This window comes from Hetaerina americana, unplaced genomic scaffold (genome assembly GCF_022747635.1).
Source record: "Hetaerina americana unplaced genomic scaffold, ioHetAmer1.1.p SCAF_7, whole genome shotgun sequence".
Taxonomy (NCBI): domain Eukaryota; kingdom Metazoa; phylum Arthropoda; class Insecta; order Odonata; family Calopterygidae; genus Hetaerina; species Hetaerina americana.
Window position 1 is genome coordinate 30688178 of NW_027287316.1, and position 72089 is coordinate 30760266.

Sequence of the window (72089 nt, forward strand, 5' to 3'; positions counted from 1 at the left end):
ATTTGAATATATTATTATTACTTTGCCATGACCATCGATTTCCATGAAGGTGGGTATTCTATAAATTTTACAATGAGTTAGAAAAAAAATTAACTCATTTTTAACATGTTATCAAAAAATTATTAGATGTGTCTTATCCATCAGAGTGCATGTACAGTAAATGTTTATGTCTGACAACATGTAAGAAAATTGTAATGAATGATAACTTCATTACCTACTTTTCGGTTTCCATGCATTTAAGAATGTCTCTGTGTACACAGCAACTTGTTTGCCAACAGCATTAGTCCTTGACCTCTATTGCTCTTCATATATGGAAATGTTAAATGCATCTACCTTATCACTCATTGAAGTCATAATTACGACGGTCAGTAACAGATCATACAGACAGGTTGGTCATCAAGTTTTCAATATCTACAAAATTCACCACATTTATTCACTCTAGCCCATATATCCCATCCTAAAGAGAGGTCAGTCATTTCAAATGTATATGTACTTTCACACTGGCTGATTCACACCTACTGAATATAGTTCTACATTCTTATTGCGTAAATATTGTCCAGGGTTTGCAACACTAATGCTCATGTCAATTCATTGTTGTATGATGTTCCTAAAAATTTTGGTAGGATACCTTAGTTAACCAAAAGGACATTTTCAGTGTTGAGATGGAGTTATTCACCTTTCTAGAATATAGCAAACAGACGCAGAGGTAAATAATTAGAGAAATACCATCAATCACCTAATGAGCTGATTGTTTATCACCAAAAGCCGTGCCAACCACCAACCCCTAATACATACAGAGCATAAAGATTTTCTGGGAAAATGTGTATAGACATAATGATTAGACTCCATTAAATGTTTTCATTTTTTTTTATTTCAAAGGCTTTCATATTACATGCACACCTATTTATTTTTTTAACAACTACCCATCCCTCATCTGGAAATTTTCTGGTGATTTTTTTTTTAAATGCTCGATTGTTAATCATTTGGTTTGAAAGAGGCCCTCAGGCAAAGTGTAAGCTATTTAAAATAGAAGCTCAAATAGTTATATATTTTCATACTAATTGATTAAAGAACCTTTTATTGTACATAAATTAAGAGCTAATCTGTGAATGTGTGTCGTGATGTTGGAATTATAATTAGGTAACATAAAACTTTCAATGGCCTATCAATTCTTTTGTAAAATATGACCTACTTTTTAATGATATCAGTGATGTTGTATTTTAATAGAGATTCTTCAAGAAGTTTATGTCCTTACACTTTGTACATAGTGTGTATGTCTGAAAGTGGTCTGATATCACGGTTGATGTGATGAAATTGTATTAGAAAGAGTGAAATTTCTAAGGACCAACATTTTGTGTATGTATTTTGGTTGAAAAAGAATACAAGCTGAAGTTGTTGTACTCAATGTATTTTATTTCAGCTTTAATATTTTTTTAGTCATATCCATGCATCCAGACCCCCTTGTCTTCAATTTAAGTTGGAGGGTTTGGTAGGAAAATATTATTGAATTGGTCAGTAACAATTTTACAAATATAAAATGTTGCAGGCTTTGTATTTGGTTCTGCCATTAGGTCTGAGGCTGATGATCTCTTACTGTCCCATAAATGCAAAATTATTATTATTATTAGGTAATCTACCGGTTAAGGTAGGTTTTTCAATGGACACAGCTACAAAATAAACATGTTGCGATTCCTAACAAAATACAAAATCCAGTAACCTAATCTACATCAGACCCCTCTTCATCTCTGTGTACTTTCTTCCTCCCTTCATCCCGTCCAACATCCCTATGCTATTCCTGTCCTTCCCTCATTTGCCTAACATTCTCCCCTCAATTACAGCCTTCAACATCCCGCTGCCGGTCAATACCCCCTTCATCAACTTTTCCTGCCTCCATAGGATTTCTCCCAACAAACACCTCTCTTCGCCCTCCATAGCAAGTACTTCCTCATTTGTTTTAATCTCTGTCCATTTCACCTTCTCCATTCTTCTCCACACCCCCATTTCAAAAGCCTCCAGTCTATGTCTATCTTCCTGCTTCAATGACCACGTTTCCGCACCGTACATAGCTACATAGCTCCATATCAAAGTTTTAACGAGTCTTTTCTTAACATCCTTACTCAACGTCCCTGTCATCAACTCCCTCCTCCTTGTGAAAAATTCAAATGCAAAATATAATATTTAAAATAGACTGAAAGTATTTTGTATGTTTCTACTCATATACATAATTTCATTCTAAATTAAACAATTTTAACTTTATTGGAGGAATTATAGAGTGACCCACTGACCAGCTGGGGACCCACTGATTTAGCAAGAAAAATGACTTATTTCCATGGATGATCTCATTGATCATGCATAGAATCAATCTGTGCTTAATTAACTCCATGGTGCACTTCATTCACCCAGAGAATTTATCCTATTGTTGCTATTCAAGCAATCCTCACTCTGTAAATAAAGGTGTTGATTGAATTGTACTAAAGTATTCCTTGCAGGGTTTTGTGCCACAACTCCCATGAGAGGTCGGTTCATGACATTCTGTTTGCAGTCTTGTTAAAACTCAGACTTCAATTAGGGCATTCCAATTATGTCTTTTACAAAAAAAAGCAATGAAATATGAATCTTATCCTGTTTTAGAAAATTATATGGAAAATTGGATATTTCACCATGCATGAGGTTCATGACAGAATAGTTACATAACTAATAATAGTTCAGATATCTGATTGTGCACATTTCCTAAAAAAAACTGATAAGTAGGACTCAAGAACAAAACAATATGGTTGTCTTGGCCACCCCATGATAGACACTTGAATATCATTTCAGTAATTGGAATGAGAGGGAGTCTGGAACTCTTCCCTCTCACTGAACTCATTCCTGAAAAATACTGGGTAATCATATTGCGAGGAAAACCATTTTCCCAATTAGAATTTACCTGCATTTAATACATTCATTTGAAAATATTTTTTGGCTAAGAAAACAATGAGCTCAACTGAAAAATATTTGTTGATCCAAATCTGCATAGTCATAAAATATGCAAAATATAAACTACCAACAGCAGGGACATTTTTCTTTGAAGTGTATTCGTGAATCTGTATTAAAATACATCTCAATATGCATTTTAACAGACACCCATATACTGGGCAGAATTACTTGCTGGAGGGCACCCTAATGAGGATGAACTGAAAAAAGTTTCTTCCCAGTTCATAATCATATCTTTTTCCCCATGAATGTACTATATTTATAGGGTTCTAATATAGATTCCTTACTTACCTAGTCCACAAATCAAAAGCGCCACCCTCATTCTCTGCTATGCCTGTTAGTCTCAAACTACAACTACAGTAGATTCATATCTAAAATATATTTTTTTTTATTTTTATAGTACCCTGAAAATCACCATTAGGGTGTGTGGCAGGGGATGAATACACACCAGACTTATGTTGACCTGAATTTGACCCTATTGCTGTCAAACAAGTTTATTCTGATTCCTTATCGTTCGTGGAAAAAATGACTTCTTAAATCTATCTCTTTTACACTTAATCTCTCTAATTTTATTGACATGATCTCTCCTACCGTAGTACTATGGGAGTAATAACACATATTCAACCACAATGCTAAAGAGACGTCCTTCCAATTTGTGCAAGAGATTTAATCTGTAATTTAACCTTCGCTCCGTGAGTGATTGCCAGCCTAGCTACTCCAATATTTTGAATACGCAACTAAGTTTATCACAACAGCGTTTCACAAATCTAACCCCTCGACGCTCCACGCGACCTAATTCGGCAAGATTCTGACGGATCGTTACACGGTTTGTGTGGTAAAACCGTTTGTGTGGCTAAACCGTAGTTTCGGACCATATTCAGTAATGTCAGTGGCACGCGAAGCGATAAGGGATGGGACCCATGATGAAAATACGATATCAGACTTCAATCACTCGGGAGAAAATTGTTGAAAAGGGCGGCATTTTCGTTTGCAAAATCGGGACAAGGTCGTAAATGGGAATTAATTGGAAATTGTGAAATAATTATTTGAATTGTTCGACAATTATAATGACGATTAATATCCAAGAAACACTTAATTTTGATGTTATATGCTTGGTGTGAAACAGCCTCTGCCAAACACTGAATAAGAAACTACTGCTATGTACTAAATTCTGTAAAAGAAAAGCATTAGGTACGAACGGAAAATTCACAAGAGTTTTGTTTCATTTTACCTAAGGCGCAGGGTGATTTCAGGGCACACTTGCCATAAAAAGTACGTCCTATGGGCCATGAAATACGGTGTTACGTTTTATTGCAATTCTGTCATTTTAAACTATTCATGAAAACAGAGCTTTCCATGGTTGAAGATGTTTGAGACCTACCGATGGACGAATGCGTCTTTATATTGGCGCATTAGTCATTGCAATCGCTGTTCGATTCTTTTTAAGTATTTTGATGTTCATCGGTTTAATCTTCGGCGAATCGTCTCGCTACGGGGTGGATAAATAGCCGAATGCATGCGAATTAGGAGTGCAAATGTTTTTAATGTGCCTGCACAATTGGTTTAGGGATGTGTGCTCCTGTATGTTTTCCTCATTATAATCGTTAAAATTTATGAAGAAACAGTGTGTATCGACTGCGGTGTAAAATGTTTTTAATAAGAAACGATGACATATGGAAAATTATGAGTTCACAGAAAAATTTTTATGTGAATCAGTCGCGTTGCTATCAATGTGGAGATCTCTTCTGCCGCAATGAATTGTGGAAGCAGCAAGGACCTTGTCTTATGGCCGTACAATTCTAATTCCCGATTACCATTTCATGGCTCGAGGTGTTATGGATCCCATAAATTACAACGGACAGCAACTTAATTCACGATCAATTTTTAAAACTTGATTTCACAGTGCGACTCAATTTTTTTATAAATCTTTAAGTAATCCTAGCCCATTCTCGCACGATTAGAAAGAGAAAAAAAGTGTCACTACTGATTAAAGGGTCTCGTGAGTATGAAGAGTGGTTATTAGGGATGCAACACTAATTAATAGTGTTTAATAAGAAAGAAGATGGCCTAGAGCTCTGGTTAATTATAAATAGATATGATTTTATTAGTCCTTCACTATCAGTATCTTTCTCTGAATTCAAAATTATTTTAGATTTTAAGTTGAATAGTACCCAGCAAGCCACCGCCAGAGTGTGTGGCGGGGATGATTACACACTGGGATTTATATTTGAATTGATATCAGGAAAATATTGACGATTATTCAAAGGTGAGGCTTTTAAAAAAGGGTTGAGACATTTCTGTTGCAGTTCTACCGTAGTAAATAGGAAACTGATTAAAGTTAATTACACACAAAGAAAAATTAACCAATTCATTATTTATTTATTTTTAATCTAAACACCTATGAATTTCATGCAGCCTGCTGAATCACTGAGTCATCGGTCGCAATTTCTAATATTACTATTCTCCATTGCCAGCTTTTCATGATCTCTCGCCTTCTTCCCCCAATTGTTTACCCGTTCCTGCACTTGCCCCGATCACGCTGCAGTGTGCCCTCAGCTGACGTTATCATAGGGACTCAGAATGGTGACATCGGGTCTATTACAACTTTTGAAAGGCGTGCAACAGTCACCCGTGGATCCCTTGGAACTCGGGGATGATCGAATCCAACCCGCCTATGGAGAATACGTAAACCCTCCCACCGCACTGTACTCTCACCCGAGAGAAAGAATTGCGGAGGGGTAGTGACGCACGCACGCATCGCCACCTCTCGACTAACGAGTGAAACTCTCAGTCGACAAATTCGCTTCAAGTGAGACGGCGAGAGCAGGAAGGGCTGGATTCACTCCGCGAAGCAGAGGAAAGGTAAGTGCATATCAGATGTCTTCATCAGTTCGAGAGCTTAAAAATACTGGTGAAAACATTTTAGCGATGTGTATGAGAACTCAATTCTTATTCAATATATATTTGTTCTTCTTTTTCACAGGTTTCACTCGAAAGAGCCGAAGATAACTTCACATGTGAATTGAACGATAAGTACGGAGGAATGGATTCGCAGATGACTACGTGGGATATTGGTGAGTAAATTGTACTCTTCACTAATTATGCTACTTTAATTTAAGTTAGTATTCATAATTTTACCAGTGTTGAAGAGTTAAATAAAAATTTACACGTAGCCTGGGGCGGGGAAAAGTTTAGCGAAACCGATTAGAGGCAGATTCATATTTAAATGGAATTATCTTTCCCACCTACTCTCTCCTTTCTCCCATACGTACTGGGTCGATAAGGTTTTTCTGATTATTTAATATTGATGATAGAGATATATGGGATATCCAACTCTCGCCTTTCTCCCCCTCCATATCACAAAGTAGAGTGTCGATCACTGGTTTCCAATTAGATCTTTTTATTGAGTCTGTAGTAGTAGATTTATACCTTCCAGAGGCGTTTATTCTACGATCCCAGAATACTTAAACGCTGATCAATCACTTAGTAAGATGATTGACAAAATTAGTACATGCATTTTAAAATTTTAATTATGCTATGGGTAAGGTATAGGATAAAACTTAAATAATGTCAATGTGGTCTAATCAGATTTGAAGAACGCTAAAGAAATGTTCAAGACTAACACGTTGTAAGCTCTTCATCGTGGCATTTTAGAAGTAGAATTTTACTTTTATTTATCGAATGTTAGCAAATAGAATTTTGTAGTAAACTAGAAAATGGTATAATGCTAAATTTCAAAGAAATTTCCCGTGAATGATCGGACACAGCCCTGATCCCTGATCCGTTCCACCCCAAGCTTTGAAGGTGCTACCTTAATAAACTCGGTATTTTGTGGAATTTCGCCTTCTAGCAGTTTCACCCGAAATGTCCACTTTCTCTTTGTTGGATTTTCCTTCCTCCCTTCCCTTTGTTGGATTAATCAACGGTCTCTGCGGTTGTTAAACGCCATCGCGAACGACCTTGATATTATCGCATTCGGCTCAGCGTTCACTCCTTGGAGTTACCAACGGTCAAGCCAACGACGTTGCTTGAAGCTGAGGAGTGGTAATGGTGCCTTTCTATGGATAGTATACATTTTATTTCTTATATCCTGCGGCTCCTTGGTGGACCTCCCTCCTTCGCGCGTTAACCTCCATCCCTTGTCAAGTAAAATATGACCCCCTCCTCCCGTTTTTGACCCCTTGAGTATTTGAGATGTTATCTCGGATGGAATGTTTGCAAGTTCAAAACATTTAGACCTATCCTCATACGTCAGGATCAAAATGGTCCTTGTCGATGATTCACATAGGAAATAAGAATTGACTTGACTGTTCTCTTGCTGTTTTTCTTTGCTCCGTGTAGGCGTTAAACGAAGCGTTCAACGGAATGATGTAGGAAAAGGTGATAGCTTAAAAACGGATGAACAGATGGAAGTAGTTTCGCTCGCAATGCTCTCTTCACCCATATGTATAAGCGACAGGGCCTGCTTTTCCGCTTCCTCTCGTCCCCTTCCCCCCATTGGTTGTCTCCCCTCATAACCCTCTCTTCTGTTCGACTCAACTGTTCACACTACGATTTTGCCTTAGGGTGCAATTGGGTCAAAGTATTACAGCTTCACATAAGTTGAATTGAGGTAGCGCTATGACAACCAAGATCACTTTATTCCACGTGAAGCCCGCCACAGTTCTGAAGTAGAACCCCAATCTGATGGCGATGAGCGATTTGTACGAAATCCTGTGTTTTTTTTTAGAGTCCCGCTTATCATCCGGGGGAATTGATCGAGGTCTAGCCGCTCGGTCAACACACTCCACCGACCCATACCCAAAATGCTGAGGAGGGGGATGGCAGCCGCTCCCAGCTAGATGGGCTCGATCCCGGTCTAGAGGGTCCGACTACATTCTCTATAATACCTTAGTTAGATTCAACCGTGGCGTATCAGACTGGCGCTAGTGAACACGAAAGCCACCCGAATAAAATGCATCACAGTGCATTTGATATACGCGAGAGGAAGATGGGGAAGAGGGGAGAAGCGCAGAAAATATTTTGTGCAAAACATATAGTAATATGTATATTGAAGGAAAAAAAAGGAATTATCCTCAAAATTGTCAATGGGATATTTACTCCCAGGGAGAAATGGGAGTGAAACCATTGTTGCTCCAAACGGGGACGTCTTCTATTATTATCATTTACCGTATGTTTTATTTATAGACTCTAAATTCACGTATTTCATATTATTTGCATACACTTCTATGTGGGGGCACGCTGAATAGCTATTGAATGAACTCAAATCATCCAAATTAACGTTAGAGCCCGTTTACACGTTTATCCCATCGCACGTTTTTCATTCCACTAAGGTCGATATTTGTTTACCTGAGTGTTTACTATTGCGACTGGACTCGGTGTCAGCTGCTACGCCAACGAGATAGGCTCGATCAGCGAGAGCCAAAACGTAATGAATAGTTTCATGCGTAACTTCGTGGAATTGTTCCAAAATGAATGATGTTAAACAAAACTTTTTTACTCCACATGAAAAATAAGATTCATTTGCAACCTAGGTTTCACTGCGGTGTAGCATCTTCAGGCAAATAAGTTATATGCACACATTGTTTTATTTGATTTTATGAAATCCCTGGTTAGGCTATCGTCCTGGAAAGACAACGGGATTTTTTGGGGGAGGGGGGGTTGTCGGATATGCAGCAGTTCCTGATGGCACAGAATAAAAACGTGAACTGGCTTGCCCCCCCTCTGAATTCATAGGTTGTCTGAACACGTGCGTCGTGAGTTGGTTACGTTGAAGTGGCATGTTTCAAAACGATTTATGTATTTGCCAGAGTTGCAGTTGGATTACATGCGAGGTTGAGTGCTAATGTACATATCCTTTGTACTGTCCATAGTTGAAACTCTTCACATATATGGCTGGTGGGGGTGGGTTGGAGAGGGATGTGTGTTGGATATAATACCATCCATGACCTCCGATTGGGAAGTTAGGGACAAAGTAAGGGCGGGAATAGGGGAAATGGCAGAGTGGCTCGTCGCGGGGGGGTGGGCTCTTCCGAACGGTCATGCGTTTTTCCACTCCGAGGGGAGGGGAGCGGACAGAGGAGAACGAACGAGGAGAGCCTCAACGTCGATACACTTGAATCTGAAGGCGAATCCACTGGTTATAAACGCAAGGCAAGGTTCTCGCCGCAGTGCGTGTTGTTTTGATCGAGTCTGTATCCACACATTCCTAGCCTCCACCGGAGTTTGCAAAATATAAAAATGCAACATTCGCTCTAGCCAATCTTCTCTCAACTTTGAATTCAGTAAGAATTACCATCATGTTCAGATAGGATGAGGTTTAACAAAATCGAAATTTTAAAGTATTTGTTATTTTGCTTACAGTTTTAAAAATAGTGTGCTCACGCATTTCATTCCCGCCAGTGATAGTTTCCCCAAAATATATCGGTACAAATTTCTGGTGCATCATAATTAATCGCGGGATAGTAAGTGTACTTTCCCGTGTAAGCGTATCCGTTTCATAGCATTTCACTAACCTGAGTTATACTTTTGAGTAAACTTTTTTTTACATTTTGTTCTAAAGAAAATTATCTTGAGCTATACTTTTATGTAAACTTCTTGTAACGCTTTGTGCTAAGGAAAATTGGATTTGAATAATTTTAATGGGTCCAGTCATAATTGATAAATTTCTTCCATTGGAACGCTATTAAACACGGCACGAGAAATTTGTATTAGGAAATATTATTTTCGTTTCACTGAAACATCAATTTGCACTGCATTTTATGAATAAACGGTAACCACTATTTGAAAAACCACCCGTGTCATTGCTTCGTCTATGAATGATCATTTTTTCCCGATTATCTTTTTATCAAGGATGGGACATCCATACCTCAACTTCAGCCTTCGAATCTCCCGAGTACTTCTAATAGTGGCAATTCTTAGTGGACAGCATCAGGGGATGTCTGCTAATCCTGGAATTCCAAGGAAACTTCATCGTAGCGTCGTGGAATCTCTTCGACGTAAGTCTATTTGGAATTTATATGCAGTCGGATAACTAGAATGTTCGGATGAAGTTTTTGACAGCGATATTACTTTTCCAGCCAATAAAGAAAGCAATTAACACATTCCCCCTTTTAATTATTCTCGGCAATTTAATGGGAAATTTTAAAGTAGAATTTCAAATTCACTCAGGATACACAATCGTGCAATTTTTTTTGCATTATATTGGATATTATTTCTTCACGATGGTCCGTTTGACTGGAAATAACAATCCAAATACTATGAAAGACTTGTACTTTCAATGAATAGGATCGTGGATTTGCCGAGCAAAGAGAGAGACTTTCTGGATGAACTGCCTAAGCCAATGACCAATGAGCTCGCGGACTACTAAAAAGCTTTTTCTTCCAATCTTTCCAATGACTATGGTTATTTTATTCGTTCAAAGTAATTAACAAATAAAGACATAACCTCAAATGTAAGAGCACCTTACCAACTGCTACTACTAGCCATTTGTGCGCATTTACAGCGTTGGATCAGCTGTTTTTCTTTATCCAATAACATTGAGATACGTAACGGCATTGTCTCTTCCCAGGTTCGTCCAACAATTAATCCATCCATAGCCTTTGATCTCTTAATTGTGTATTTTTATTGTGTATAAATGTATTTTTAGATTAGTATGAATCGTAAATCGAGTATCAGGAGGCTATAAAGAAAACCATGAATGGGGGAAAAGAGCTGACTACTATGGGGAAAAAATGGGAATATATAAAAAAAATGGGTTTTCGAAAGTCCCAAAAGAAGCTAAAGGGATGTTAATGGGAAAAAGACAAGGAAACCATGGCTCACGGATGAGATGATTATAAAGATAGATGGCAGAAGGAAATGGACAAATATAAACACAGAGTTACTGCTTCGAAGATTTCGAAAAGCTGTTTGATAGAGTGAATTATGAAAAACTAATGAGTACATTGCGGGAAATAGGAATATATTGTAGGGACAGGAGGCTAATCTGCAACCTGTACATGTCTCAGACTGCTCAGGTTCGAATGGGGGACGGAGAGTCCGATTGGGCAGTGTTAGGAAGAGGTGTAAGGCAGGGTTGTCCATTAACACCGATGTCGTCCAACGTGAATGAGGAAGAAATGATTAAGGAGGCATTGGAAGAACTGGAGATAGGAATGTAAGTCGGCAGGGAATCCGTAAAATTAGTTATGTTTGCTGATGAAAAAGCTCTAGTTAGTTGGTCATTTAAGGGGTTGCAAACATTGATGAGTAAATTAAAAATTCAGTGCGCTAGATAGATATGGGATAATAATCAATATAAATAAAGGTTATGCGATTTTCCAGAAAGACAAAGGCAGAGCTTAACATTAAAATTGGGGGGCAAAAACTAGAGCAGGCAGAGCGGTTTACATATCTCGGAAGTGTTTTGGACCAAAATGGTCGAAGTATTAGGGAGGTAAGGAGAAAAATAGCACTAGGCAAAGAGGCTTTCACAAGGAGGAGAAAGTTGATGACAGGGACGTTGAGTAAGGATGTTAAGAAAAGCATAAGAGATTGATGGTATAACTTAATGCGGTTGGGTTAGCTTCCATTGATCTTTGACACATTGGCAATTGACAGGAATTGAAAATATGAGAATTTGGAGAGGAGAATTTTAAGATTTGTTAAAAAATATTCAAAGCTACTGCCAGCGTAAGTGATTTTGATAGTATTTATAGTCAATTTAAAATCATGTGCACATTTTGGAAACTGGTCGAAATATGGTTTGGAAGGAGATGCAATTGATTGTAAATATCCTAAGGTTCATGAATGAGGGATGCTATTGGGAAAAAATTTAATGTAAGACGATGTGATCAAGTTGAAGGTTAATGAGCAAATGGCGGAGATGATGGAAAAGATGAATTAATTTGTGTTGTGTGATGTTTTTGTGTTGGATGGGGATGATGGGGGATTCTTGAGAATCAAAGGGAAGGCAAAAGTTTAATATTTTCACTAAAGTTTTCATATAGTTTTATCTACCATCCCACATTAAAGGATTGTTCACTGTTCTAAACAATTGAAGTTACAAAGCTGACATCTCGACCTTAAATTTGTCTTCCCCACACTGGTATGATAAGAATGAAACCAGCATCAAATATAGGTTGTTTCAGTCAAACTTTTTCATTCACATATTTTGAAAAAGTCATTTTATTTAAGCATACTACTTATTATTTTCATGAAAAGCATTTTTTTGCCATATCATTGAATTATTTAACTACAATTCGAATAAAAGAATCTTATGATGGCCTTCTTTGCCAATTGGTGTACTTCCTTCATTTTTGAATATCTTCCTCTAGTTATCTAATCAGTTCTAATTCTAATGGCATCATTTTGACAAGCTACTCAGAATCATCCACAGAACAGTACAGCAAATGGTTACTGAAGACCCTTACCTTGACATTACCATTCACCATTGGACTCAGGGGGATCGAGATGGTGCGGAGGCTACCATACTGGCTTGCCACCCAGAGGGCCCGGGTTCAAATCCTTGCGGTGTTGAATATTTTTCAGAGGTATCTCGATCCCTACTTGAGGTGCTTTGTGGAGGGCACTTTGAGTGAGTACGCCGTCCGTCGGATGGGACGTTAAGCTGCGGACCCCTTGGCACCTCGTAAAGAGTAGGCTAATGCCAATGCCGGGTTCCTCTCCACCCTTCATCCTTTCCTGTCCATTCCCTATGGCGCAAATGACCTCAGCTGTCGGTTGCCTCCCCTAAATAATACTACTACTTGGACTCGGTTTTCTTCTCTATGTAATCTTATTTTAGCTCATTCATTTTATTCTCTTTATAGACACCTTCTTGCATAGTTGCATCTTCTGTATAGTTTATTTCTCCAGATATGTTTATGTATTTGTGGTGATTATTTATTTCTGTTTTTACTGTAGAATGAGTTAACACTGAAATAGGCCCTAATCTAAACTATTACCGAGCTGTTAATGTCTTTTCGCCTGTAATATGCCAGGGATATCAATAGAAAGACTTGAGTAGGTCATTCATTCTTATCAGATGCAGTTTTGGCTTAAATGAACTGAATCCTATAGAAGGACCTTTTCACATTGGAAAACTGTTTTAAAAGATTTCCAACAAATGTACACAATTCCAACTGACAAAAATGGATAAAATCATAATAGAAATAATCTTTGGACATATTTAAATAAATAAATAAATAATGTATGTCATTGATTCCTTTCTTGTACAAGCTAATTTCAACAAAGGTATTCACTTTTGTTCTTAACTGCTTATGCCTATTTTTCTACAAAATTATTCTTTCTTAATTTTTCTAAAAAATACCAGACCCGCTCCACTGCTCAGATATATTTCCTCCTAATTTTATATTTAATAAAATACTCTTAATCAAGCATTCGATATGAGATGCAACTAATGCTGATTTCTTTCCCTTCCCCCTTTACTCTCAAATACCCTGCTCCCTTCTGTGGAAAAGGTGGAAATTAAATCCGGACAACTATCCGAGAACAAAGTACATTCTCTTACATTTTATCTCTCTTGTTTCTGGGAAGAGTTGAAGTGGAGTTACTTTTCCAGGCAAAATTTGCTCTTTTTTTCATTTTGGATTCCTTGGATGAGAAATTTGGATCTTCCATGTTGGGTGCAAAGGCACATAATTTGTAACTTTGTGATAGGTTTAATTTTGCTCTGAGTCTTCACATATCTAAGGGCTCCCAACTCAGATCTTGGAGTAAATGGAGTAATGATAGGTCCCATTTTGCACATATTGGTATTCGTATTCATTGTTGTTATTATTGGTATTCTACCAGTTCAGGTAGGTTTTGGCTGAACAGACTATACATCAGTACTATACATTACTTTGTGTTCTTTTGTACAATTTTTTTATGAACCTTGCAGACCTTCTCTATACCTCGTTCAATTCTGTAGTTAGCATTTTTTTAGATAGATCCCATGCTGCACATATTGGCATTATTATTGGTATTCTACTGTTTAAGGTAGGTTTTGGAATGGACAGACTTTACATCAGTAATTTTCTAAGTCTCGATTCTAACTGATTCGCAAGTTATAATTAAATAATTTCACTTGAGATTGTCGAAGCAAACTGCAGGCAATAATATTGGAAAATATAAACAAATTATTAACCAAAAAAATCTTTTTCCGAATTTCTTAGAGCTGAAATGGTCATTGTAAGAATGTATATTAAAATGAGTTTTTCATGCTGTCACATTGTGAGTTGCGTAAGAAAATGTTTTGAGGCAGACGTATATTCATAATGATTGGTAGATAAATACTATTCCAGAGTATTTATTAGCATTGGTTGTTGTGCCGTATGGTATGTTCTATCATGGTGAACCTCCATGTCTTCCTGTCGTGAGCCTTTCTTTTCATTTCTTCATACTTTCCCCCAATGTTAACCATGTACAACACCATGTAACTCAACTTCCATCCAAGCAGTCTGTTATTGTCTCTTCCATATATATATTAAAAAGGGCTGGTTGGAGGCAGCATCCTTAACCAAATTCTCATTCTATTCCAAACTCATCTGTCAACTGGGCTCCTATCCTTACTATTGACTTTCTGCCTGAGATACAAGTCTTTTATTAATTTTCTTTCCCTCCAATCAATCCCATGCTTTTTTAGAATAACCATTAATATGTCCCATCTCACTCTTTTAAAGACTTTCTTTAAGTCAATACATACAGCATATACTTTTTTGTTCTTTTCCCTGTTTTTTTCGCCAATTACTATCAACAGACCTTTTGCATCTCGGTACCCATGCCTCGTCCAAAACCATATTGCTCTTCTTCCATTATATTTTTTAGTTCCCCATACAATATTCTATTTATTTTGTCACATGTTATATCCAGCTTTTTGTTCTGTATGTGTTCCATTTCTTGGGACTTTTCTATTGTAAACTTTATAGTTTCCTTGAAGTCTTTAGGCCATAGTCACTTTCTGTAAATCTTGTTTCTAAAATTTGATAATCCTTTCATTCCATTTTCGTTGGGTGCCTTGAACTGGAACTCCACATCAACTTGTTGCTTCATCACAAATTTTTCTCTAAAGCCTTCCTCTTAAATCATGTTGCATAGGTTTTTCTCCCGTCTGTTTCTACTGTCTATTTTTGATTTCCATGGCGTTAAAGAGTGTGAATAGAAAAAGCTCTCTTTATTGCAGATAAATTTACTCAGTAGAAGAATTCTCACCACAATTCTACCCTAACATCTCACAAATTGTTGCAAGCATTAGGATCACAACTATATTAACCATGCTCCACGTTCGTACATAATATTTCACTGTGTAATAGCCAAGAAGGAATTTAGAAATGAGGCACGGTAGATAGATAGATGTTTTATTTCATTTATTGCTGCATAATTTTTTCCACAACGTTTCTTTTTTCACTCTTTCATTACAATTGATAATCGCTGGAGTAGATAGTTAACCCTGATCCAATTTAGTTTATTGGGACTTTTCATGCAGCACTGCTTTGCACTTGGGTGCTTCCAGTGATTTGGTTTCAGCAATAGGTGTTGGACTTGTGCCATTTGGCATGAAATCCAAAAGATAGCATTGCCCTTGGTACTTAGGCAGGGGTGACTGGAAAACAATTTATGTTCAGTTGTATTACATTAAACACCGATTTCATCTAAAGATGGCTGTCAATGGCAGGTGGGCATTCAGATGAGTGCTATCTAGTGGCTCAAAAAAGACTTCTTTGATCTCTTGTTTTAAACACTGGAATGTGCCCCTCCAAATGTCCACCTGTGGAAATTAACTGCTCCTGCAATATGATCTACATTCAATAATTTTGTAAATTTCTTCCATGGCCTCTTGACAGTCATCAATAGATGGGAGAGAGTAAATTTTGCAAACTGACCAGTCATTTTCAGATGAAACAAAATTTTTTTCTGAACCATATTCCAATTTCAATTACCAAAGTCTCAACACTGACCAGAAGCTGCTTTTTATCAAATAATAATAATTTTTCGCCCATCAAAAATGAGCAAAATGGAATATTTTTTACAAATTTTGCTCAACATTTATATTTTAAAAGTCACTATTTTTTTATATAATAAGTATGCAACGTCAAAAGAAACAAAACTGTCTTCTTTCTGATTTTGAATGAAAAAAGCATGTATGTTGTACTAAGTCCAGAGCGAAACATTCTATGGATAGGATTGAAAAAAAAATTAAGTCGGAGATGAAAGGTAAAATTTATTAGTTGCTCATATTGGAATACAAGACAGGACATTTAAATAAGGTGTCGACAGGTTAAAAAAAAAACATGCTTCCATGCAAAGGCACACTTTATTGGTCAAGTAGCATGTGGTGCATGAATTAGACATGGTTGTCATCAAATTCACTGAGTTGATTATTCACAGCATGCTTCCTTGAAGCAAGATTCTTCCAAGTTGAAATCTTTAATGAGGAGTCTGCATGATCAAAGTCCACCGGAACCGGCATCTTACACCAATAATTTCAAGGCACACAAGGGAGGCTGATGATACTTAGTCCTGTTAAAAAAAAATAGAGAGACATCATAAAAGAAATATCTCGGTTAGGTTTAGTCTAAATAATATTTTAGGCAATTCCTAAAAAAAAATATTTATAATTTCTGCCGGGTTGATCAAAGGCATCTAGGAAGTGAATGACCAAAATATTGGGCTTAATCTATTGATTCAGATCTATGAAGAGTCTCAGGTCCTACTTAATTATTTCTACATTATTATGTTAAGTCTCAAAAACATTCAAGACAATTTGTGGAAATTAATTGTCTGGCATTCGTTTTTTTCCATTCTGATCTATTAAGTCCAATCTATTTAATTTCTAATCTATTAAAATTCCAATTAAAATTAATATTCACATATCATTGAACAATGCTATAATGTCACAATGGTGACTGGTGATGAACTTACTAACAGCTCTACACTAAAGATACACTATCTAAAATCTAAGACAACTTTTAAGGAGAACAAACAGTAAACAAAGCTAACTAACTAAAATTTAAAATTCTAATAGCTTATATAAATGAATCTATATGAAATTTACGCCTCTTCATCATCATCAGTATTTCTATCCTAAGATTGGTTTACTGCAGCCCTCTGTTCTTCCCCATTTAGTGTTAATTCCCTCACTCTCTGATAGGTTCCCTGTTCCACATCCTCCTTAATTTGCCCCAAGTACTTGTCTCTTGGCCTTCCTCATGGGATCTTTCCTTCAATTTTTCCTTTTATTATGTTTCTAGCCAATCCATCTGCACCATGTTTCAAATGTTTCTATTCTTTGTCAATCCACTTTTCCAATATTCCACGTCTTCGATCCATAGAGTACCATGCTCTACATGAACATTTTGGCCAACTGCTCGCTTATTTGCAATCTTATGTTCTTTAAACATAGTAGTTGTCTCCTCTCAGTGAATGCCTTCTTTGCTTGGGCTATTCTTTGCTTGATGTCAGTCGAGCTTCTTCCATCCCAAGTTATACTGCTGCCAAAGCAGATGAAGGATTTTACTTGCTCTAGTTTCACTCCTTGAATTGTGATATATGCATTCAGTTTATCTTTTCCACACAAGAATTTTCTTCTTGTTGATGCTCATATTATATTCCCCCAATGCTTGGTCCATAGTATTCAGGTTTGCTTGCAGGTCCTCTTGTGTCTCTGCTACCACTGTGATGTTATCAGCGAACCGCAGCGTGTTAATATCTTCACCATTCACCTTTACTCCGTTGATGCCCATCTCTTGTGCTCCTTTTATTGCCTTTCCTAGATGTAAGTAGAATAATGCTGGCGAGGGGTTCATCCTTGTCAAACTCCTTTGTTTATTTTGGCTTCTATTTTCCTTCCATTTTTCATTTGGATGGTTGTTAACTTATTCTTGTCATTGTAGACCAGTCTGTAGTCTGTTATTGTAGCTTCTAGTATCTAGAACATTTTGTTCCATTCAACATTTTCAAAAACATTCTCCAGGTTGATTTATGCCTAACTTAAAAAAATACCCAATCTAAAAATTGAACTAATCTTATAAAATAAACTAACAATTAAAACTAAGGGATAACTTTATTAACTAACAAACAGAAATAACCTAAAAATATGATGCTAAGAATAAAAAGATAAACTATCTAATAACCTAAATTAACCTTTAAGAGAAAAAAACTAAAAACAAAGCTAGCCTAATAAAACATAAAACAAGACAAAGGTTGAAAAAGCAGTAAAGTTAGCAATAAGCGGATGTGGTAACAGTGAATAAAACGAAACGAAAGTGAATAAAACTTTCGCCCACACCCCCTTCCCCTGTACCCTTCTCCGACGTTGGGCATAAGACATGATAGGACCTTCCCAACTGCAGCTGCCTTTCCGAGATATCGTAAAGATCATGGGGTGGCAATTCGATGCTCTTCTGTTAGGTGTTAGGCCAGTTCTAATCCTATTTGTTCCATCCATTCTCTACACATCTGAAAGGAGACATTGAAGAGGTGGGTGACCTCATCCAGATGCTTCATCACGATAATCATTGCGACATCATCAGCAAACGCCACTTTAGTCACTGCTCTGGGGCCTTTATTTCTCAGCTCATACATGATGTTCCAAAGCATCGAGTCTTGTGGAACTCCTCCGGTTACATGATACCGCTGAGGACCTCCATTGGTATCATACCTCAGGATTCAGTCTTTGAAATAACTCCTCACCATCTTGTGTATTGAATAGTACCCATAATACGATCGCATCTGGTGGAATTTAATGCATTTTTGATATCTACTGTCACAATTAGGCAGTACTGTTTATCTTCAGTACTTTCAGTACTCACACCTTTTGCCAGCTATGGCCACTCTTGCTATATTTACGACAAGACTTATGGCGTACAGTATGTTACGATTCTCCCGCATTCCTAATTGATTGTCGGATAGATGTCTCTCTGTAACTTCTTCAATTCTCCCATTGATTCGCATCCAAAAAATTTTCCTGCTGTGTCAAGCATGCAGAGTGGATGATAGGATGATGGTGTACGTCTGGTAACTTCTTTCCTTTAGAGAAAGTGGAGTGGAGTGGGAAAAGATCCTTTCCTCATGCACCTGCTGTACATAAAGAGGAACATCTCTGGTACTTCCTTGATGGCTACTTTCAATACAATATTGGGGATGTCATCCAGCCCGGGAGCTTACAAGACATCAGCCTTGGAGCTTGCTCCCTTTAGTTCCTGGAGTGTTGCTGCCGGTATATTGTTCTCGTCATATTGCTCGGTCAGCTTGTCCAAATCCAGTCACTCGCAGTGGAAACAGCCCTGTCACTTATGTGGGCATGTGGGTGAGGGAATTGAATGGATCTTTAGCTTTTTCATGACTACCTTCCATGATTTACCCCATGGATCACTGTCAACCTCTTCTAGTAGCTCCTCCCAACATTTCTCTCTTACTGGTCTTAATCGCCTTAGCCAGGCGTCACTTACTCCAGGCATTTTTGTAGATATTTTCCACCTCAATGTAATTCAGCTTATGCCTATTCCTTTTTGCTTGTCTTCTTGTTCAAATCCATTCTCAATGCAATGTAGCTATTATGTCATTCCACCAGTATACAGGTACATGTCGATTACCTTGCCCTTTATGGGGCATTGTTAAGTCACATGCCTTGGTGATCCAACTCATAACGTCTTTCACCTTTTCAGTTGCACTTATTGCGATGGCCCCCTCTCCGGCACTGATGTAAAAAGTTTGCAGTCAAAAGCGCTGAACTTCCATCCAACCAGGTTGGTTTTTGCAGAAGCTCTCCTTGACTTGGCAGTAAACACCTCCCAATAGATCAGATGGTGATCACTGAGATGCAAGATGTCTGTTACCTTCCAGGCATTGCTGTTGCCTGAAGTGATATGTTATCTGACATAGACATTGACTGACCAAGGTGAGGTGCACAATAGAGCCTTTGCCTTCTTTCTCAAAGGCCCATTTGTTCCCTATGTTTAGCAATATTGAATCTAGGCTGGCGAATGCTTCTAGTAGCACCTGGCCTTTGGGGTTCATCTCCTTGCTTTCCTAGTTGACTGCCAAAGCATTGAAGTCTCCCGCAATGACCACGGGAGAGTGATCCATGGCATCTTTGGTTCGCCTATTAAGGAAGCCTGTGAATTCTCTCATGTCATAACTAGGTGGTGCATAGCAGTTGTAGAAGTGAATGTTTTCGAGTTCAGCCCCCCTTTGTGGGTTCTTGTTGGTACTCTAGAATGAAAGGCCATTATACGACCAGATAATTGTTTTTCCAGTTGAATTAGGAATCTATTGCAATCTTTCATGCTTCCAGTACGGTTCAGAAATTGGCAACAGATCAGGTTTTTACACCCGTAACCGTCTGGACCAGAAGGTTCTGGGCTGCCTTGCAATGGTTCAAATTTTGCTGCATCATTCTCATCTTTGTTTGTTTGCTCACCTTGGTGCCTCCTCCTTAACAACTGAACATTTGAAACTGCTGGGCTACGTGGTCACAATCCATTTCTCCCTTTCAATGCACAGGACACACCTTGCCTTTTTCGGGCACTGTGCAACTTTCTCGCCTCCACACTTGATACAGAGCTTGGATCGGTCAATGTCACTCTTGTATTGGCTTGAGATGTGTCCCACATGCCAGCATTTGTAGCACTTCCGGGGTTCGGTCACTTTTTGGTTGGGGCAGTTTACCCAGCTTCCCCTTCTCCTATGATCTTTCATGCACTCTCTTCTGGGAGCCTTATGGATGCAATTTGCATGCTTCCGTATGCTTTACCTAAGGCCTTGACAGATTCCACCATTACGCTTAGACTTCCATTGCTCACTTTCACCGGCGCTGCATAAACTTCCTTGGTGGTAGTTGTTTCGTAAAGGCCCTTGATTTCCCGGTCAGCCTCATGAGTCTTACAGGTAATGCTTACTTCTTCTTTTAACATTTCTACCATCTTGGTATGTATCAATATCATCCTCTATCTTCCGCTTCGCAGAAGTATTACTTGTTTCCTTGGATCCCTTGTTTCTTCTAGCAATTTTTCAACCGTTTTCTTCATTCCCGGATTCCTCCTTACTTTTAGGTAGAGACAAAGGCAAACACTAATGGATTATGCAAAGGTAACTTCTTTCATTTAATCTGACTTCTTAAATTTGTTGCAGCAAATAAATAATACCATTTTGTTGTTCCAGGTTATAAGCTGATTGGTTCTTATTATTAAATTATAAGAAATGCTTGGTTCTGTATAGTTCTGTATTAAATTATAACTGAATACCAATGATTGATTAGTGTGCATCATTGACTGTCGTTACTACTTAGTTCAATTTTATATATATAGTGTAATGTAATAGAAATATAATCATAAATATTTGTGACATTTCATTTGTTTAATGGTTGTTTTTTGTGTGAATATTGAACTGATATTAATTGGTCACCATATTATGCATAATGTATCTTTCCATTAATAAAGTATTCATACATAAAAAATTGTAATCATGTGTTTTCACAGACTATGCCCATGAAAAGACTTCATTTAGTCTATGAAGGAGGTAACAATCAGTAATTTTAAAAGTTCCGGTTTATGAAGTTTCTGTTTGTTAAACAAGTGTCTAAGTAGAAGCAGCTTAACTAACTAGTTAGGTTGGAGTTAGTTTGCATTATATTGGACGAAGAAGGTTAATTTTATACAATGTGTAGATTAAGTAAGGTTACTTTAAACAATGTGTAGATATGGTAACTTTATTTTCTTATCCGGCCAAAAAGAACTTTGGAGCTTTTGTTAAGAATTTCAATGATGTATGATTTGACGATATGATAATTGAGCACAGATGTACTTTAGTGATTGAATCAGGGGACTGCAGCTTTTTTGCTATAGTAAATGGCACTGCATTCTAATGATAGTGTATATATGTATTAGTAAATGAAAGGTCAACATCTCCTACCATATTGCCTTACACCCCTCAATCGCATGAACATGAAACAAGTATAGGTATTCATCAAATGATGATTCAATAAAATATCTTCAAATTTTTATTTCATCGAAGCACTAAATCTCATTGATCAATTCTTGACAGGGGCAATTGAAATTGTAGCCGTTTTTGATTTCACAAAAAAAGGAAGTTGCCAATTAATGTTTTAATATAAGCATTTTTCTATTGTTCATTATTTTCCATTATTATTTCGCTTGAATTCATTAGCCCCAATAATTACATATTCTCCTTTAAGTCGAGCAAAAACTTAGTTTTACTAGCCAACAAATAAGTCCACAGCAATACAGCATGATTTCAAAGAGAAAAATTATGAAAAAAATTGCTATAGCCTCCCCAAATTAAGACAGTAGGGGGGACCTTTGGGTGCCCCACTTCGCAAAAATGTCCGACCATGTTTCCAGGCCCACCCACCTACCAAGTGCTTGATTCTTCACTTGGAACTAATACATCGAGGCAAATAATAAAACAAAACTTCCCTTAATTTATTTTTAACAAACAACCAAAATTTATGCTATTAGGTAGGCAGCTCTATACTCAGACAAGCCATTAAATTAAATTTTCGGAAATAATTCAAGTATAGGATATTTTCTCATGAGAAAGCTCATCAGTGCAAAAGAAAATTACAAAAGGTTGAGCAACGTGGTTATATCTAAAGACTTCCTTCTGGCTAAGACAGTTGTATCAAATCTATAACAATATGCACGTATGAGATACCCAGAAAAATCTACTCTTCTTGTAAAATTAAAAAAAGCACCAAGGGGAGTGAACCCTTAGCACCTTTCATCAAAGGTAGGCTGATACTGATGCCGGGTTTCCTACCACCTTTCCTCCATTCCCATCTATTCCTAATGGTGCAAATGACCTCAGCCGTTGGTCTACTCCTCTAAAGCTACAATTACTGCTAAGAGAACTGTAACTCTATTCATTACAACATCATGTCTGTACTGCTTGGCCAAGGGCTATCGCAATACACATTCGCGACTTTCATTCGTTTGGAAGAAATGAGAAAGTTATGAATATGTATTGTCATTGCCCTTGGCTGAAATCAGTTCCAATGTCTAGGTCTCCTTTTTGAGATGTCTACACAAATTTAGAGAAAAAAGCAATACTAAGCCTCATTTTGGAGTATAAATAAGTTCAATACATTGCCATCATCATTAGGCATTTAAAATTTACCTTATGGCAGCCCTCTTGTAACAAATATAAATGGAGTTTAAATTACGACTACATCTTTATCATCAAGAATACTTTTTTAAAATACAGCTTACATTGAGGACCACATGGTAATGTTAAATCGGGTCCAAGTTAGAGGTTAATGAATAAACTTTTGTATCATTGCACTTCTTTTAGATTTGATGACTGATATATTGACAATGATTACATTTACTAGAAATATCAACTTCAACTCTATACAGATCACATGAAAGCTCTTTAGAGGCCTAGGAAAAAATAAATTAAAACATTGTATGGACATTAATCCACTGGAGCTCCAAATCCTACTTACATAATTATGATGAGGCAAAACTCAATAAAATGAGAATCATGATTACTAAAAACATCCAAACCCTCAGGAAAATAAACCTAAAGGAAATACACCAAAGACCGTAGGAAAACAGGAAAATGAAGGAATAAGGAAAGTTGGATGAAAAGATTTTCTTAAAGTATTTTTTCCTTAAAAGAATATTAGTCAGAATGGATCAAATACTTATGAGACAGTTTCTCCAAATAGAAAGCTGAGGGCACTCTATCCACACAGCAAATCACTCGCATCTTAATAAGATTGGAGTTAACAGAGAGCATGGACTCACCAATAACCCAATTTTGCATTGACCACTGCATCATTTTTGCTTCAATCAGTGCAATTGACCATCAGGCAATCATATTAAAATCCTCGGCACCTTCTTGGGTAATCACCAGACGATCTGAGAACCTGCAGAATGATCAAAATAGTTGCATAAACATTTGGGTATATAAGGATTACATTAATAGTGCTCGCGTAAACCATTCTGATAATTCAGTAGGTAAATAATTTTATTTGGATTTCAATTCAAAGAAAACTAACTATATCTGTGACAGTTCTAAGTAAGTCTTATCAATTATTGTTTAAAATTATAATTATCAATAATCATACAGAAGCAACAGATGATATAATAAGATGACGGCATTGATTTTACTGCATTAAGTACAAAGGAGGATGTATTTACATACTAATTAATAGTTGATGCTTAAGGCATACAGGATTTATGTATGTCAACTGAATCAGAGTAACAAAATACCTTAACTAGCATTAATTCATAAGCCTGTTTCTCATAGCTATGAGTCAGTTTACAAGTCCTTAGAACTACGGAGTTTTTCAATGGTGATAAATGGTTAATTCTGTGGGTAACCACAAGTAGCAAAGTGAAGAGAACTACCCCCCTCTGACCTGAATGTGTGCTTTCCCCTCACCTATCAAAACCAACCTTTAAGTCGATTACTTGAGGTATCCTAATCACCCACTAGTATTCTACAATAAACTGGAACAAAATACATGTAAAATGCCAGAAATTCTAGAAACACACTACATACACAAAATGTGCACTAATTTACACCACAATGGAACATATTTACTGACAAGGGCAGTAATTATATGCATTGTAAGCAGGGAAGCTAAAATAAATCAAGGAATAAGGTTCCTCATTATCACACATAGTTTCATACATGTATATTTAGGTGGTAAGGGATGGAGATAGTGTGGTGGCTAATTTCTTGCCACCCCAATAGGACTGGGTTTGAGTACTGGAAGTGGCAAAATTTTTCACTGGTATCCTGATCCCTACTTGGGGTGCCATATGGTGAGTGCTTCGAGGACTGTGTGGTTTGTTGGTTGGGACTTAAAACTGTGTGACCCCTTGGCACCTGTCACTAACAGTAGGCTAATGCTGATAACAGGATTTTCTCCACCTTTCATCCATTACCTGAACATCCTACTTCTACCATCTAGGACCTGTCTATCCCTAATTATGCAAGGTTACCTTAGCTGTCGACTGGCTCCCAAAATAACCAATCGATTTTGAGGAGACAAGTAACATGAACTAGAAAAAGGATAAGTAAAAACAAAGACGAGTTATATACACATGTAAAAGATGAGTATGCTCCAATTTGTAGAAGAGGTAGCTAGACTTACAGAAAAGAACAAAGGTCTACCAAACTAGGATACTAGTCTGCTTAGGGAAGGTGATGACATTGTAGGTAGATGCTCAAACATAATTTAAACTAAGGTAATAAATAATCTGCACCCAAAGAGAGGAGGAAAATATTACAATAAGGCTTGGGAAGAATAAAAAAAATACATTTCAACCAGTAGAAATGTTAACTATTTAACATCAATATAGTATGTGATGGAAGAAGCAATGGAGGACCTGAGGAGAGAGGCTAGGAGTAGATTGAAGGGATGGGCCACTTATCCGTAGCTGGTTCATTTGTCTTTTGCATGGGGCAGATGTAAGTCGGATGGGCAGTGTGAGGAAGAGGAGTAAGGTTCCATTATCATCCATGCTTTTCTGCATAAATGTGTAAGAAATGGTTGAAGAGGCATGGGAATAATAGAGATAGAAATGATAGTCAATGGGCAATTCATAAAATCACGGTTGCGTATGATCAAGCTATAATTTACCAATCATTTAACTGTTTGCAAGCATTTCTGAACGTATTGGTAAGTCAGTGCGATAAGTATGGGATAAGAATCAATGTAAATAAAAAAAGATTATGCAGTTTTCAAGAATTAGAAAAGCTTAGTTTAATAGTAAAATTGGAGGTCATACAGTAGAGCAAGTTGAACACTTTACCTATCTTGGAAGTGTTCTAAACCAAAATTGGTCAAAGTAGTAAAGCCATAAGGAAAAGAATTGAGTTAGGCATAGAACCTTACACAAGGATGAGGGAGTTGATGACAGGGACATTGAGTAAGAATTTTACGAAAAGACTGGTCAAAATTTTGATATAGAGCATAGATTTTTACAATGTGGAAACAAGGTCATTGAAGCAGGAAGATAGGCATAAATTGGAGGCTTTGAAATGGGGATGTGAAGAAGAATGAAAATGTGAAGTCCACAGAAAGGAAAACAAACAAAGAAATGCTAGGCATGGTTGGGGAGGAGAGGAGACTGTTGAGACAAATTCAAAGGAGGCAGGAAAGGTGGATGCAGAGCACTTTGATAGGGGATGAATATTGAAGACTGTGATAAATAAAGGAAATGAAAGTAGGTAGATGGAATGAAGGATGGTAGAATGCATGCAGAAGAGTAGATGGTTTTATTTGCATGTGCGGTCAGGTAGTCTTCTAAGGGAGGCTAAGAAATGTACAGGGTGATTAGTTTTTGTCCATCAGAAACCTATCCAAATGGCAGACTACCATATAATAATGACACTTTCCACCTCCTTTCATGTCGTCCAAAATAACCATTCTTTTTTTGCCCTCTACCTCACTTACCCAACATTCTCTTCTCTTTCAGTCATTAATGCCTCATTAGCTCTTAATATACCTTGAATTGACTTAGCATGGAATCTTTTAATTCATCATAATAACATTGTGAGTTTCCCAAAAGCAAATCCTATCCGAGAAATATCAATCAAACATTTTAAAAATGGTCTCGAGAATTCAAAGAAACTCCCGCGGGTTTCAGCTTGGGGAAGGACTACCAGTGCACACCGAACGAAGACGGATTTAATCCCACGTCCCAGTGAACACGGTCGCCACTAGATGCCTCTACTTGACTCAAATTAGAATACCAACGGGATGTGGTTGAGGTGAGGATGGGAAAAGTCGGCGCAATACGGGAGGAATTATTGTTTCTTTCGGTCGGGACGTCAAGGGGTCGGGAGGACGAGGGAGAGAGCCTTCGGAGGGGCGCCGGGGGACGGCGGCGGCTGGGGAGGCGTCCTCGCACGGCGCGAGGCGATCGCTATCTCTCGCAATCACCCCGCCATCACAATGGACGGCGGCTGCGGAGCGACCTCCAGCAGACCCTCCCCGGCGGCCTTCCTCCTCCCCGCTCCCGTCCACCCACACCCTGGTACCACACAACAACAACGGCAATGTCCAACTCTCACATCTTCCCATATCCTTCCGTGCGAAAGAAAGGAAGGCGCCAGAGCGTTGTCGATTCCCTCCTCGTAGGTGTCGCCCGCGCCATATTTAACCTCCGCCCGGGCCGCGGGGTGGCCATGACGCCGCAGAGGGAGAGATAGAGAGAGAATAACAAAAAAAATAAAAAAACTCGAAAAAGGAAGAGAAAAGAAACGCCTGGTTTGCCGTAACCGTGGTCACGGTTCCTTCAACTCCCATTCTTTCTCGCACGCGTAATTCACGCGGGCTCTTCCGCGCGCGCCCGAAATCGGGTATTTCAAAAGATGAAGTTCTTGAGTGGTTGCATCCATCAGTAGAGGAGGAATACATCGTTGCATTTGCGTTAATAATTTAAATGTAAATGTTCTCGACACTCGAGTAATTAATTACGAAAGGGGTTTTACTATTCTTAATTTACGAATCTCGCCGATTTGTGTAGCTTTCCCGGAACAATATGTCAACTTTTCCGGGTAAATTTTTCATGATGGGCAACTTATAATAGCAAACACATTAAACTTATTCCAAAAATTCTAATTAATGGATTGATGACCCCGGTACTACTGTTTTGTTTCATAACAGAACAATTGAAGTATGCAGTAGCAAGCAGCAAGAAATGCTGCCTGCTGACGACGATATTACGAGCAACTAAACAAGTAGCATTTTAAGAAAAAATGCAATGTTTCCCAATATTTGAGGGCTTCACGAAAATATTTCTCATGATTAAAATAGGCTTCCAATAACATTCCTAATTTTTTCCAGATTTTAAACGTTTTCAGACTTCTTTAAACCATCGGATAGCTTTTCATGTGGTCCCCTCCATTTATCTCTATATATTAATATACTTGGGAACTGGATTGCTGCGATAGTCAGTCTAAGAGATGGCTTCAGTAATAGAGGACCTATGTTAGCTACAAACGATAACATGATATGCATAATCGATACCCCGCAGTGCTGTTTGGAGAAGGATGTTAGGTCACCAGCCATGAATGCATACATGAATATAAAATATAAGTTAATGCCAATAAATCCAAACGCTTATCATTTACAAGATACAAACTCCATCACGACGCCAACTATAAAATTTCGGGGGCAGATTTACCGCGGTCTGAAATATTTTAGCGTGGTTTCGTGCAGAGATTTGAGATGCGGTCAGAATGATGACAAAATAGTAAAAAAATCTTTTGGTAGTCTACACTTTGTGAAACGAAATTTCATGAAAGGTTCGAAAACAGTTAGGAAATTGACATTCAAAACCACTGTAAGACCCATATTAGAATTTACCACTAATGTGGGGAGCCCATGCGAAATCGGTCGCGAAGAATAATTGGAGATATTGCAAAGTAAGACGTCCCATTTCGTGTAGAAGACATAAATAAACGTTACCATGGTGTGAGTACAATTATCAAATTCATGGGACACCTTAAAGAAAAGCAAAATCATAAACAAGAATGGGATGTCTCTATGAAGCATTTATGTATGATTAGTCAGAAATGGGAAGAAATTACCAAACGGCTTAAAAAAACCATCTTTCACTGAAAGAACAACCTTAAGTTTAAAATAAGAGCAAGATGGCGCAGAGGTGACAAAGAAAATTATTCCTACGTTAACCGTTCAATAGAGAATAGGAACGGTTAACCTGATAGACGTCTTCAACCCTTTCCCAAAGAGCCTCAAAATATTTAAGCGGAGATTTCAAAATCTTAAAAAAAATATCTGGATGAAGCGATATATCGTGTATTTTTATGTCCATATTACCACCGGGCATTAGTCTGGTGTAGTGTAGTGAACTGTACTTATTAGCAATGTCAATAAACATGAGTATATTGCGTACATGTATATACCATGTAATCTGTACCAATATACAATGTGTATAATGTACCTCTATTCTGTATAATGTACCAATATACTATTTAATCTGAGATAAGAGTTCCTGGATAGTCTAAAACTGAACATTGGGTGAAATTATAATGAAGACACCCAAAGCGCAATTTTACCTGCGACATCGAGAACATAACCCGCCTCCCAAACTACATCGACAGGTTTGGGAAAAGAGATAATTAGAGATTGCCTGTTGAACAGACACACATAGGTCTAGGATGTATTCGATGGTTCCTGGCTAAACCTGATGATGACGCCTAAGCGTTGAAGCTAGTTGTACCAAAATAAAGAGCAGTGGAAACATACGAGGGTCATCCGGAAAGTAGTACCCGTTCGTGCCGCATGAAGTGCTGACGACGCGAGTAGCCGCTGGACGAGGTCAGATAGCTTCAGTGGCTTGTCTGCCTTCTCTGAGCCAAGTTGCGTGACGCTAGCATTGCCTGTGTTGTTTCTGTGATTGTTTACAATGTTTAAAAAAATTGAGAACGCCGCCAGTTGTGAAGTGAGGGCAGTGATTAAATTCCTCAATGCAAGAAACGTTCGCCCATGTGATATTCATCGCCAATTAAAGGAGGTGTATGGAGACAATGTAATGGACGAGTCGTCTGTTCGGCGGTGGTGTCGCAACTTCAACATGGGGAGGGGGAACACACACGACGATGAGCGTTCGGGGAGACCGTCTGTCATTACAGACCAACTGGTGAGCTCAGTTGACGAATTCGTGAGGAACGATCGGCGCGTCACAATTGATGACATCTGTGAGCATTTTCCCAATGTTTCTCGAACAATTGTTCATGAAATTGTTAAACACCATCTGCATTATGCAAAAATTTGTGCAAGATGGGTCCCTCGCGTATCTCAATGAGCTGGCGGCGAAGGACTATGCAGCAGGAATACAGAAACTTGTCACACGTTATGACAAATGCCTTAATTTGCTTGGAGATTATGTTGAGAAGTAGTTTAAAGTATCCTCTTTCAAATAAAAATTTTTATGTTTGTTAATATTTACTTTTGTGTCTTTATTTCACGAACGGGTACTACTTTCCGGATGACCCTCGTACATTGTGTTCTTCATTTAATTAGGTCTAGGATGTTATTCCAACGCACAATCCACGAAAAATCACAAAAAAATCAGGGAAACACGGAGGCAAGGTTAACCATCTCCATCTTACGGATTTATTATCCATATTCTATTTTATGGATTGGGGGGAGGGTCTTAACACCCCCTGCCATATACTCTTCAGGCTCTTCGCCGGGGATTATGAAGACACCTGTTCTCACGGGCAATTAAAGTCAACGATATGTCAAAGCGCAGCATGCAAATTTAGAGAACAAGGGGAATGTATGATGATGTGGAATCTGATTTATATTTACCTGGTGCCTCATTAAATTACGTTTGAAGTAATTACCCTTTCTTATTTTTGCAAACAATGCGGTAATATTTTAACGTGGGGCGTCCATTAGTCACATTAGAGTTTTGGAGGATGTCGGGTATGGGGGAGAGAGGGTGTTCCAGAATCGCGTTGGAAGATATTCGGGAAGAGGAGCGGTTGGTCCAAAGGCCACACCCCGCGGCGATTTCTCTTCCATTGTGCACTGACGATATCAACGGAGCAAAAAAAATACCAGTCTGAGAGAAATATCCGAAACGGGATTCTGTTCTAATTCCAGAGTAATACGAGGCATGGAGCAGTGAGCACTCGCAACTTTTTTTATATACACCACGCACGTTTACTTCAGCTAAAACTCACGAAACCGAAAGAGCCCGGCGTTACGTGGTCAAGAAATCAGTCCCAAAAACAGAGCCGCACGTTTGACAGGCTAATGCTAGACTGTTGTTATCACAAAAAAGTTTGAAATTTTGAATTTTTATACACACAAATGCATTTAGAGGAGATTTTAAAAGATGTAATTCGACTTCTTATTTTTAATAGCTAAAAACGGGCGAATCATTTTAAAACTTTTATAATAAACGTTCAATGAATGTTCAGGTCTGGAACATATTGTATTGAAATAAAATTATTGACTTTGTATTTCTACATACTAAATGTGTATGGAATTATCAAGTAATAATTTCATTCCAATATGTTATGCAAATTCCATAAAGTTACGCCAGAGAGAACAAAGGTCTGGAACTATTTTTCTCCAGATTTCCCTCCAAGATCCGTTTTTACATGTTATTCGTGCACTCTAAAAACATTTGCAATGATTAGGTGCAGACTGAAAAATTGCCCCGCTGAGCACGGCTCTGCTATTGCTCTCAGCAAGATGAATTTTTCCAACAAAAGTTTCCGACGATTTCTCGACCTATACGTACGTGTCAAACGACATGGGGTAGATTGACAGAAAACAAACTGCATGGCTCCACACAATAACATTAGGACAGTGAGTAGGTATAAATACGATTATACGATAAATATTAAAAAATACATTCCGAAATAAACGCCCTAGTATGTTGAGGGCGCCCTTTGATCGCCAATGAAATGCTTCCGTTTCCAGCATATTTTCCTACCACGCTAAGATTAGATTGCCAAACCGTGACGACCCATTTGTAAGAGAAAAGTACTTGTTTGTAAATCTTATTTTACTACTACTATTCTAACTACTCCCAGGATTATGATTTTTTTGTCTTAGTCTAAGCGTTCTTTTCTCGAGTTTTAAAAAGGTTAAAATTATGGAAGAATGCAATACTGGTAAATTACTAAAATGGAAAAATGCAAACCCAGTCCCTAAGACTCAAATGGTTATTATGCACTAGCGTTTAAACAACTCTTACTTTACCTATAACGATGTACAAATTAAAAAAAATTATGGATTAATGTCTTCCTAATATTTAAAACTTTTCCGTTGAGAGGGGAAAATAATATCCAGCAAGGTCGCTCTTTGGAAAGCACTGGAGATAGGAATGTAAGGAAGATTCATATAATCAGTCAGGTTTTCGGATGAACAATCTTTAGTTATCCAAACAGTCAAGGGGTTACAAGCATTTCTGAGCGCATTAGAAAATTAAGGTGAATGGGATGGAAATCGTTGTACACAATACAGAAGGGGGAGGTTTTCAGGAAACGAGAAGGTTAAATTGAGCGCTAAAACAGAAGGTCATAAACTAGAGCAGAAGGAACAGTTATTCAGAACACCTATCTCGGAATTGTTCTGGACCAAAATGATTAAAGTAATAAGGGGACAATAAGGAGAATGCGCCAGGCAAAGGAGTTTTCACGAGGAGGAGGGAACTGATGACAGAGATGTTGAGTAAGGAATTTAAGAAAAAACTAGTTTACATTTTTATATGGAGCGTGGGTTTTGTACGGTGCGGAAACGTATTCACTGAAGCAAGACGATAGATGTAGATTAGAGGCTGTGAGATGTGGGTGTAAAGAAAGATGGAAAGGGTGAAATGGAAAGGAAAACAAACGAGGAAGTGCTAGGCATGGTGGGGGAGGAGAGAGTATTATTTGAAAAAATACTAAGGAAGATGGGAAATGTGGCTGCAGAGCATTTTAATTGGGGGTGAACTGTTGAAGGCTGTATTAGAGGGGAGACCGTTCGGTAGGGGAGGGAAGTAGGAGGAGAAAAACTACAAGTATGTTGGACGGAATGAAGGCAGGCAGAAAATACACGGTATTAAAGAGCAGTTTAATGTAGTGTGGGGTGTCTATGTGCGTCTCGTTGGACGAGGCTACGACGTGTAGCGATGATAAATTTGTGTCAATCCAAAACCTAAACGGTAGACTAAGTCACTCTTGTCGGCATTTTCCAAATAACTGATAAAATACTAAAACTTTGCTGTCATGGTTAGCGGTAAATTGCATGTGCCAGAAATAAAACGAGTGTGCGTTAGTAACGATCCGTTTGGATAAACCTTTTCCCACCGCCCCCTCCCCCCTCCCTCCGCGAATAGGACCCTGAAGGAGTTTAGGTAGCTATTGCCTCCCACGAAGGGAATCACACGTCTAATCATTTAATTATTACCTTCTCCGACGACTGTCAAGCTCTTAAGAATAAAACGTGCGGCTCTCTAAAGCCGCCAGTCCACAATCCGTGAATCTTTTCCTAATTACATAATTACGAGGGAGCTAACTTTAGCTCACCTCACCGATACCTAGAAAAGGACATCGATCTATTCTCCGCAAATACGAGAACATGCCCCAGCGCCTATAAAAATGCATCGACCGAAATGGCGATTATGCATAAAAATAGAGGAACGTTCAAGCTTTAAATTTATGCGTCAGTTATTGAAAATTATTATTTATTTTTGTAACAACAAAATTGGAGCCCTAACTTCTGGGATAATATTGTACGTACTATCTTCAGAGATTAATGAAATTTGAACGTACCATGAATTAAAACGGGCAGAAATAAATAAACACTACAAGTTATGTGGATATCATTTGTAAGTAATGTATTGCAAATAAATGCATAGAAACCATAGCATTGAACCCATGTTGCCGGTATTTTATAATGATTGCGTTGAAGTAGGCAGCCACACAAGTTGACCAATTTTTTTCTAGTCAGATAGGACCCTTAAAAAGATTTTTAAGACCCTCAAAATCTTTCCATAGTTTCCATTAATTTCCTTTCCTTGAAAACTGTAGGCGCAAAATGGCATCGGTGGTGAGGAGACTCCACAGACTCTGGAGACTACACAATCCTGACCTTAAATAATTTCCACAAAAGCTTCTAATTTCATTAAGGTCTCTTATATAAAACCTGTAATCAAACACGACTGAATGTCAAACTTTAAGTAATAACATATCATTATCCTATAATATGCATATCAAGATACGTTATAAAAATAAACGGGACACAAATTGTAAAAATTTACGAATCCCTGGAGCGCCTTTCCCAGCCTTCCTTCTCTCAAGGTTGTGAATGTGAATTTACAGCTGTGGGAGCGTCAAATTCTGACGGAATCTCCACATTTACTCAAATCCTTTGCTCCCAATGACAAGTTCCGTCAACTAGTCATATTTAATTAAATGTATTTCTGAGTTCTAAACACGAGTCTAAAAACTTCTACGTGCTCGTACGGATTGAAAATAATAGCCTGCATGAACACAATTCTCCGTAATCCATGGGCTCGTGACAGGGCGTTTGGTCATTCATTACCATTATTTGGTAGTCTAACGTTTGAGGTAGGTTTTGGATGAGCATAGTAAATAGACTGAACATGCCTGCACTTCTTAGCCTTGCCTAACTCGACAAAGCCTGATAAGCGAGCAGATTACGGTTCCGTCTTCCAAATCGGCGGTAAATCGTTGGGGACCGAATAGAATAACTTTTATTCGAAAGCGCATATCCCCAAGATGCTCCATTTTTAAAGTACCCGAAGTTATTGAGTGGAAACATTCTTAAATGACGACCGAAGTAAGCGATTTCATCGCTTTGATCTCACAGAGATAACTAACTAGGAATATTTTTTTGGATTTCTACGAAGACAAATCCATAAGTATTTATAAAACTAAAACTTTCTCTTTACACCAGTTTTAGCCAACGGCGTGGCCTCTAATTCACGCCATTGAAAAACGAGCTTCGATTTTCACTTCTGATTTTCTACATGGCTTTCATTCCAGGGAAAAGTTAAGCTTCCGGGCCGTAAATGAAAAAAGTGTCCTATACTAATCCGAGACAGTTTTCTAAATCGAAGCTTGAAAAACAGCTTGTTTCCATCTTCAACCATAGAGCTGTCATTAAATATTTGTTTTTGAAAGTCAATACCCCTACGCAAATTAAAGACGAGTTACGAGCAATGCTATGTACGGAGACTCAACGGCATCATTTACGACCGTGACGTTTTGGGCAGGTGAATTTAAACGTGGCCGTATCAGCTTGGCTGATGATGAACGTCGAATTAAGGTCGGGGAGAGGGCAGCGGCTATGGGCATATCGAAAGAACACGTTTGTAATATACGTACTGACTGAAGAATTGGACATGCGTAAGCTATTCGCGCGTTGAGTGGCGGGTTTGCTAGCTCTGTACCAAAAACAGATTCAAATGAATACATGGTTTGTATAAAAAGTATCGGGAAAGGCTTTGGAAAAAAAGATTAATTTCAGATATTTCTGCGATGCCTCAAATTTCTTCGAAGTACATCCCGGGAGCGCCCACACACATTTGTCAGCGGCTTTTCCACGACTACAGGGCTCCCGGGTAGGCGGACTACAAAAGGTGTTTCAGAGTGCGTGTGCAAGCTTCTTTGACGGCAATTAGGGTCCCATGGTGACGTCCTTTGAGGGAGGATTTTACTTTTGGGAAAAGGATATAGTCTGCTGATGACAAGTCGGGAATGTACGAGGGTTGGAGAATCGTCGCGATACCGTTGCAGAAGGTCTTCGCAAGCAGACACTCGACTCTGCTTTCAGTCGTCCGTCAAGACCTTCGGGACTAGTTTAGCGCAGATCTTTCGCATCGCCAAATTTTCAACGACAATGGTGTGCACTGTTCTTTTATCAATGCTAATATGATCTGCGATCATTCACACACTTAACGGACGGTCTGAATTAAGCACTCGACGCACACGTCAGGAAAAATTGTTGCCGATACTTTTTATACAAACCTTGAATATACAAGGCCCTGTTGGAGCGGTTTTTAGGGATAGGGAGGTGGAGGCGACTGTTTTTAGGGATATTCACGAAATTGTGTCCATCAATTATCCTTAAAAAGGTAAAACAATAATGGGAGAGTGTTATGCATTATTACTTGAGAAGCCGAAGGTAGAAACTGCACAAAATGACCGCATTTGAAAAAGAAGAAAGTAATTTTCCATTAGGGCAACGCACTTGCTCATATTTTGGCGGTTGCCATGGCTAAAATTCACGAATTCTACTTCGAATTGGTTGACCACACACCGTATTCACCAGATCTGGCCCCCAGCGACTCTTCCCTGTTTCCTAACCTTAAAGTGTCCCTTGGAGAATAGAGATTTTCTTTGGACGAGGAGGTTATCGCATAGGTAAACGCTTATTTTGTGGAGAAAGACGTCAGCTACCATTTGGAAGGGTTAAAAAAAAGTTAAGAACATCGCTGGAAAAAGTTTATCGACTAAAAATGAGACTTGAAAAATAGACATTAAATTGAAGAAAAAATTTCTGGTTTATTTGTCACGACGGAAACCTTTTAGACTACCCTTGCACATCTTTTTAAATGATAGACAAAGGTAAGCTCCTTAAGGAGCTATTTTTTTCTCAGAATTGGAAATTTCAGAACCAATGATGATTTTCCTCACTGTTTCGGCTTCATGTAGAATATCACTATCTGTTTCGGTTATTTCCTGATCACGACACATTGGGAATCACAATAATGCCATAGTTCGGCTTTCATAATTTCAATGGGCTGTAAAACTGAACCTTTCAAATTTTTTATTCATTTCTACTCTTTTTATTATAATTTACATCCCAGTGGCGGCAAATGGTCTCTTACTTTCCCATCCCATATTTTTAGGTTATTTTTTACTTGTTTTTGTTACTTTTACGTGCTTGCTGTCCCTTAATGTTTCGAAAAAGTCAATTACAATTTTTTTAGCGCACTTATTGTATTTTCACATCTGTTGAAGGTGTCCTTAAGGTATGCACTTGTGTTCCCATGTATTTTCAATGCAATGCGATTAGAGGACATGACCATCTTATTTAGACAAGTTAATTTATAATTTGTAGCTTAATCTGACTGGACAAGTGAATCATAATGTCACTGTGGGATAATAACCACCTCAATCAAATGTATCTTGGGATTAATGGTAGCTGCATTAGACTCGCTCGCGTACCCTGTGCTTTTCTTAGCTGCATGGTCACGTGCTGGGCAAAAGTTAATTTCCAGTCAACTGTTACTCCCCCGTATCTCACCACTTTCTTCCAAACAACAATTCTAGCCTCCATTTTAATTTTCGGTACTGGGACCGACAACTTGACTCGCTGAATGTGCATCTTAATACCTAGGTACAATTCCAGAAAGCAGAGGGGAAGTAATCCCACACGGGATCACACATGTCGCACGATCATTTTGCTTGTTTTATTTTTTCATTGCATTCACATTCATGAAGTCAATTTTTTCAAAGTTAATGCCTTTGCACAAGTCTGGTACGTCACACGATCAGGAGAAAAATGATGAATTTGGCACTGAGAAGTTGACAGCTTGGAAGATAAGACAGATGTTACGGTGACATCTATGCAAGGCGATCTGACATAAATGTCACCAAAAAAATATCAAAAAAATATTTAACTATTAATTTTCCTAAAAAATCGCATAATAATATAAGGAAAGGCATTAAACAACGAATTCAGTTTTGAAAAAATGCCCATTGTCTCGCCGATTATGTTCATTTATAAACAATAAGAAAATGGCATGTGTAAACACAGCGGCCCATGCCAATTCGAACGAAAATACCATGATATTCCATTAAATACGAGCAGTAAAGCTTGGCTTCGTATTTTTAATTAAACAATTAATTAGGAAACAAATTATTCTACTTCTATCGCACAGTGAAAATATCAGCCATTTTTTACCATATCTCGATATAAATTTAATGCATTCCTCTTCCTCGTATTTTAATATTGCGGACTCGAAAACCGTTTGATGACCCTTACGCGACCTTGCAAGGCAACGGCAAATGCGCTTGTGCACAGAAATACCAATCATCTGTGCCGTTTCGTCAAAAATATATTAAAGGTCCTTAACTTAGAGAACTTCACGGAATATTGATTGGCACATGCGTACTTGGCCACTCTGTGAGATGTCATCAATCATTCAAGAATAAAAATTTATCGGATAGCAACACCTTAGTGCGTATTGATGGAAAGCATAAATTCCCGTCTTCATGACACTACCTGTTTGCAAAATTTCCGTCACGTAGCGAATGGGTGCCACCGCCACATTCACTCCTTGCAGATGTTTCCTCCCTCATTCCACCCAGCTAACTCCACCCGAATTATTCCTAGGGAAAATAAATATTTTCAGTGTAGTAATCCTACCTAAATATCGAGGATAAACTCGTCTGGGACAGTGGATAAGCTTTCCAAATATGAAAGCATATTTCTATGCATCAAACCAAAATCACTAGATTTTCTCTCATCTACGGCCTCAATTTTCTAGATGATGAATGAATGAAGGAATACGTTCTTCCAATGTCTTCTTCCAAGTTCTTAACACAGTCCTGCTCAATCCCTCTCTATTCCATGCGACGTCATCAACCTTCCGGCATATCCCGCCACCTCTTCCTCCTTTTCCTTCAACCATCCCTTCCAGGAAATGCACCACGAAGCAATTCCTTCTAATCTTCATTCTGCTCCTCGATCTCAAAACTGTCCTTAAGATCTCCTCAATTCTTACAATTATCATCCAACAAATAGTCTCCACCCTCCGCCATGTCCACATTTCAAACGCCACCAGTCTTCTTCTTCCTTCTTATCCCACTGTCCAAGTCTCCGTCCCGTACAATACCACGCTCCAGAATACACATTTTACAATTTCTACGCAAAGAAAAAATATCACTTATGCGAAAATTTCAACTCGAAATTTGAAACACGTCCTTCTTTTAATATCTCCACAATGATAGCACTATGACGACTTCTGAAATAGCCCTGGCCTCTGAATGGAAATGATATTAATTTCCATGTAAACTGAAAACTTAGAATGAACGGCTAACAATTTAGAGAAGGAAACAATTAAGTTACTTCAAAGATACGTAACACAGTAAACAGTACTTGGTGATACTAGAAAATATGTATTACTAGCTCTGCTGGTGTGGGGTGGATCCCACAACATGAATGGTTTTCAAACGTGGCAAGGACATTAAGTGCGTCAATTTCTTTCCGACGAATGAAATCTATCCAATGAATAAAGGATGCAAACAGAAAATAAAGTAAGTCATCTAGCGTTAATTTAATGCAGCCAGAATGAATCAAAATTTATCTTCCCATTTCAGTGTCAGTAAATGTACGGCAAACAGCTGCAGCCGACCGAACATGAAGATTAAGGAGTCCTCAGACCAAAATTATATCGCTCACCAAGTTACAAATGAGTTATAATAGAAATATGGCATAACATGGCGGTGAAGAAAATTAAATTGCGCGAAATAGTATTATTCTGCTTAAAGACCAATTGTAAACTCCTATTTGACTTCGTCACATAAGTGGTAATTAAGCAATGTAAGCAGACACATCTAACACATTTTACTGTCAGTGTAAATTTTCCTATTTAACGTGCTCTACAACTAGGCGAAAAATCAAAATATATCATACATTCACGATACAAATTATTTTTATCTGTATACATTATGTTGTATGTTTCTGTACTTGTGCTGATTATTGTGAAAATATGTACTAATTGTACTCGAAGTGCCTAAATTCTAATGTTCTGTGTATTCTGTGAATGGTTAAGTGTGTAATTCCAAATGTATTATTATGTATGTTTTGGATACTTGAGAGTTTATGTAAATAACTGTTTGAAAATCTCACATCGAGTAACTTTAGCGATTGAAGACAAAAGGGGAATTTAAGCGTGAGCAGGTATCCCCTCAATCAACATATAGCAGTGTTATATAACTATGTATGTTGCTACTGGAATAAACTATTGATCTACGGGGAGGAGACTCACCGTAGTATTTAAAAAATAGAAAACTTTATCTCACATGTGATTAACATATCATATGAGTTTCGCTGATTGCAAAATCAGCACGAAAATGGTTACTTCATTAGGAAAATGAATTATTATCAATTACGATAAATAGATTGCCAAAAAGAAAAATTACCTTCTACGATGCTAATTTCAGCAATTGCTCACTATAAAAACTGATCATCAAGAAAGCGAAAGACAGGGAAATCTTGTTTATTCCCCGCCTATCGCAGTTCGAGTAATATGTCATAGTTTAGCGTGCAACCTCAAATTGTGAGAAAATGAAAAATTCAAATGTTGCGCACTACACCCGAACGACCTCTGAATGAAATTAATTTCGGAGAATTTAATAATTCGCCACGAAAACAATTTTCAATACTCAAAAAACCTTTCGCGAATCGAAATGACACATTGAAACCTTGGAGCGGTTTTCGTCACAGAACACTTTCCGAAGGGGCGGGGCGGGGGGGGGGGGGGTACGAGAGATGACACGCCACCTCTTTCCTTTCGTAATGTTTGCACTCGTCCTCTTAATGAATGAAGCCGTCCCCAGGGACGTGAATAACAAGGCGAGTGGACGGCGAGGGATCGATTGAATCGAGACCGATGTCTAGTTGCACTTTCTCGTCCGAACAGTACCAAATTTCAGTATTCCTTTGTCAGACTCGAATGCCATTCAAAAAGACCTGCATAAAACACGTAATTTACGACGATATACGAGAAGGCAAACCTGCTAAGTAATCTAGCGTGTTAATTTGCTTTCTAATTTTTCATTCATTTAGATGATTCGACTTAATGTTTCTACTTCCAAACTAATTTCAAATAATTTCAAAATGTACATCAAATAAACCATTGATATTTTCAAACTTTTCCCCTTTCATTCGACAAAGTTTTATGGCGTAATTCGCAAATATAATATAACTGTCGTCAAAAACGCTATGGCTAGAATACATTGAAAATCCAGTAAAAGGTTGAAATTCTGAATGATGTGATCCCTTCACGGTCGATAGTGATGCGCAAACGTCGAGGAAAATAATGAATGAGGTTTGATGTCATTTTGTAGTATTACGTGGTCATTTACATGCTCTATCCGTCTGTATATAATGCAGTCATCAGCAAAGAGTCTTATTTGGGAATGTAAATTGTTTGGTAGATCGTTTACGTAAATTAGGAAGAGTAATGGCCCTAGAACACTACCTTGTGGAACTCCTGCTAGTACGCTCGCCTCATTTGAAAATGTATCCCCTAATTTTACTTTTTGAGTTCTGCCTCTAAGAAAATTTTTTATCCATTGTTTTACCCTCAAGCAATGCACAGCACAATGCAATGCATAGCACGATGCACAAATACGACAGTGTTAAGCCACTAATTAGAATGTCAAGTTTATAGAGGATTGGCATCCTAGTAGATTAGAGCTTTCAGACTGGAGGCCCATGGTTCGATTCCCGACGACTTTTGACCCTCCGATTCACCAACCCCGAGTGACTTTTATGGTACCAGATCTTCCCGGAAAACACGAGTTCTACAGGGAAGGGAAAATTGGCTTTGAGCACTATACACTTACATGATTAATTAATTAAATTATTAGCATCTTTTTCGAGGATGTGTAAGTTATTCTTGTCATTTCTACCACCTGCAGCAATGCAGACGGAAATTTGGAATGTGTGTTCACGGCCAGCGCATCAAGTTGAGCCGATTCAACATTCGATTTTATAAAAAATATCGTTTACGAATCAACTCCTGTCTGCATCGCACGCTTTGAAATTAGTGTTCTATTGAAACTTATAGAGAACGTGATATTTTTACGCACGCCTGCCGAAATTCTAATTATTTCTAACTCTTGGCTCCCGCTTCGTGCAACTCCTTACACCTGCACACCCCGACGGGGGCAAGATTCCCGAAGCGAGAAGAGAATGCTCCAAGGCGGGTGGGGGGGGGCGATGGTGACCGGCTCATTAACGCCCTTAACCAAGTGTTCCCGGAGGAGCGAGCGCTCTCACACATCGACGGTTAAGGACGTGAGCCGGAGGCGAAGGGAAGACCTTTGGAGGGGAAGCCCACGAGGAAACCATGCGCGCTGTTGTGCAAACACTTCGCGTTTGTTCCGCGCGACTGAGAGAACATCTCTTGAAACTTAACATTGCGCCAACGGGTTGCCGAGTTTTGACGGAAGCTTACGAAATATTAATTTGCGGCCGCTTAATTATGCCTTCATGAACGTCAATAAAAGGTCGCGATTTCCAGCGAACGAAGTCGACAAGTGTGAAACCGTCGCGATTCGCGATTGAAAGGGCCCACGTTCATCGGAAAGGGGATAAGTCTACCAGCCTTGGTTCTTTTAAGGAAAATTAACCACTATATGTGTCAGGCGGGTCATGCTAAGGAACTCCATACCATACGTTATTTTACTTCAATTATCACCATCATAGGTAATCTGTCGGGGCTGGAAGGTCCATGGAGGCCTCTTGACCGACACGTTTTTCTTTCCTGTGCCCTCCTCTTCATTTCTTCATACCATCACCCTCTTTAACATCGTCCGTCAATTTTACCCTCCTCTCTTGCCTGGCCCTTCCATCGTGCCTTGTATCACCTCCTTCAAGAGAAAGTCCCTTCATAGCACGAGTCCAGCAATCTTCTCTATTACCCCGCTCTTCTCAACGCTTCTTCGGTCCTCACCCTGTCAGTCCATTTTACGCTTTTACTATCAAAGCTATTTTTTCCTTTTCAGTTTTATCTCGATTCTCGATTTCTACACTAAGTAATACGAGGTCACCGTAAATAAGGCGACCAAGGAGACCACCGACCCGCTTCACTTCGTTTCTGTATCTATTATCTATCAATATAAAATCTATCTGCTTTATATCATACGGTGCATTATATACATGTATCAGCCGGTGCTTTCCTTTCGGTGTACAATCATCTCTTTGGATTAGAAAACATAAGTAACATATTAGTATTTGTAACTATTAAATTATTTTCCCTACAGAACTCTACCAGCCTCTCATTCCTCTGCCCAAGTCCACAATGCACAACCGTTCCTTTCACCACTCCTTCCTCTACACTTGCGTTCCAGTCACCCCTTTCAATATTGCAGCATCCTTGTTCTTAGTCCCTCCACATTTTCTCTATTCTCTCATACACTTCCTCTACTTCCCCATCACTACAGTCGCCTGTTGGCATGTACGCCTGAATTACTAGAAGGTTTATGGTTACACTGTCCTCCTCCATACAAATCATCCTGTCCTGGATAACCTTGCTGACACAAGCCTTCATATTTTTATTTACAATAAATCCAACTCTGTTCCCTCCTCTTTTTTCCACTGTAATAAAATGTAGCGTCTCCACATTGTTCTTCCCCACACACTTCGCTTATTCCAATAATGTCCATGCATCCCGATTTTGAAATCACTCGATAATCACCGATAGATTAACTTTAAAAAGGGCCATTGATCTACTCACTCATCTCTCTTTATTTTATTTCGCATTAATCCTAAAATAGCTCATTGGACTTTTAACAATTATATATGCAACAATAGAAAAAATTACAAACACCCAAACTCTATATGGAGAAAAACCCACCTCGACGGGAATCGAACCCGCGACCTCTGGGTTGGCAGGGAGGACGACACCCCGCCGCCACGACGGCCATGTGAACTGGTAACGGGGTAACATCTCGTCTGGTTCCATTCAATTTCCTGTTTTTATCAAGTGTGTATTTATCCAAGAATAGTGTAACTATTACGGACGTCCCTGAATACCCCTATTTAAATGTTAAATAATATAAGTTATATATATATATATATATATATATATATATATATATATATATATATATATATATATATATATATAACTTTTTGAAAGTCTCACGGACGTGAATAATAATGTATAACACTTAGCACTAGTGGACACAGACAAAAACATAGAAACACACAAAAAAGAGACCCACTATTTTTCGAATTTTCGGTGGTCGTGACCACCTTTATCAAGGAAGAGAGGGACAGAACTCAGAACAGTTCTGTCCCTCTCTTCCTTGATAAAGGTGGTCACGACCACCGAAAATTCGAAAAATAGTGAGTCTCTTTTTTGTGTGTTTCTGTGTTTTTGTCTGTGTCCACTAGTGCTAAGTGTTATACATTATATATATATATATATATATATATATATATATATATAATGTATAACACAACAATATATATATATATATATATATATATATATATATATATATATATATATATAACATGTAAATGAATAAAATGTATTTTACATTTTATAAATTTAATTAATTATCGGTCAAATTAACTTATGCACTATTAAAAGTCCTCTCGACAGAACAATTTTAGGACAGATTTACTTCTTTTACAAACAGAATCACCGAAGTCCTAGATAAAGAAAAAACTACCTAGGCGGGAATCGAAACCATGACCTCTGCAACAGCAGGATAGACACGTATACCACACAAAACTGCATATTTTTCCGTGAAATATCGCACATCATCCCATTCAGGCATTTTCTCCGTGGTCACATAACCGAGTAATCATTAAATAGCTCTCACCCCAGGGCCTCTGCCATTGGCGAGAGCATGCAGAGGATGATCACAATATTCAAATTGTTATGGTGACTACAGATAAAATCATTTTAAATTCATCGCAAAATCGCCCTTGCCAAGTTGTGGATTTGGAATAAGGAAATACCGACCACCTTCAGCAGTCATTTCCTTAAAGGGGAAAAGCTTCATTATCATGTTGCCGTAAAATGTTCTTTACCCAATTTTGAGTAAGCAAATCCAAATATACTATCAGGAACCAAAAGTGTTAATCATCTCTGCCACAATCTTTTAAATTCATAGGTTTAACTCCAATTTCATCTAACGCAAGCGGCATTCATTCCAAGTTTTACATTTTGTAGAAAAGCGACCGTTGTAAGATTGAATTATTGAAGTGCAGGCATTGGATTACCATAATGGCAGACATGCGAGCTGTTTTAACTTTACCTTGGATAATGGTTTACTTCACTTTTCCACATATTCCCTGGATGTTCTTATTTTTCACGAATTCCATTTCTAAACCATTAGTCACACATATGGACTTTCTTAGTCCTTAAGTTTTTATAGTTGTTTTCTCTCATCCTTGGGTCCCCAATTTTGCCAAGATATTTGAAGCAGATAATTAAAAAATCAACTTTTTCCTCATTTTGATTTAAATAACTTATTTTCCCCTCAACAGAATGACCTGAGGTAAGTAAATGCAACCTAAAAGAAAATTTGTAGACAATGGGGGTAAGAGAATATAGAGTTTTTGAAACTCAAGGATGTCGGAGAATAGGTAACATCTCCGTGTTTTACTACTCCGAATGCAAGTTCTAAATTACAGTGATTTTTAACAAAAGAGGACTCAGGTTACAAGTCGGAACGAAGCCATGTTTTGGTAATGGCACGTTTATACACTCACGGCAGGGACTTGTAAAAAAATGGATGAAATCACGCTACACCACAGTAACATGCATCGGAAAGAGGTTTCAGGAGTTCCCAAACCACAAATCAAATGTTCACCGCACAAAAGGCATAGTGGCCAGAGGAGCATGACCAATTTTAAATGAGCATACTCCTGCTGGGCGACATGTAACATCTTCTTTCCGACAGGGTCTTGACGTGGGCATACTTATCCACGCCAAGCAGCAGACGAATAAGCAACGAGCCTGAGCAACAGAGAACGGAGGTGGAATGCATATAATTGACGCAAAGGAAATGCATTGAGAAAGGATCTCCGGTTTCAAAAACTACACGTGTCGTTGCATATTCAAAAATATTTTTCAAACATTTTCAGTAATTAACTATTCAATCCATATTTTAAATGTTTTCTGTGGAATAATTCACTGTTCCTGGCAAATACTTTCATTTATTATTCACTGATTTTACCTTTAGATATTAGATGGTTGAATATCAATATTTTTAACAAAAATAACAAAAACATTAGGGGTTACCGTAAACACATACACGAAAAAGAGGGAATCGATGAACGAGACTCCTTAGTAGATCTCTAAATATACGTAAGATTAGTAAAGACTTGAATATCGCGATAGCCCGGGGGGGAAGAGTTGGACCGGAGGGCCCGGGTTCGATTCCCGGTCACGCCTCTTGTGCACCCACAGCTCCACCCAAGCTGTGTGATATTTTAGGTACCAGAAATTCCTGGGAAATCATGGGCGGCACAGGGAAAGGATCTGCCCTACCATCCCCTTATTACTGTGTTTATGGTTGAATACTGATCCTAAAGTTACTCAGGAACTTGAGGCTTGAGAAGAATCTATGAGGGTGACTTTTATGAGTTTTGGGTATTGAGGGTAATGAAAACACAAGCCGGCTCGTAATATGCCTGACGAAGAGGACGACACAAGATCGAATGGAAAAGGTTATTAGTGAAAATCGGAAAAAGAGGGAATGTTAATGGAGGAGCTAAGTAGGGCACTGGGATGTTTTGCATCCGAGTGTTGTTCGTTGTGGGCGCTGAAATCATGACGGCAAACGTCAGGAGTGGACAAGAGAGGAATAGAACAGAAATTTTGGCTAACACGGGAAGAAACTAAGATGAATCAAAAAGGCAGTAGTGCAGGACTTGAGCTTTTATTTGATCAGTTACAATAAAAGAACCACAAAATTACAATTAATAATTTTAGGCAGCATCCTAAAACGTTATTCCATGCAGTAAGCTGGCATTATCAATAAATACCAGTCCGTTTCATTAATGACACAAAGACTTCAGTTACTTCGGGTAAACTTAATACATGATTTTCTTCATTACAATCAGATGTTTTACCCATAATTACGATAATAGTAACATTATTTTCGTAATCACCCGATACCTAAGGTCATTAGGCATAATTGATAATCCACATCACATTAATGATTCAACTATATGTATTTATTAAATTGGATTTAACCATCAAATATGCTTATTTAAAAAATACGCAATTTGAAAACAATGCCATGTATGGTCCACGATAAAGCATATTACGATATTGTTGCATATTTTAAGGTGCTTAAACTTTTGCCGATCAGGTTAAGCCTTCCTATAGTATCTGCTATATTTAAAATTATAAGGTTTCCAATAAAACATTTTAACATTATAACCTTTCTCGAGATTTTATAGCCAAACCTATCGAAAGAGTAACCAACAATTATTTTACAATAAGGGCTTGGAACAGTTTTTTCAAAAATGGGAACGAGTGGAACGAAATATTTTCGCGAAGATTTTGCGACCTGGGGAAAAGACAATGATTTAATTGCCGGCTCATTATTCAGCGTGATTTATGGATGGTCCATCATTTGCAGGAATCAAGCGAGCAACGACATCACGGCAGACAGTCCAGGAGGCCCGTCATAGATTAAACTTGACCAAGAAATCATGCAAAATGGATTCTTAACGTGCTGTTCTCCTCGGCTTCGAACAAAGGAAAAGGGCTTGACTCGCATAGGATGCAATGTTTTTGACCTCGAGTTTATGAACCATTTTCATCGAGGGAATTTCAACCGTGTGAATGGTCATTTTCGTGGAAATGCGGATATCTTCCTGCGTGCTTATTAATGAGGCATTTATTTTTTCCTGAATAATAACGGCAGTGTCTCTAACTATGGATAAAAAGTTTGATACTGAAATTAGTAGGAAAACATCTCATGACGATGACGTAATTGAATACGCGAAAAAAGAAATGTAAGGTTTGTAAATGAAGAATGCGAATTAAAGCTACCATAAGAGTTTTTGGCATTAACGCCTGAGTGAAAATACTAATAATAGCGCAACTTCACTTATGACCTAACGTAAACCGAATTCAATATTGAATGATTTCTTTGAACATAAACTCTTAAATGATGTTTATCGGACCCCTCCAGTTTTCCCCATATCAAAAGTGCTAAGCGTCAAAATGGATGACTAACACCGACTAGTGCTTTAACATGCCACTCGTCAGCTAGCCACAGTATAAATTTGTTTATATCGCCGTTATATCACCAACAGTGTCAAAGTATGCCCTCATTCCTCAAACAGGAGGGACTCTTCCAAATACGACAGACACTCGTTAATGGTAAAAACAGAAAACAGAAAATTGCCTCCAAGAAGGATATTTTTTTACGACTTTACTGTGATGAGAAAATTATGTTTATTTGAAATCAATAATTTATAATATGTGGAAAATCTATTTTCAAAGGAGTTAATCACCGAAGCACGGATTATCAAACATAGTATAATAGTACTGTACTCAATGATTCCACTCTTAAAGAATGACTGTTTATTTATTTCAATTTTCAAATAAAATAATTTTCCATACCTATGCTTAATTTATCGGGTTTCGAAAAATTTTCACGAAGACAGGCGAGAACAGCAGGGAGAGAGGTAAATGTTATCTACCCTGGTGGGAAGGACGAAGGATGCTTCGCTTCCGAATCTCCAGGATCCCAGGTCCCAAGAACCCCAAAATTTTTTCCTGAAGAGATTTCACTTAAAAAGTTATCAATCAGTTGACATGACAAAAAAATCATTTCCATTTTTTTTCAACTTTGGTTTTGAAACACTCCAAATTCCCATCAGATTTCGCCGATGATTATGTCCCGAAAGAACAGTCAAACAAACGTACACACTCATTACACAATAATTGGCGGAGGGGCTATCAACCCCTTCTTCCCACCTCCCTGGCCACTGCACCCCTGAACGTAATTGTATAATAGGTATTCATAACATCCGTTAGAATGAACGCTGACCTTGACGAGTCAATTCGCAATTATTTTCCGGAACCCTGCCGAGTTGAAAAAAATATGGCATACCCATTGTGATTATTTTCTTTAACTTTGAATTAACAAAATTTTCAACACGTACATAGCTCGCAAACTACAGACTAATGTCGTACCTATTCAAGTAGATGTGTCTTGCTACAGCTGATCTAGGAAATCCCACCAACGACTACCTCGCAAATGACCTACAATATAAAGATGTTATCCAAGTGCCCGTGAGCGCAAACACTGGTAGATGAGTCAGCTTGACGTTTGTTAGGGAAAATTATATTTCCTGAACAGCTGACAATTCCACATGACTGCAATCGCCGGTTTCCTGGATAGTGTCAATGTAAACCTTGAAGGAAACGACAATTACCCGTCATTCAAAGGAAAACATCTTCTCTGGTATATTAGACCCACATGTGAAGTGTGTGCCTTCAGAAGGTATGGACCTCTAATTTCTCACAGAAAACAAGAAAATAATCCTTAGAATACCTTGGATCCGCAAGGTAGTAGTGTAGTAGTCAAAACCAAAGAACTGATCACTTACGGAGTAAAAACACAAAATGACATAACGTAAAAACATTCCATATAGCACTATTTTGCAATGAATCCTATAAGAAAGATATTATATTGGGTTATGTTATTCAATTAATTTATAAAAAGTAATGGTAAAAAAGAGATTATGTTGGGTTACGTTATTCAATGCATTGAGATAAACATAATCGAAATTTTATTTTCAAGCTATTTATATATGACGGGGTCAGATCGCCCAATAACATTCAACCATACTTAACAACAATAAAATATCATTTATAGGGAATAGGGATTAGGGCCTAACGTTAAAGGAGAGGGCGCTGAGAATCGATTAACGAGATATTACCTTAAAACACATAAAAAGGTTAACAGTAATGCCATGAACATATTAACCAAAACGGAAGGGGCACAAACTCAATTCCATTTGACTTCGACTTTGTACAATTGGTTTTGTCACTCAAGATGATAATTAAGTGAGGCGAGAAACTGATAGGGTGAAAGAAGCATGGAGGAAGACGCAGTGCGATGATATGGAGTGCGTACTGAGAACGGAATTGAAAGCACTCAGGAAGCAGGAAAGGAAAATACACATGCTATTAAAAGTGCAACAGTATGATTATTCATCGACCCAGCAAAGATTCAAAGATGATGGAAAGAATATACACTGGAGATATATATATATATATATATATATATATATATATATCCAGTGTATATATATACATATATAAATCCAGTGTGTTTATATATATATATAGGCGGAGTCAATGGTTTGGAAAGAATCAGATATGTCCATGATGAAGTTTTAGTTATTCGTTCAGTCATAGGGTTAGTCATTTCTGAGCGCATTACAAAATCAGTGTGATAAGTACGAGGGTCATCCGGAAAGTAGTACCCGTTCGTGCCGCATGAAGTGCTGACGACGCGAGTAGCCGCTGGACGAGGTCAGATAGCTTCAGTGGCTTGTCTGCCTTCTCTGAGCCAAGTTGCGTGACGCTAGCATTGCCTGTGTTGTTTCTGTGATTGTTTACAATGTTTAAAAAAATTGAGAACGCCGCCAGTTGTGAAGTGAGGGCAGTGATTAAATTCCTCAATGCAAGAAACGTTCGCCCATGTGATATTCATCGCCAATTAAAGGAGGTGTATGGAGACAATGTAATGGACGAGTCGTCTGTTCGGCGGTGGTGTCGCAACTTCAACATGGGGAGGGGGAACACACACGACGATGAGCGTTCGGAGAGACCGTCTGTCATTACAGACCAACTGGTGAGCTCAGTTGACGAATTCGTGAGGAACGATCGGCGCGTCACAATTGATGACATCTGTGAGCATTTTCCCAATGTTTCTCGAACAATTGTTCATGAAATTGTTAAACACCATCTGCATTATGCAAAAATTTGTGCAAGATGGGTCCCTCGCGTATCTCAATGAGCTGGCGGCGAAGGACTATGCAGCAGGAATACAGAAACTTGTCACACGTTATGACAAATGCCTTAATTTGCTTGGAGATTATGTTGAGAAGTAGTTTAAAGTATCCTCTTTCAAATAAAATTTTTTATGTTTGTTAATATTTACTTTTGTGTCTTTATTTCACGAACGGGTACTACTTTCCGGATGACCCTCGTATGTATGCAATGAAGATAAAATGCAATGAAGAGATTTTTGAATCAGGCCAGGTACGGTGCTCGCTACGTTGCGGTTTCAGGTAGGTTGCGGTGAAACGGGGTTCCATAATGGCAATAAATAAGCTAGCCGTTTCCACTTAATACTCGTAATGCATTGCTACTAATGCTAGCGTTTTACATTTTCCAAGTTCTCCATTAGGTTTGACTCAGTTTCTTACGATTAAGAGCTAGATTTCTTGAGGAGAAATTCATAATTTCAGGGATACGCTACATCCTAGGAAAATAACATCAAGGGCATCGCACCTTATCTCCCTCGTAAAAAACATGGTTTTATGAGCCCTTTCATCTTGACCACAGGTTCCACTCGACTCACACGCACTTCCAAGGCAAGAACGGCATGTTTTTCGGTCTCAAGTTCAATACTTCCTGCCACTACGAGAGCACACTCACTGCTTCTCCAGGGATCCTCTTTTTGTTAGTATGCACATAACGCGCCAAGGAGTCCGCCTTCAACACCAACGCGTGTCGCAACTGGAAGAGGGGTTTAATGTTTTTCAGTATCACTTTTATCCCGGGGATAATATGACGCAGGAAGTGAGTGCACCAGTCATTTGTGGGCCCATCTACGCCTATCCAGTTGCGATGCGAGTGGAGTCAAGGTTGCACGGAAACAAGTATTTTTCATGACCCACGACAAAAGGAGGCAATTACCGCGCCTTCAGACCTTTGTGACAACGGCAAATAGGAAGAGTCCCGTTTTTGTGCAGGAGCTCAGCGAAAGGTTCATCTCGAGGCCGTAATTCGATGCTTATTTTCCTTCCGCAGAGTCAATCATGTTGTATGCTTCAGAGTGAGCCAGTCTCATGAAATGGCACAGAATTTGCACCTTAAGCTCGCATGATAATAAGCTCAAAGAAGAACGATATATTTGTGGGAGATGTTGGCTTAATCAACTATCTAAGTTTGACGGGTTTCGCAGAAATATTAGGGTAGGAGTCCTTCCAAGCACGCAGAGCAAATGAGTCGCTGTCATGTGGGAAGGCGACAGAAAGCCGAGGTCATTTGCGTCTTTTGGGGTAGTTGGGGAAATATGGTCGAGGCAGAATTTTCAGGGAAGTGGGCAGAATGGTTGGAGAGAAAAACCCGGCGTCGGCATTAGTTCATTCTTCACGATAGGTGCCGCCAAAAGGTCAACATTATAACGTTCATTCCGAAGGACGGCTCACTGAAGTGATCTCCAAATTGGCGCCCCAAGTGGCGATAGGGATACCACTGAAATATCCTGCCAACCCATGAATTAAAATCCGGCCCCTCGGTGAGAGAAGCCGTTGAATAATCCAATGCCCGAACTCTGATCTGCCAGAGAGCAAACGAAAATATCGCTTTTAAAATGGCATGGGTCACTTGAAATTGTGACACCGTGGGAATAATTAGGGCCCCGCATTGCATCGTTAAATTAGACTAACCCGATAAAATAAGATGAATAGACTGTAATAAGAAAAAAAATTAAATACTGTTTCCCAGGTTGCTATTGCGACAAAAACAAATCAAAGTAACCCTCCCACAAGAATTGATGTGAAGATCTCATCTATATATATATACACACATATATATATACATACACACACACACACACATATATATATATACATACATATATATATATATATATATATATATATATATATATATATACACACACACATCTGCAGCATTTTTTTATTTGTTTCATCTATCGAACGAACCAAACCCGTAATCAATTTATTATAAATGATCATACGTATAATAGTAACATGTACAAATATTCCTTCCAAGGTTGACACACCACTATTCTAGATCTCATTTGCATGCGCAGACTTGAGAATGCTCTGTGAATTATTTGTGCTCGTTAGCTTATGATACACAGCCACATTAATTGACCCGACGGTTGATTTGAAACGTGAGGGAGTAGACCACCCGAACTAAGTCCAACGGCGTGTGAAATTCACTCATTAGGATATCAGTTCCTCTCCATGTGCCACATTGTAGTTTCCCAGGAAGATCAGGTACCCGAACAATCACAGTGGTTGGGTGAAACTGGAGGTTTCCACACGAATCACCCGGAGTTGAATCCTTTGGTCCGTAGCCAAACGTTCTACTCTGGGATATTACAGTGAGCTATCACGGCGCCAAATTTTGCATTAGCATCCGTCCCATTTATGATAGAATTTTACGAAGGAAACGCTTCCTTGAAAAATTACGACATTAAGTCATGGCATTAAGTAGACTGTGAACTCACATTGAAATGAACAACTTGGTATTCCACGCATTCATTTAATATTTACGAGTAGTAGAAGTAGTTAATTAGGGGATGCGATGGGCCTATAGCCTACTTATAGCGAAAGGGATCCACAATTTAACGCCCCTCCCGACGGACGGAGCACTCCACTTGAAATGCTCCCGACAGAGCAGCCCAAATAGGGGAAGGAATCCTGAAGAATTTCGCCACCGCCCTACTCGAACCCTGGCCTTCGGGGCGGAAAGACAGCGCACAAACCAAAGCACAAACCCTATACACGACTATCGGCCTTATCTAAACTGTCACGCAACCATAAACGCAAATTTCTCACCTCCATAACACCGTCACTGCATGTCTCAATCTATTTCAGATGGATTTCGATGGGTTTTTCACCATGCGAGTGGAGAAAACAGATTCTCACACACTGTTCTTATACACTACCAGACGACTAGAGTATTGAAAACGCATCTCTTTCTTGCGGTAGCGGAACAAACCCTGTTGGCAAAAGGGTACAACCATAAAAAGGGTACAACCATATTTTTCTTGTACTCATAAAGAGTGCCCGCGTATTATACAAGGTAAATCAAACTACCTTTCATTTCCCAGGCTCGAGAATTTAATAATAGGATGACCTTAGAATATAAACGCACCTCGTAAGAAGCACATCGACCCAAGTGACGCCATTAAACACGTATTGAGTTCAAAATCCTCCGAAATGAGAAATAAAGCTAACCCCAATAAGATAATCATTCCACAGTTACTCACCTGTCAATGATTTGGAATCCACCCCTTTCAGTCAAAGAAAATGTGCGCAGCCAAGAAAACTTCGTCGTATTGAATATTTTTTACATGAAGAATGCCAAGAATTTCACTCATCGAGAGACAAGAATTTTCCATGAATATCTGTGAGATTATTCAATGGTTTCTCTCAAGTAAAAGATGAAAAGCGAATTCCGATCTCACACAAGGGGCAATCATCGAGATGCTCACAGAGTCTGGAGGGAGTCGATTACAGATATTTTAAGCAACTGGACGGAATAAGATTCATTTCCGTCACTTTTCCACCGTAGATGCTGACCTGTGGCTGATCCACATATCGCCACATCCACCATCGTAATCACCCTGATAATTAAAAGGCTATATCACCGTTATTCAAATTTCACGCGTAGGAAATCCAAAGCGACGCGATTCCTGACGCGAATTTCACGAATCAAAAAAGCTTTTCACAACATCCATGACCTCAAAATGGTCTCCAGGTGGCAATCGCGTTCAATAGGGCGACATCGATAACACGCTTAGGTAAAATAACTCGCAATTGGCGATTCGAAAAATTAGAAAAAAACCTGCAACGACCATTTTGCTCGAAATTTAGGAATTAAAATATTTTGTGACACGCGCAAAGAGTTTTGCGTTTTTCGTCTATAGAAGAGATTCAATCAGCCGCGACGAAAACCTTGCGAGAGGTCCCTGAAGACGCCTTCCAGGGCGCGTGCCGGTCATGTCAGAGTCACTGGAAAAAAAATGTGTAGAGGCCCAAGGAGAGTACTTTGAAAAATTTAAAGTGTTATTGCAAATCTGCTCAATAAATTACTTTGAAAAAATAATTGCATTACCTTTGGAACGCACCCTGTACGATAGGAAAGGAGCATTTCGTACGAAAGCTATCAAGAAATATCGCCTCAAATCGAGTAATTTTGCCTCCAATGTTGTCACGTTTTTTTCTGTAAACAACACTGATCTGCTCCTTCAACCGAAGGCCATGAGGATAGACATTTGGCAACAATGAATGTATTTTTACTCTAAAAGCATAAACCAATAAGTTCCATAATGGACGGTTAGGGGTGCATTTGGTTTGAAACGTAAAATTCACAAATGCGCACGGCAGTCAAGAGTGAGATCAGCCGCATGGATCTCCGTCGGACGTCTCCACTTCCCTCACCCTACTTTGATGCACCTTTGAGATCTATAAACACCGCTCTTACTGTAACGAACCTTCCGCGCGTCGACCATGGCGTCATAATGTTTCCCTTATCGCACCACCTTATATTTCGTTTACTTCAACGCCTCACGCTGTAAAGCCTTTTGGAGTCCTTTCTGCCTTGGTCCCCAAGCCTAAACGGGATAACGAAGCCGATATTTATTTAGGATAGGTATTTACAACCATGATGTCTTCATATAATATTTTCTTGATTATGCCAATAGAATTTTTTTTAAATCATATTTTCCCCTATATCACTGCAACACGCAAATATTACCATTAATATTCACATTCTTGTATTTTCAATCTCTCGAGATGTCACGCCATGATACGTAAACTCCAGGAGTAGATTTAAAGAGCTGTAATTTCAGAAGGTTTAAATGCCCGGGGTTGAATATTCACTACGAGGGAAACACGTGATTGGCTGTGCCGAAATGATCAGTGAGCCTAGGAAATCATATCTTAAGTTACAGTTTTCCCAAGGTCATAATTTTCCACCAAATTACGATACTCATTTTCTACAGAAAAGACCTTCGGCACGAAATGGCCAAAACCATTGAATGACTGAAATCGTAAAATATTCTCCAGGTATGTCATCAAAACCATCGATATATCGAATCCCTCGAATAATCGAATAAAAGAAGTCATCGATCGAAATCCGATTTATCGAACCAGCCGTACTGTTTCCAAAGATGATCCTCAATAACCTTCCCCATACTCTCCCGACGATTTCTTTGCCCAATTACGTCGGCCTGGAGGTCCTTCAGCGAAATTCCACCCAATGTGACCTTGATTTTTGTGATTCAATTTGTATTCCCGAAGCAACTTGCCATTGGAGGTCAATGACGATGTCTAATCACTTTATACGCAATCCTCCGAAGGGAATTCCCACGACCCGCGCAAGGATTTTAGGCGTCATTAAATAGCCCATTGCCCACAGGAAAAATTTCCTCCAATTCCCAGATAGCGATGGGCATCGCTGACGTGGAAACCCGATTCACTTTTTCCAATGTCATTCCTTTCTTCTTTGCCATCGAACAGAGAGAGGGAATTATCATAATCCTCCTCCTCCGCAACGAAATCGACTCGAACAAATAACAAAACCAATTCACTGGTTGGCCAGCCACATCGCCTGCCATTTTAAACATATACGCTGCCCTGATGTTTCCCATTGAACATTTTAAGCAAGGCCAGAAATCGGTCATTCGTAAAATCCTAGAATAAAATGGAAGGAAAATTCTTCGGATAGCATGTAAGCTTAAGACATTAGTGATATGACTAATACGCAGACTTATTAGAGTACAAGCCGAGAATTTTTTTTTAAATTCATTATAAAACTGAATATAAAATATTTAACTCCAATTATTAATCAATTGAGTAGAGTTAAATGTTAAAGTTGTGAAAAATTAGTCGGGTAAAGTCAACCACTACCATTAAATTCAAGTATAATAACAGGATCTCATTTTCCACAAACTTATGTGCAGTAATATTTGTACTATGAACACTAAATAAGTTCATACTCGAGTTATACAACTCTAGTGCATTTTCCTGGAAATTATAACTACTAGCTAGGGCAAACATTCAATAAATACCAAGTTGCCATGCGGGAAAAGGATCTTATGACCTTATGACAGCTTTACATTGTTATTACTACTTTAAAAAAACAGGTTGACTCTTTAAATGAAAAGACATCAAAAACAATCATTTCAATAATTCATTTTTTGATGTAATCTTATGTATTGAATGTTGAAAATGGCATCCAAAATTGATAAAAACTTAATACAGAAGAGGATAAAAAGAAAAAGGCTAACACTTCTAATTACTTCCTTATGCGAGTAAGCCGATGATAAGACGAACGGTTACAAAGAAGTAATTAAATTCCTTTCATGCCAAAGCCACCATTCAACTCTCCCTCCTATGAGTAAGTTCTTATCCGTACAGGAAGCACCATTTAGTCATACGCGGAAGACATTCCGCTACGCACGCAAGTTATAGCAACAATAGAGTAAAAGAAATGAAAAAACGGGAAATAAGATAAAAGAATGGATAAGGAGAGCAAATACGGAAAAATTTAGACGTGGCCGCACGACCATTATGTGACCAGGAATGGATCTAAAAATTCACAGCTCGGTCTACGAAACCCTGACCATTGATTAGGCGCGAAAGTGAAGACATTTCACTCTAACGTTTTGAAAGTCGTTTCGAAAGAAGGCGGAGCTTCCCAAATCTCGCCTAAGCAGGGTCTAGGGATTTAAATAATATTCGATCCTTCCTGTAACTCAAAAAACTTTGCCAAAGTATCAAAACTCCACTGAAGCACACAAAATCCATCCAGTTATGCCGCATTTCTAATTGATTCAATTACGATATCCTTTTCTCGAAATATGATAATATACGTACCTGCAACTAGGTACACATGAAATACAGGGTTCGTCCGGAGAACAAGTGTACTGAGCTCAGGAAAAAAAATTTATTACACTTTTACATATCTTAAGCTAATATTCCTCAAAATAGGACCCTTGTGAGTCGATACACTTGTTCCAGCGGCGTTCCCATTCCAGGAACGCTCACGCGAAGGCATCATCGGGAACCTCTCTAAGACACGTCGTCACGGCCTCTTTGACGGCGTCCAAAGGCCCGTATCGCGTTCCTTTCAAACTCCTCTTTATCTTCGGGAACAGAAAGAAGTCCGGTGGTGCCAAGTCCGAGCTGTAGGGCGGGTGCGGCAGCGTTGCCACGCCGTGCTTGGCCAAGAAGTCCGACACGACAAGCGCGGTGTGAGACGGCGCATTGTCGTGATGCAGCCGCCAGATGTTTTTGATCGCTGGCCGGACGCGGGCGACTCGTTTTCGAAGCCTCAACAGGTCGTACTCAAAGATCCACGTCTCGTCACCCGAAACAACGTTCTCTAAAAAATGTGGATCATTTTTGCAGTGAACCGCAAGTTGTGTCGCGATTTCCAAACGATTGAGTCTTTGATCATCACTGAGCACTTTCGGCACCAACTTTGCACACATTTTTCGCATCTGTAATTGCTCCCTAATAATCTCGTGCACTATTGTTTTTGGCACATTACACTGCTCTGCTATCATCCGAACACTAAGACGACGATCAGAGTTCAGTACATCGCGAACTTTTGGCACATTTTCGTCGGTGAGTGTCGTTGATGGGCGTCCAGGTCGTGGTTCGTCGTCGACCTCTTCTCTGCCCTCCACGAACATCTTGTGCCACCGAAAGATCATGTTTCTGGACATGGCTGACTCCCCGTAAGCCTGGTTAATCATACCGACAGTTTCGGTAGACGATTTCCCAAGCTTTACCGCAAATTTGATGGAATAACGCTGCTTCGGCATCGCGTTCCGTGACGTGGATCGAGCGTGGAGGTTCGCGTTAACAGAGCTCCTCACTACACCACAGCTCAGAGCCGACTGCCTTTTTCAGCGTCGCTTGCCAACATACCCCCCTCCAATCGCTGCCCGTCAGAGTGGTGCTGGGCGCGCCTGGAGCGGCGGGAAAAAATCAGTACACTTATTTTCCGGACGAACCCTGTATAACCCAAGGAGGCTCAGGCGCAGAGAAAAAAAATTGCACGAAAGTTATGGGAGTGTCTAACGCAGGAAAGCAACGTCATAGGAAGTTAATACGAGAGCAAATAAAAGTAAGCATTCGATGTGCCCAATTTTCAAGTCGCGAGGTTGTTAACGCGAAAAAGTGGGGAGCAAAACACCAGAAGCAAATGGCCACCAAATCTAAGAAGGTCAGTAAAATTAAAAGTGGGATAAACGAAATGTTTAGCGAAACATTACATCAAACGTCATAAGAATGTTTTCCACCTTGTTGATTCCAAGGGCGCTTTTCGAGTTTGAGTAATGTGCACCAACAGTATTTGCTTCATAGACATTTACTCAAAAAAATAGATGCTTCGAGCATCTATTTTATGTGACTTGAAAAGCTTAGTTAAATTACATCACCTAGATTAAGGGACTTTCATTTCGCTTAAAAAAGAAGTGATTGATGTCGTTTTATTTCATATTTGGTGATATTTTTGATTAGGAGGCTAAGTTTCATTTTTTGCTTGTGATATAAACTACTCAGTTTTCTTTTCAATCAAATATTTTTTCTCCTTTCATCTCTTATCATTTACGACACCAAGTATGCTTTTGGCCATTCCGGCGATTTTGGTACCCTACGTGACCCCCATAGTTGCAAAAAATTACATATAGTTGTAATTTACTTTATTAATAAAATAATGATGCTAAGATATTTTGAATTATAATGAAAGGTGATGAGTTGTCGGGAAAAATATCATTAGATATTAAGGATGCCCTCATGAAATAGTCCTCCCGCTAACCTTGTTGAATGTGTGGTCATTAAATGAACTAACCCTGTATATCTTGACCATTAAGTGTTTGAAGTTTATAATTTATCATTCAATTTAAATATATTCATTAATATATATTTCATTTGATCACAATTAATGTATCAAGTCAAATTAATGTGAGGGAATAAAATAAAAGCTGGAACGTCATCTGAACAGTAAACGGCAACTGGACTGCAAAAAATACTCAATGTTTCTAAGATACTCCATCCACGTATGCTATTCATTTCAAAAGCACTAGGTTCAAATACCGACCGCCTTATTCGGGTAAAGTAAGGTATTTTTTTTAATTTTAATCGGTTTCTAAAATCCCGAGTTCATTGTAAAGTTATTGGCCCATTTGCATTTCCATAAGTCACTGACATCCGTTTTTCCCATAAACGATTGAATTCACGTTTAAAACTGATGGACGTGTACCTAACTCTTTCACTGATATCATTAAGTGCCTTTAAAATTTCCATCCCATCAATCTGGAGATGAATTGGATCCTTTGGCAGTAAGTTAAGCGCTTATAAAATATTTGTTCCGTGTTGCTCCATTTCAAATATCCGACGGAAAGAATTCAGTTTTTTTAAAGCCTTTTAGTCTTATGGCCGGCATTTTCGAGTTCCCCATGTTTGATCTAGAATACAAGAATTTTCACGGCTACACTTACTTCAAGTAAAGTTTCTATGGATAATTTCTTTTAAAAATTTATTTTACTCTTTTTCCTCTCGTCCCTCGGCGTATTCTGGAACGGACTGCGCACTTTCTTACATTTAATTTCTACATTTTCATTTTATGGCCAAACATGAATAAAGCAAAGAGATTAATTACTTTACTTTTAATGAACACCTAGCCCTCGATCGCACAACATTTGGGTGCGCCTTTTGACAGGGAATGCGTTTCTCAATAGAAAATATTCGAATTTGTCAACTGGTTCAAGAAAAGGACTCTAGTTCCAACACTATTCACTTCTAGCCTACACACTGGCTTACAGCGTTGAAATATTACTGTCCGAAAGGTCAGGTTTCAATCACGGATGGCTCAAATGCGGACTTAAAAACTTCGTCCACCATATCGAGAACCTCAAAATATGCATTATTCTAATTTATGCCTCAGAGTTTAAATAAAATACATGCCTTTTGTTAGGAATTCGTAGCAATGACAAAATGGTTGAGCCTGAAAACCCGTAGCATGCATTATAATTATTGAGCCAGAGCGAGTTATTATGAATGCCTGGAACATTTAAGGCAAATATTGACAATACTTCCACGGATATATAAGAAAAGTTAAAACCACAAGTAAAATAAAAACTGGAGAAAAGCTAAGGATATTCGATGAAACTTGTAGATAGTCCGTCCTAGAGGGGCTCAGAGTTAGGTGATATACTTGAAAGATAAACAAAACTAATACAAAAGTATTGTCATTAGTGTGTATAATTAATTAATTATTAAGAATTAATTCCATTAAAAAAAACATTAACTGAATAAAATTATGATAAGTTGGGAGGTAATAAAAATCTACTCCTAATGGTGGTATTGTGTACGTTCTATTTAATAGTAGGGAGTAGTGTTTCGAAATCATAATTAATAGATCAAACGACCGCAGATAATTGTATTCTCAAATTCAATTGTTAAAACGAAACAACAGATTAGGAATTAATTAAGTAAATACACGAGCTACACCTAATTTTATAAATATTCATAATTTTTCATCCGAAAAATAAATGGCCTTTAGAAACAAACAAGGAAAAAAGAAGAATAAAGAGCAATACGATAGTCTATCGACCTTAGGAGATTTTTGACGGTTTATTAGTACAGCACATTACTGAATTCGCAAGACCCAACTATCATGACAAAATATCCTTCAACCGTACTATTGAGAACTCCTCCTGATTTTAAATCACTTCTTTTTCAGGAATTCTATGTTTTTAAAAGTCAATGATTATTTCATTTATTAGTAATGGTCCACCGGCTTAGGCTAGGTTTTTAATGGACTATAGGACTATATTCAACGGTGCTGCTGAGCCTTAATTAACATAGCACAAAACATGCTTAAGACCCCAACCGCATATTACAATAACTCATTTTTTACCTCCGCATGCTTGCTATCTCCCATAATTTTCTAAAAAAGAACCCTCTCCCGTTTATTACTTCTTTCAGCCTCGAGGGTCTCCTGGATCCACTTTTCCTGCATCCTTCGAATTTCTCCCAACAGTTATCTCTCTCCCGCTACCGTACATAGGACTGCGTCCCTTTTCCTTTACGTCCATTCTGTTTCCTTCATTCTTCTTCACGCCCACAACCCAAAGGCCCTCAATCTACCCTTCCTCACCTGCCTCACCAACCGCAGCACAAAACAATGCTCAATATTGCATTTGTTACTAGTCTTCTCTTTCTAACTTTAATTAAGTGCCTGTCATGAGAACTGTGGAAAACAGACTACCTAAGTTCTCTACAAAGAAAAAAGAAACAACCGTGTACACAACTCTCGAAGGCTATAACAGTAAAATTCAACTATATATCTGCAAACTATGCAAAATAGACCGCTAAGTATTTTCATTTTTGTCGAAAACGAAATAAATTCATTTTGCCCCGCAGAATACGTAATGGTATGAAAAGTAATTGTTTCAGATTTCCTCGGGTTTACATTTCCGTTCGTTGATAAAAGGTACACGGACATTTAATATCTCTCTGATTAAAATACCGTTTTGGCTGAAAATTGGACACATACATGATATAATGATATAAATCATTGATTATTTTGTGTAAATAATTGGTATATATATCTCTGATACAGACATTAGTTATATAAGGCACAAATCCACATTTAACCCCAGGCCTAGAAAATGTGAAATTCTCAATTGAAAAAGAAATAAATTAATATCAGCCTATTCGTGTAATAATAGCAGGCTATAAATATTCTGTGTCACAAGATATCACCACGTATTAATAATAAACGAAAAAGCTCCCCAAATAAAAAGATGGAAAGCTCAAAGTACAATCAAAATGTTAGGATTAACGTCCGAACAAACTTAACTAGAAGTAGGTAAGTAGAAAAATACAGTATCTATGTTTTATAAAAAAATGAATCGCCAGAAAAATGTCAGCAACCCGTTTGAACTTCAATTATTCAAACCCAAAAGTTTCGACTGGTTTAATTTGGCGTCAAAAACTGAAAACTGGACGGCTGGCACCTGGGACGGAAATTGTTTGAACTTCAACAAATGACCTCGACACGAAAACAGAAGAATCCTTTCGCAGAAATGACGGGCAACACACAAACTCAAACAAAGAAAGAGAGAAAAAGATCCACAGCTTCGAAATGATACATTCTTTCAAAGCGGAAACTGAAGGGCAGCAACTCTATCAGAAAATTAAAACTTTAAAACTTTACGTTCGTGTTTACCTCCAGCATTACGCTAAATATATATATATATATATATATATATATATATATATATATATATATATATATATTACACTATATATATATATATACACATGTATTATTAACTAGTGAAAATGGCATATTATAATTTATAAGATAACAAACCCCCAGGCGCATCACAAACCGAAAAAAAACTTTAAAATATATGATAATATACCAATAGTTCTTAATTAAATGAATGCTAACCACAGCTTCCTTAAGCAAGCCAAACCACATGTTCACATCAATCTCATTTATTTTGAACAAAATCAAAGGATGAATGAATGGCTGCAGACTACTTTCACTGATCTTACGTGTACAACGGACATCATCCAGCATCCAATCACCGACCTGCAATCACATTTGAGTAGATCCGAACGATTCCGGTTCGACATTGCTATGCCTGAAAACACTATCTTCAAAAGTTTACACTTGCAAACAGTGAGCACTGCTACAGAAGTCTGAAGAACTGGGGATTTTATTCATGCGACAGGACAAATTTTAGACGTACCCTGAAACGGTGGAGCAACCCATAATCCAATACAACGAATAAAGTTAAATTGCTGGGTGAATGACGGTGGACGGTGGATGATGGGCATAACTTTAAATTTTGCCTTACACCAGGGGTTTGATACGCGTAGATTGGAGGCTTTTGAGAAATTGGTTGCGGCAGAGAATGGGGAAAATGAGTTGGGCAGAGAGCTCTGAGGTTTTTAATACGGTATGTGAAGAGAGTAAGTTCCTGGGGAGGGTCTCCGAAAAGGGCTAAGAAACTGAATCGAGGAAATATTGAAAGGTAATGGGATATTGAAGGATATAAGGGAGAACGTTAGGAAATCGAGGTTGATGATGGATAAGAGTTGGCTTTTTAGACAGCACGACGGCAGGCAAAAGTTTATATTTTTACAAAGTACCTGCTAGCAACATCTAGGGCGTGTCAACACACACCAGGGGGTGGACACACACCAGACTACTTTTGACCCAAAATACTTTTTCCTCCCAGCGCGATCGGACAAACGCTGTTATGATCCCATATCGGTCGTGAGAAAAATGACATCTCAAATATATCGGTTCTACAATTAATCTCTCTAATTTTATTTACATGATCTCTTCTACCGCAGTACGATGGGGCAGTGGGTTGCCGAAGGAAGTGGTTCGAATTCCTGCGGGGCAGAATATTTCGGAGGCATTCCTACTGCTAAGATACTTACTTTGGTGCCATGTGGAGAAAAAATCAACTGGTCCGTCGGATGAAACGTTGAAATGTGGGCCTCACAGCGTCTTTCGTTTAAGAGTAGATCAATACCGACGCCAGGTTTTTCTCTACCCATCCCCCTTACCCGAAAACCCTACTTCTACCAAATTATATACCTATCCCTAACGGTGCAAATGGCCTCATCTGTTGGTTCCCTCCCCTAATAACTACTACCACCATTCAGCACTGACGTTCATTAGCATAAAATCTTCTTCAAACAAATCCTAAAATGTATATACACAATGAAGCAATAAAAAAAATCCGGATAAGATGAGAGTAAGGGTGAATAACCTACTTTCTCAGAAACCACATAAAAATTTTAAAATGTATGCATGATGGGAATACCGAAGGTAGTTATTTACTCATTACGCCGATCTGTTTCATTGGAGGGACACGCCTTTGAGCTTTGCCGTTTCATTGTATACTGAGCTTTCCGATGTTATCACTGTCGCCGGAAGGCTGCAAATTCAGCTGAGATTGGAGCTTCCCGCTTGAACTGCCCTGACTCCATTATTAAAGTGAATCATTTAAGGCTGTTTTGGAATAATGAATGCAAATGACGAGGCGGGGTATAATGTGCCGGACTATCTCAGAGAAGATCGCGGTTTGCGGAAGATAAATTGCTGGCAGCGCACTCAAACATTCTACACCACATAATATGCTCCTCCCAAGGCACGCTAAACAAGTGAAGATGAAGTAGAAAGAAGCAAACTGGGCAGGTGCCACCACCCTAGCGGTGGCATATAGGGTACAATGCAAATAAATAAGTACACCCGGGAGGTGACTCGCAACTGATCGAGTTTTACGATTCGACTGACATCTTAGAAGACGGGTATTGGTTACACTTTCAACACCAACTTGGACGTTACAAAAGTAGCAACCTAATCCAGCTCACATAAAATTCAAGCATTAAAAAAATTAGACTGATTAAAAAATAATTTTTAAAATTCATTAATTAATATTTAATTTAATTCTCAGATCAGCCAAAAAATAAACCATCATGCTGTCTACTAAAGAGAACCAAATGATTCGGTCGAAATATTAGTAATAACTCAGAGACGGCCAGTACCTACCCTACCCAAATATTGAATTCGCCCGTGATCGACAATGAACCCGTGTATAGGATTGATTATGATAGACGTAAAAATTGACCTTCCATACGAACTCCCGATCAACTCCAATTTATCACCAGTCTGTTACGTAAATGCGATAAAACGCATATTTGAAAATTATATTCTTAGACTAAACCGCAATATCGACGACGCATCCACAAATTGCGATATCCCATCCACCTAGGTTCAAAATCTGACTTGGTCGCGCCGCCCTTGCCGCATCAACGCCCTCAGTCGACCGACGCCGCGCCGGTTGGCCTGCCCAAGGAGGATGGGCGGACCTTGAGGAGCGGCTCTTGACACTGTGGAAGCCACCGCTTCCTCCGATACGCCGCCGCGGATTCGAGCCTCTTTTGTTTCCACCGCCTGAAAACGTTGTTATTACGCGCTGATAAATTTTTCATGAGTTCGAAAGGGGAACTATGCGGGAAGGTGGAAATAACGTTAAGCAATTCCCATCCCGTTAAATGATACTGCTGCTTTGAATTTTCCATCAGATCATTTTTTTAGGAGAGATTAAAGTATATGGTTAAAGTATGAGTAATGGTGGGGAGAACCTAACCACACAAATGTTTTCACGGTCGTTTACCCGAAAAAAATGGTGACCGTTGCAGGGGTATTGCCACAACTGGATTGGATTGTTTTTCCATCGCTGAAAATATTAGGGCCAGAAAAATCACGTCTAAAATTTAAATTTCTGAATAATTTTAAGGTTTTCCGATAGATGAAGTGGTAGAGCTTAATCCTAAATAGTCCGGAATCAACAAAAAAATGCATTTGTTCCAGATTTCCTAAACCAAAACCGACTGAGAAGAAAGATAATATTGATCAAAACCTCGAATCACAATCATCATCGTCACAATCATAAGTTTCAATTGATAAAATGGTACCCCCTTCCCTAAGTCAATTCCATCCCGTATATTTTTGGATAGGCTTGAAACTCCGGATTCTTTCATCGAAATTAATTTTACTCATGTCCTTGTACCTTTGTCTACTTCTCCCCCATTCTACTTTCCCATTCATTACAATCACCTTCTTCAATCAGACGGTCTGGCTGATAGATGGGTGAAGAGCTCATTATGTATAGTGTAAGTCCAAGGTTTGTGAAAATTGTAAATTCAGGAAATGAGAGGCGAATCCCTTGTCCTGCGGGTCACAGTAAATTCGAAGACCCCAAAACACAACGCACTATAGGTTTTCGTGGAAGCGTTCAGATGATTTGAACAAGGGATATGTCGAGTCAATAGCACCATTCGGTCTACAATTCGACCCAACTGTTTCTTCTACACCTGACGTCGTCTAAATGAAAGTCTTCCATACCATTTAATGAGTTATTCAACTTCGGTACCGGCAGTTGTCCTCAGTCCCTTATCTTTTTTTAATCTTCATGTTATCTGCCTTTTCGATGTTCCACATTTTTATCCACATTCATGGTACCGCACCGATGATTTGTACGGAAGCCCATTTTCCATGAGGGAAAACAGTTAATTCTTAATTATGGATGCCGCCTTGCCTTGGGTCACTCTGCATTTCATGTCTACATCTACATAATGCAATGCGAGCCGCCGCAAACTAAAACACCAGCCATGCATCAATGCCACTCAAAGCTTCTGCCATCCCACGCTTCCTTACTCCCGAGGTATGCAAAGAAATCCGTTCCCTCAAGCGCTTGCCCTCTGTCAGCATAGCCTCAGCATTCAGTTGTCCTCGACTGCATTATTTCCTTTTCTTAATATTTATGTACACGTTCGGGTATGTCCGTCACTGGCGACTAGGCTCGGCGTTGTAGGTAAGGCAGGACGTGGTCGTTGACTTCTCGCCTTCCCTCACTCCCATCTTACTTAATCTCGATGATACGAAAGAAGGGAGAACCAAAAAGCATCATTCTATACTTGTCTGCCTTCCTCCCCCTTCCAGTTATTTTCTCGTCGTGCCAGTTCGTTCCCAGGAAATGTTTGCGATTTTAATTCCAAAAAAATGGCGCTTTATCATCAAAACCTGCCACCACTAAGCAACCACTAAGAATCATTTCCATCGGAGCATTATTTGATCATAATTATAAACGATTCGGGCGACTCCATGGATAGTTCACCTTCCTCGATTACACGAACGAAACTTTATCCGACAAAACGAATTTGGGATAGGACATAAAAGAAGTGAGAGAGACAATATCATGCATGAAGAGGTCCTTAAGCAACAAAGTTCAAAGATCTTTTAATTGATGCAGCAAACAATACATTTAAGGAGGCTCATGCTTAGCGTGGACTCGAGAGATACTACCTTGATCAAAAAGTTCCCGGAATAACCACCGTGTGGCGCTCCCATCGTTCCGATTTGAGTTCTGTTTTTTTTTGTTAAATTGGTACATCTGTTGTTGATATTCCCTTTAAATCTTAGTGTCATAACTTGACATTTGCAAAAGTTACGTAGCCAAGAGTACATCTATCTCTGTGTGTGTTGGCGATTTTTTACAATTTCAGAAATGGATTTAAATTTGCAACAACGAACTTGTATTAAATTTTGCGTAAAAAACGGATTTAGTGGCGCACGGACGTTGGAAATGTTGGAAAAGTGTTTCGGCATCGATTCTCTAAAAAAAACGGTCGTTTACCAGTGGCACGAGCGGTTCAGAAGTGGTCGTGAGTCAATCGAAGATGATGAACTCAGTGGCAGACCATCGACATCGAAAGTCGGTGAAAAAATTGATAAAGTAAAAGAAATGTTGGTCAATAACCGCAAATTAACCATCAGAGAAATAGCGGAGGACTTGAACATTGCCTATGGATCCGCCCAAGACATTGTGGTTAATGATTTGGGTTTCCGTCGTGTAGCAGCAAAGTTGGTGCCAAAAGACCTCAATTTCATGCAAAAAAGAGACCGTGTTGACGTCGCAAAAGACATGATTTGCGAGGCTGAATCCGATCCCACATTCATCAAAAGGATCATTACTGGAGACGAGACGTGGGTTTATGAGTACGACACGCAATCCAGACATCAGGCAAGTGAATGGCGTTCACCAAATGAGCCGAGACCAAAAAAACCACGTCGTTTTCAGTCAAAAAAGAAGGCAATGCTGACGGTTTTCATGGATTACAACGGTGTAGTGCATCATGAATTTTTGCCAGAAGGCCAGACAGTAAACAAAGAGTATTATTTGGGCGTTATGAGACGTTTGCGTGAAGCAATTCGCCGAAAGAGACCAGAAATGTGGGCAGAAAACTCGTGGATTTTGCACCATGATAACGCACCGTCGCACAGTGCTATCATTATTCGTAATTTTTTGACGAAAAATGCAACAAATACCATCCAACAGCCACCGAATTCACCTGATTTGGCTCCCTGTGACTTCTTTCTGTTCAATCGAGTTAAAAAACCATTACGGGGAACGCGTTTTAGCAGCCGAGAGGAAGTAATGGAAAAATCGCAGGAAGCACTGATGGACATACCGAAAACCGAATATAAAAAATGTTTCGAGGATTGGATCAAGCGCTGGCATAAGTGTGTTGCAGTCGATGGGGATTACTTTGAAGGGGACAATATAGATTTAGATGAATAAACTTGTATTTTTAATTTTCTGAATAAATTCCGGGAAATTTTTGATCAACGTAGTATAAGCATTGTTTTCATTAACAATGTTGATAAAGGCATATTAAATTAAAATTTAGCAAACACTTTCAAAATTTAAGTAGTATGTTCATAATGTTACTAATCAACCATATTAATATTATTCCTGAAATGTAATTTATAAAATACGTTCATACAGATGGAACTATATGCCCGGTTGCTAAAAATGTTTTGATATTTTGGAAAGAAAAATATTAAAAATTTGTAAAACAAAAAGCGATCAAATCTACACCTTAAATTATTAGTATACGTCGGAATTTAGTACTAAAATATGTATATTTTTCATTGTTTTACTTAAAAAAAACAGAATGGTTCTTTGGCATTAATGAAATATTTACCGACAGACGTCGGAATTTAGTACTAAAATATGTATATTTTGCATTGTTTTATTAAAAAAAATAGAATGGTTCTTTGGCATTAATGACATATATTTATCGACAGAAAACTGAGATAAAGTGACAACAAACATATTTTTAACAACGGCAACTAATGTGACACGCCAAGCATTATTCACCATGATGACGGAGGAAGCATCATAACTATTTTTCACAAAGAGAAAAATATATAATTCCTCTTAAATATAATTTTTAATAACTGATATATTCCCAAATAGTTTAAATAATGCTATTGCTGGAGATAGTCACCACTGTCCATAAATATCCATTTTAAATGTACTCCTCGAGTAGATGATGAGATTTGGCCTCAATTGAAACACGTGATTTGACCCCAAATGAAACGAGTGCTGGGGAATTGGGCAATTTATCTTGCATCCAACAAGTGAAGGGAAGAGACTTGCGGTCCAACAAACAGCCCGCTTGCACAGAGCGACGGCGGCACGTGATCTAGTGCCCCACCAGCATCGGCCGCTTATCTGAGACCCGCATGCTTAGGTAACATTGAACACCGAAGTGGGGGGAGAGTTCGCGCTGCATTTTCAGAATGCGGAATCACGAGGCTAATGGGGCGACCGCTGTGGGCGTGCGAAAATGAATTAGGGGTGGAAAGGGGGTCTTGGGAGAGCCGGTAGGGTCTTTGGCGTGGCCTACAGCCCTGCAGAGGCACGGGCGCTCGGGGCGGACGGCTGAGAAGTCCCAAGGCAAAATCCGGCGTTGAACTCGCCGACTGCTCGCCGCTTCAGGCGTTGAGCTCACCGTTGCCGTCACGACCCGAATACGCAAAAGAAAGATTTGAGTCTGTGCAAAGCGAAGCGTTAGTATTTATGATCGCGTGCAGCACGCCACGGCTAATGATAAGGGTATGATGCGGGAGGCACGGCCGCTCCGGTTACCGGGGGACATATCTCCTTTCAATTGGTCTAGACATACCACTTCAAAGCTCAATTTCGCTAACAAATTACGTGAACCGTTGTCACGTAAATGTAACACCTTGCGAGAAGATAGGGGAACGATTCCAGATGACTCTCAATAACTATAAGACTTCTTATGCCGACAAATATGAAAAATTTATGCCTTTTCACTACGTTACCATGGCATTGCAATAAATTTGCTTGCTAAAAGGCATAACTTTATGGAAAGACAATGTTTTGAATGTAACGAAACCATAAAACATATGTTTGGTATAAACAATATTTTACCATAGTAGTGCAATGTCGACAGTTCAATGGATAATTTATTTTTATCGGCAATCGTTTAGATTTTCAGAACATCCGCTCACTCCCGATGAGTAAGTGATAGGAATCTGGAGGAAGAAAAATATTAAGAATCTGTTCAGGAAGGTGGACAGATTGGGATGGAAAACCATATATTTCCACAAATACAAAATATGAGTAAAAGAAAGGCGGACGTGGTAGTCCAAGGGTAGAGCGTTGGACTACTGACCGGAGGTATCGGGTTCGATTCCCGGGTAAGCCTCTCTGCGCACCATCAGCTCCACCCAACCTTTGTGACTCTTCGGGTATTAGGTCTTCCACGGAAGCCATAGCCGGCACAGGGAAAGGAAATGCCCCCCCCTACATTGATGCTTGAATTTCACACGCCGTTGGGCTTATGGTATCGGGTGGACATCACACCTATCATATCGACATTCGGGTTGATAAATGTGCCTATGGTTCATGGAGGAAAAGGAAAAATAAGAAGACTCTTGACAATTAAATAAAATAAGAAAAAGTTCCAGAACTGGAAAATAAGAATAATGAAGACCAGGCCTCTTCACGTGACAATTTTAACGCCGAGAGTCGATATTTAAACTGATATACCAATGAATGCACACCATAAGTTTGATGTATGTTTCCAAAGTCGCTCAGCATCGATTATCGCCGTCGGTCGGCCTTAAATATCACGCAATCATAAATAGTCACTTCAAGTGGCTCATCCGAATGAACGAGTGAATAGGCGGCGTATCTGACGTAATTGTAAGCATCCGAGATTTCAACCCAGATTTCCGATTTTCAAAAGGAAATACTACTTGATAACCTACCACCTTCCAATGTGATTCCTGTCTTTTTGAATACAGATTAACATGTATTTTTACTGTACAATGAGGTGGCACTTATAATACAAACGGCTGGCCAGAATAAATTCCTCTGAAAAGACACACTGAAGAGAATAACTCGGATATTATTTAAAATTAAGTAAAAGATAACATACTAATAAAAAATTCGAACTCATACAAGTATTTAGTCATATGAGGTAAAGAACATTTGTCATAATCAACTCCGCAGTACGCAGATAGACTTCTTAATCCCAAATAATAAATTAATACGTTACCAAGCCACGTCAATCTATGATTTGGATTAACGACTGAATAATGGTCGATTCACGGGCGTGATTCCTAACCCACCCAATTTATTTAAAATTTTCCGGAGACAGTACTGGTCCACTGAAATTTATTTCGGTACGACTATATTCAATGTTTCATTGGGTACCCGACTTTCATGGACAGACATGGAGACAGTACTGGTCCACTGAAATTTATTTCGGTACGACTATATTCAATGTTTCATTGGGTACCCGACTTTCATGCCAAAGCATTGAAACTAGTCGTACCCCAATAAAATTAAGAGGACGAATGCATTGTACCCATTATTTCATGATCCCAATAGGAACCTTCACCTAAACCTGACGCGGAGAAACGCAAAATAAAAGCAGACAAATACGAATAGAAACTGAGAAATCCGGGTTCAAATTCCGATTAAGAGTAAATATCACTCCAGCAGATATTTATCACTCCAGCAATTTATACAACACAAAACTGTATAAATTTGAAATGGATTTCCATTTCACATTTTCACATCGCTCTTAATCAGTTATTCAGTATTTTTGCAAATGAAGTAGGGAAGTTCATTGGGAGATGATCTTTCATGTTCTGCTCAGAAAATGCCAATAGAAGCGCATTTACGTTACCACACGACACAACCAACCCATATTAAGATGATTTCAATAAAAATGTAGACCCCCGTGTATGAGATGGGACTCCCTTCCCAAGTCAACTAGACCAAGTTGTTTCCAGCGCTGCCTTCAAGTTTCGTTTTCTTTGAACCAGGAGAATAATATAAAACTGATTCTCGCCGAGCAAAACCAGTCATGGGGAAGGCTGCTGAGCGGCAATTACGAGGTGAACCCTCTCATTTAGGCGGTTTCTCCCCCCCTAACTTCTCCA